The sequence below is a fragment of the Sphaerodactylus townsendi genome, linkage group LG01 (genome assembly GCF_021028975.2).
Source record: "Sphaerodactylus townsendi isolate TG3544 linkage group LG01, MPM_Stown_v2.3, whole genome shotgun sequence".
NCBI lineage: Eukaryota > Metazoa > Chordata > Lepidosauria > Squamata > Sphaerodactylidae > Sphaerodactylus > Sphaerodactylus townsendi.
This window is the reverse complement of record NC_059425.1, coordinates 2,123,116-2,195,204: the sequence shown is the minus strand read 5'-3', so window position 1 is coordinate 2,195,204 and position 72,089 is coordinate 2,123,116. Positions and strand designations below refer to the sequence as shown.

Genomic DNA, 72,089 nt, shown 5'->3' with positions numbered 1-72,089 from the left:
CTCAGTTCTGTGGTTTCCTCATTTACCTAGGGACAATTTATATCTTAAAGGAAGAAAAATATGGGGAAACGACAGATAAGTGAAAACGAGATGTTTGTGTGGTATGGGGTTTATTTTGCAAAGGAAGAGATGAACATTTAGACAGTGTGCAAAAAGCCTGTAAGACTGCATTTGAACATACTAGATCTTTCTCGAAATCATATCTACTAACTCAGTGGATCCAGGATTGTAATTCCTGATTCGTGGCTGGGCATACTTATGTGGATTAGGCCTTTGTGGCTTTGCTTAAACTGGAAAGTGTGTTGTCTAGCTTCACCAGTCAGCACAGACTTCTGAGGCTTGCTGGTCACGTTGGAATCAGAGACGACAGCAGCAGAAGACGGCCTGTATAATTCATGACTTTTCACCTCTTGTTCCAGAACACAAGGATTACATTGCTCAATCCAAAGCGATTGGTTTGGGCAATACATTGATGGCCCCGGGATGGTCAGGACAAATGGCGGTGGTTGGATAGTCATGGTCACGAGTGGACAGCTTGCATGACACCAGTTCTGTTTGAAAGACATCTTTGTTCGGTTGGTGAATTAACCTACAGCAGGGAGAGGGTAGAAATAGTACTCTGCAGTGCAATGCAATGACCATTTTCGCACAGATCCCTAAAAACATTTGCAATTGCGTGCGCAATTAACACACCAAACCAGAGTTTGGAAATGGATTTGCCTGGCAAATAAACACACCAAACCAGAGTTTGGAAATGGATTGGGCCACAGCCCAATTTATTAACTGGTAAAACAAGATTGAACATAAGAAGCTGGGCAGACAAAACGGGTCGCAACATCATGCTGTCCCCAATCTCCATTGGGGCATTCCGCAGGAAGCTGGGAGCCCCAAGGGTGAATACCCCCGGCTTCAATCCTTTCTGCTGGGAGTAACGGGCACCAGCTAAGCCTACCGGCTTGTTTACCGCCCCGCCCCGCCCCCTGCCCCTTCTCCAAAGGCACAACCATGGAGAAGACCGGCCGCCTGGCTCGGCTTCTCCCCCAGATGTTGCGAATCCCGTTGCCAACCCGCCGGGCTGCGACAAATACAATTATGCAGTAAAATTAACAATTCAACTAGTAACCGTTGAACTAAGGGAGGGTGGGTGGGTCACACCACTCTTGAGCCTCGGCAAGCCAAGAAGGCGAAGGCTCAGGGTGTGGTGCTTTTATATGCTTGCTCCTCCCGCCTTTCTTGCCCAGAGCCAATCATTGCAGCTCCCTGCAATTTGGCGCTTTGAGCTGCAAGCTCCCTTTTCTTTGCCTTTCTGCTCACCCCAGCCGCAATGGCTGCCACCGTTGAATCGGTGGCTGCTATTGTTTTTAATTCTCCCCCTCCCCACTGCTCTATTTGTCCACACTCACCCCTTTGAAATGATTCCTGGCTATTATTTTGTGGTCATTCTTTTCTCTCTTTTTTTTTTACAGCTTTGTATATTAAATGCTACAAGGTTTCAAAGCCTCATGCTGCAATTCTCTAGAGGTCATGTCTTCAAAGCTATGGAGACACAACCTCCCAGAATAAAAAGAATGACATAAATACAGCACAAGACAGCTGGCATGAGCTCAGAAAATGGCACAGATGAGAAAGTCCAGGGACTTCAGAGCACCGATGAGAAAGTCCAGGGACTTCAGTTACCAGCATGGGGTTGGAAAATGCCTGGAGATTTTGGGGTGGACCCTAGTAAGGAAGAAGAATGGGAGCAGAGGTGGGATCCAGCAGGTTCTCACAGGTTCCCGAGAGTAGGTTACTGATTATTTGTGTGTGCCGAGAGGGGGTTACTAATTAGTGATTTTGCCACGTGATTTTTGCCTTAGTTACGCCCCTCCTCTCAGCAGTAGCGCGCAGAACTTGAAGCAGTCTAGCAGGAGGTACACCGGCGTGCGTGGCAGCCTGCGCCTGCGTGCATTCGTTTCCCGCCCAAGGACCGGCGCAGCGGCTGCGTCCTTGCCACAGCCCTGCCCAGGAATGCCCTGCCCCCAGAGTGCCCAGCCACACCCCCATTATGCCCCTCCCAGCCCCATTGGCGCTACGCCACAGTTTGAATCCCACCCCCATGGGAACCTGTTACTAAAATTTTTGGATCCCACCACTGAATGGGAGGGTTAGGACCTCAGTGTGGTAACCCCACAAAGTCTACCCTCCAGAGCAACCATTTTCTCTAAAGGAGGTGATTTCTGTCACCCAGAAATCAGTTCTAATTCCAGGAGATCACTAGGCTCCACAAGGTTGGAAACCTTGCTTGGAGTCACAACAGAAGATCATGGAAATGAATTTAGATGTCACTGTTCAACATTTGGCATGTTGGCACAAAATAAAACAATAAACGTGAGCATTATTTGGTTAAAATAAATGTGTCGTAGAGCTCTTGGCCTAACCTGGATTGCCTAGGATAGCATAATCTCATCAGATCTCAGAAGCTAAGCAGGATTGACCCTGATTGGTACTTTGATGAGAGATCACCAAGGAAGTCCAAGGTTGCTATGCAGAGGCAGGAAATGATGAACCATCTCTGGTCATTTCTTCCTTTGAAAAACCTCCAGGGTTGCTATAGGTCAGTGATGACTTTATGGCATTTTCCACCACTAGGAGAGATCTTGAACATAGGCACTGCCATCTATTCAAGATGTGAAAATCAAGTCATTCCTGCCTCCTAAGCTATCCAAAGTAATTCCACTTTAGCCTTCCAGTCAAATATATCCAACCTGACACTTGGTTGGTCCCCCAACGTTTGATGGAAACTTTATGCTCATCTCTTAGAATAATTCTCATTGATTTTCCATAATATCTTTGCCGCTTAGAAGGAAGGGAATTTATAAAGCTGAAAATAAAATTATCTGGATTTTTAACCAGCCACAAAAAAATGCCTTCCACATTCTGGATCTGTATCCTCCAGTTTTCTCGCCCAGCAAATAGAATGTTGCATTTGGAATTGAGTTTATAAGAACACGAGGAGATCCCGGCTGGATCAGACCAGCAGTCAATCTAGTCCAGCATCCTGTCTCACACAGAGACCAACTAGTTATCCCGGGAGGTCAACAACAGGATATAGAAGCTGAGATATTCATAAGAACATCAGAAGCTCTCTGTGGGATTGAGCCAGTCGTCCATCTAGCCCACTATGCTTTCTCACATAGTGGCCAACCAGTTCCTCCAGAGGGCCAACAACAGGGCATAGAGGCTGAGGCCTTCCCTTGATATTGTCTTCTGCCATTGGTGTTCAAAGTTTCACCACCTTTGAATATGGAGGTTCCATATAATCCCCAGGGCTATTATCGACTGCCAGACATATCCTCAATTAATCTAATCCCCATTTAAAACTGCCTACGCCTGTGGTTATCAGTCTAGTTGGTATCAGCTCATGCATTAGTTATCGAACAAATACAAAAAAGGCCCATCTGTTCGGACAATAACAAGGAATGAAGAGAGGAAACAACAAAGGAAGAATTGTTATTCATTCATTCATTGCTATAGAATGTATTTGGTTTAGAGAGTCTGTCAAAACATCTCCCTGTGTCTAGTACACTGACCTTGATATGCCACATGAAATGTAATTTATAGAGTGGCTGGCATTCTTTACAATATGCATGAATAATAATAATAATAAAATCACACATGTACACATACAGCTATTGAAAAGACCCTCAGTCCCTTAAGGTTGTTGTAGTCTGTTCAGACTGGAAGTGGCTCTCCATGGTCCCACGCAGAGGAAAGGAATTGATAATAAAACTGCAAAGATTGTCATGCCCTTATATAAAGCAGTGGTGCGACCGCACTTGGAGTACTGTGTTTAGTTCTGGTCGCCACATCTCAAAAAGGATATTGAAGAGATAGAAAAAGTGCAGAGAAGGGCAACGAGGATGACTGAGGGAGCACCTTCCTTATGAGGAGAGGCTGCAGTGTTTGGGACTCTTTAGTTTGGAGAAGAGACGTCTGAGGGGGGATATGATTGAAGCCTATAAAATTATGCATGGGGTAGAAAATGTTGACAGAGAGAAATTTTTATCTCTTTCTCACAATACTAGAACCAGGGGGCATTCATTGAAAATGCTGGGGGGAAGAATGAGGACTAATAAAAGGAAACACTTCTTCATGCAACATGTGATTGGTGTTTGGAATATGCTGCCACAGGAGGTGGGGATGGCCACTAACCTGGATAGCTTTAAAAGGGGCTTGGACAGATTTATGGAGGAGAAGTCGATGTATGGCTACCAATCTTGATCCTCTTTGATCTGAAATTGCAAATGCCTTAACAGATCAGGTGATTGGGAGCAACAGCCGCAGAAGACCATTGCTTTCACATCCTGCATGTGAGCTCCCAATGGCACCTGGTGGGCCACTGCGAGTAGCAGAGAGCTGGACTAGATGGACTCTGGTCTGATCCAGCTGGCTTGTTCTTATGTTCTTATGTCTTTCACATTACCTGCTGCCTGGTCCTTTGAACTGGAGATGCTGGAGGCTGAACCTGGAATCTTCTGTATGCATGAATGTAAGGTGAACCCCAATTAAAGAGGCCTCTCTGCTAAGCCGGAACCTACAGAGTTAACAGCTCTGAAAAGTTTTATTTCTCTAAAAAGCATTGTCCTTGCAGATGTGCCAGAATGTGTGAAGCCTTGACCGCAGACTGCTTGCCATGTAGAAAACAAGATAAGTCGTATCCTGTACTTGGGGTGTACTTGTCAAAACCGCCAAAGTTTCTCTGAGAAACACGTCTCGATGCGGTGTCCTTGTGATTCTCAGAAAAGCCACCTGCACTCTTCTCCTCCTGACCCCCTCCCCAGGGAGCTTTGCTTCATGGTTATCTGTGACATGTAGCTATCTCAAACTATTGCTTGAGCCAACAAACTGGTCGCCAACCACATATACCAGAACGCACCCAAATTTAGACAAGACATAGACAGGAGGAAGGGGAGGTGAAATATTAATTAAACCAATCATTAATTCAATGATGCTTATTGACTTACCACTATATAACCCAATGTATTGCTAGAAAAAGCTGTCCTGGACCCAGTAAGCTTACTGTTAAGAGCTCTACTAATAAACTTTCACTGATTTTTCAACCATTTGCCTTTTTGCAACTGATTCGCGTGGTCTTGTGACTGATACTCAAGGGGCAGAGTTGTCATGAAGGTGGCTTTCATTGGATCAGACATTGGTTCATCAAGGTGAGAACTGTCTACTCAGACTGGCAGCAGCTCTCCGGGGTCTCAAGCTGAGGTCTTTCACATCACCTCCTTTCTGGTCCTTCTAACCAGAGGTGTTGGGACTGAACTTGGGACCTTTTGTATGCAAAGTAGATGTTTTGCTGCTGAGCTGTGGCCCTACCTTTTCAAGATCAATGTTGAATGGAATGGAATGAAAACAAATAACATATTGGGAAGGAAGGAAGGAAGGAAGGAAGGAAGGAAGGAAGGAAGGAAGGAAGGAAGGAAGGAAGGAAGGAAGGAAGGAAGGAAGGAAGGAAGGAAGGAAGGAAGGAAGGAAGGAAGGAAAACATCCAACTCCTTGTTGCTACGTTACTTTCCCAAGAAAGAACAACTGAGTGGAAAGGAGATCAAGAAATATTTCTACGTCTTTTGTCCCCCATTGCTGAAATTGTAACTCAGTAAAACTTACCAGTTTCAATGAGACAAGCTCAATTGTCTTGAGTGTTCAGGGAATATAGTAACAGCCCTATGTGTCCTTAGTGCTTTTATATAGTTTCCAAATACACTGGTTTTGTTTTAATAAGACTCTAATTATCTGCTAGCATTTGTTCCTCAAGGAACTCCCAAATTGGTTCAATGAGTGATTTCACAATTACAAGCACATTTTTTTTCTTATACACTCATGTTTCACACAGCAGGTGGGTTCTTGCTTTGGAAACAGCTACAGGGCAATTGTTAGCCTGATTTTGTCAGATCGTGGAAGCTAAACAAACCAGCCCTGCTAGTATTTGGATGGGAGGCCCCCAAGGAATACAAATTTGTGGAAGAAAATCACATGATGCAACCCAATCGTTATTAGTAATAATGCAGGAAGGTAAGGCTAGAAGGCCCAGGCTAGCCCCATCTCAAAAGCTATGCAGGGTTCACCACAGAGGTGGGATCCAGCAGGTTCTCACCAGTTCCCGTGAGTGGGTTACTAATTATTTGTGTGTGCCGAGAGGGGGTTACTAATTGGGTCTGCTTTTCCGTTAGAAATTCCATTAGGTCCAAATATCATAAAGTCCTGTTGTTTCCTATGTGGCTGGTTAGCGAAGGTAGAAAACGGGATAATTCTCCCTGTTGGGCTGTTTTAAAAACATGTTTTAGTAATATGGTCAAGTTCCTTGTTTAAGGAAAGTATCCTTCTTTTTATTTCTAGAAACAAAATCAAGTATTTGAAAGTATGAAGTATTTGACAGGCAGTCAATTAGAGAAGTAGTTGTTTCTGTTGGCAGTAGATGATAGGACTTGCTATAATGAGTTTAAATTACAGACAGAAAGATACCAGCTGGAAATTAGGAACTTTTTTTTACAGTAAGAGTTTTTTATAGTAACAGAGAAATTATTAATGCCCCGCCCCCGGAATGCCAGGCCACACCCCCATCGTGCCCCGCCCAGTCCCATTGGCGCTACGCCACTGTTTGAATCCCACCACCATGGGAACCTGTCACTAAAATTTTTGGATCCCACCACTGGTTCACCATGGTTAGTATTCGGAAAGGAGACCACCAAGAATACCACAGTCACTATGAAGTGCCAGGCATTGGAAAACCACCTCTGTTTGTCTCTTGCCTTGCAAACCCCTAACGGGTTACCATAGGTCAGCTGTGTTGTAACGGCACGCACACACACACACACACACACAGCAATCAGTCAAAAAATCCACCAACATCACTCTTGCAATCTAATTCTAGAAGACTTATTTGGCTGCTTAGACAAACAAGGCAGGTACATGGAGCATTTCTCCACAGAATGTTCTATAATAACCCCTTTCTATAGACAATTATAGCCACTGTGGATTGATAATGTAGCTATTTACTAAGTACTAGTATGGTATATTCTTTGTCATGCAAGTGTTCCTGTGTTTGTCATGCAAGTGGCTGTGAGCTAGTGGTGTGAATTGCCATCAAGTCATATGTTACTTACAGTGACCCCTACAGTTTTTAAGGCAAGAGACATCCAGAAGTGGTTTGCCATTGCCTGCCTCTGCAGAGCAATCCAGAATTTTTTGGGTAGTTTCCCATACAAGTACTAACGACTGACCCTCCAGAACTTCAAGATCTGACCACATCAGGCTAACCTGCCCTATTCAGGTGAAACAAGAGATGAACAGAGGTGGTTTGCCATTGGTTGCCTCTATGTATCAACCCTGGACTCTCTTGGGTTGATCCCGCACTTGCGTTATCGACCTAAGTTTGAGCTGTGTTCGACCTAAGTGCTCCGCACAACCACTGGGATCGACGTGGTTTTGTACCAGCTTCGCCCCATGTAACGACCAAATTTCCGACTCCAGTTGGGAACTACTACTTTTTCAGGGAACCACGCTCGAACTCAGTTCGATTCTAGTCAAGTGCGGAATCTCTGGTGCCAGGAGTCCCCCATTCAGCCAATCACAGCTGAGTGTTTCAGGCATGCGTACAGCTGGCCAATTAAAAAACGCCAGCTTCATCCCTCCATTCCTGTGGCAGTTTTTTTTAATAACATGTGTGGGGATAGACGGAACATGGCCATAGAACAGTAGCCAATCGGAACGGAGCGGCAAAGAGGCACAGGATGATTCCACCCTCTGAGCTGGGATCAAACTGGTTGCAGTGGGGAACAACAATGGCTTCGACCTAGGTCAGTACCCTTCTCAGGGAACTGGGTCAAACCTATTTTACTCGTGTGCAGAATTGCACTTGACTGTCTCCCATCCAAGTACTAACCAGGATTGACCCTGCTTAGCTTCTGAGATCAGGCTAGCCTAGGCCATTCAGGTCAAGTGCTGGGAGATACTTAGCACTGGGATTGTACTACTTGTCATCATGACCAGAATGATCATCTTGGATTTTTTTTTAATTCTCAAGTGTTGAAAATACCATTTATGTAGTCTATCAGAAAATATCTTCACTGCCCCATTTAATTGGAAAGCAAGATTATTGACAGAGAGAACAGCTGGGATGAAAAATAGCTTTGTTCAGGGCTGGATGAATATGGAATGAAACAGGAACTGTTTGTGTTCATTGGAGCATGGAAGGGTGAGGTATGAATGAATGCTATCTTATGTAATGTTTGGCCAGTGATGATTAATGTAGAATGTGGCAGGTTGAGAGCTTCTTTAGCTTTTCCAGATCTCTAAACCTTTCGCCGTTTGCTTCCCCGTGGGATCTTCTATAGACATTTCTCAGCTCCCAACTTGAACAGTAGAATGATTCCATTGATTCAATTGTTCCAGGTGGGAGCTAAGACATTTCTAGAGAAGATCCCATGGGGAAGCAAACTGAGAGAGGCGTAGGGATCTAGAAGAGATAAAGGAACTCTTAGCTTGGCACTTTCCATATTAATCATCACTGGAAATCCTGTACTCATCTTGAATTCTGTTTGTGGCCCCACTCGTGTGTGTGAAAAATGTCAACAGGTTGCAGCTGACTCATGCCCTGTAGGGTTTTCAGGTCAAAAAACAAGCCATTGTCTGCCTCTGTGTATTGAACCTGAACTTCCTTGGTGGTCTCTGAGAATCTGACAAGATCAGACAAGCATGGACCATCCAGGTCAAGGCAAGATATGTAACAGAGGGGGTTTGCAATTGCCTGCTTCATCATAGCAATCCTGGATTTCTTTGGTGGTCTCCCATTCCAAGTACTAACAAGGGCTGACCCTGCTTAGCTTCTGAGGTCTGACAAGCATGGACCATCCAGGTCAAGACAAGAGATGTAATAGAGGTGGTTTGCCATTGCCTGCTTCATCATAGCAATCCTGGACTTCTTTGGTGGTCTCCCATTCCAAGTACTAACAAGGGCTGACCCTACTTATCTTCTGAGATCTGACAAGGTCAGACAAGCATGGACCATCCAGGTCAAGGCAAGAGATGTAATAGAGGTGGTTTGCCATTGCCTGCTTCATCATAGCAATCCTGGACTTCTTTGGTGGTCTCCCATTCCAAGTATTTCTGAGATCTGACAAGGTCAGACAAGCATGGACCATCCAGCTCAAGACAAGAGATGTAATAGAGGTGGTTTGCCATTGCCTGCTTCATCATAGCAATCCTGGACTTCTTTGGTGGTCTCCCATCCAAGTACTAACCAGGACCAGCCCTGCTCAGCTTCAGGCCATGACATCACATGGCCATATTCAATTGACTGGTGTCAATTCCAACAAAGATGAAAGCACAAAAAATGTGCTACCAAAGCAATGGATAGGTTATGAGAAGCTTGTCCAAGGAATTTTTTGGACCCTCCATTACATTCCTCCCTTCAAATTGTAGTACCATTTTGATTCCAATATCTCATTTTGGAGGTGGGGGTGCACAATGTGGTGTAAAATAAAGATTCAACTTCCTTTCCTCCCTCTGTATTCTAGTGCTGAATCCCGCAGTCTCCCATTGGAGACCACCTAATAGGCCTATTGGGTCAACAGCACGCATTCTGCCAATGGAACAACCCCCATATTTCCTGATTGATTCTCCAGGCTGAAAATTCCGGTTTACCAGCAGAGAGAGTCTGTCAAATGGCAGCCTTGATTTAAGAAATGCTAGATGGCGGAGGGGGCAGGGAGGATCTTGAATGGCGCTAAGGCCGGCAGTACCAAGAAAATTATTTGCAATTACTCAGGTAAGCTTCATGAGAATGCAAACAATGTTATTGTCACATGGGAAACACTTGTTCTTGTTTTGAAAGGAAAGCTATTATATTTTTTTTTAAATCTTGCAATTCTTGAATAATCACTCTGAGCATTGAAACGCAGAGTTGGCCAGAAGTATAAGTGCTGTACATTTAACCTAGGACCAATTGCCTTTCTACTGTAGTCCATCTGCTTCTGCAATCTGCCAAATGTTCTTTTTCACTTCCTCCTCCTGACCTTCACGGCATTTTCATCTCATGCACATGTTGCTATCCGCACCGCTGAATTCATGTTAGGGCTACTGAAATCCAGAGCTGCTTCTGTCTCTGGAATGTGAATGAGCGGTTCTCCCATGCCATTCATGCTCCACCCATCCATTGTCCTCCCTGTACCCAGGGATGGGCTCAGAGGAAGGAGTAACTTTTTTCCCCCAAAGGAAACTGCCAAACTGTCTGGAACGTCTAGTTTCTTTTGCATATGGTGTTTCCCAGTGACAATATTCAGAGTGTAGGAGTCAGCAATGCAGTTAGATTGCTAATGCTTGGTGTTTGTGGGCGTATGTCCCTGTGTGTGGCATTCCCTGAATGATCAAGAGCCATGGTGGACAACTGCCAACTGATCAAAATGCACAGTGGATTGTGCCAGGTGCTGTTTGTTGTGCTTGCAGCACCGATCTGTGTGCCAACCAATGCTGATTCTGCTGCTAAAGCAGCTTATGTACACATGGGTTCATGTTCTGTAGACATATGTCCTTTCCTCGGGAAGACCGAGTAGTTCTTCAAGGGTAATCAACCTCCGTCTGGGACCTGGAGATCTCCCAGAATTAGACTGCAGAGATCGGTTTATCTGGAGAAAAAAATGGCTACGTTTGACGATAAGCTGCATGGTATTACATTCCATGGATTTTCCTCCCTCCCCAAACCCCACCCTTCCTGGGCTCCACCAAAAAATCTCCAGGAGGAGATTCTCTAATCTGGAAAACCGGTTTGATTCCCCACTCTTCCACATGAGTGGCAAACTCTTATCTGGTGAACTGGATTTGTTTCCACACTCCTTCATGAGAAGCCTGCTGGGTGAACTTGGGCTAGTTCTCTCAGAACTCTCTCAGCCCCACTTATCTCACAAGGTGTTTGTGGTGGGAGAGGAAGGGAACGGAGTTTGCTAGCCAATTTGAGATGCCTCATGGTTGAGAAAAGCAAGAGATAAATTCTCCTACTCCTCTGCTGCTGCTGCTGCTGCTGCTTCTTCTTCTTCTTCTTCTTCTTCTTCTTCTTCTTCTTCTTCTTCTTCTTCTTCTTCTTCTTCTTCTTCTTCTTCTTCTTCTTCTTCTTCTTCTTCTTCTTCTTCTTCTTCTTCTTCTTCTTCTTCTTCTTCTTCTTGCTTCACCTTTTCTCACCCATGCACAAGCAATTTCCAGGGGATCAATGGGTCTCTTTAAAAAAAAAAATCACACTAACATTCTATCATGTGGGCAATAGAACATTAACACCCCCCCCAAAAAAAAAAATAAAGGCCAAAAAATGGCAGCAATGAACCTAGCAACCTGGAGCAACCCGGAAGCAGAAACAGGCAAAATGATGACTAGGATCGGAACAAGCAGTGACGCACCTCCTCATGTGTAAGCAGAGAAATGCGGGGAACTCCACTGCTGAGCAAACAACCTCTGGGTAAGTATAGCATGAATAATGGGCCTCAGTTTCTCGCACACATCTTTAGAACCAGTTTCCAGCTGCCCATTTGCCTGATAGACTTCTGAAAGCAATTTATGAATCTTTATTCTGGGAATTCATTGTGTTACCTTGAATAAGTTGCCTTCACATTTTAGATGTGGAAATTAACTTTGAGCCAATGCAAGAGCAGGGTAACTAGGATCTAAAACCTGTGCATATCTGGATAATCCTAATGGAACCTCTGAGCCCTGCGGGGGAGAAGGGAGAAGAAGAAGAAGAAGAAGAAGAAGAAGAAGAAGAAGAAGAAGAAGAAGAAGAAGAAGAAGAAGAAGAAGAAGAAGAAGGAGGAGGAGGAGAAGGAGGAGGAGGAGGGAGGACGAGGACGAGGAGGAGGAGGAGAAGGAGAAGAAGAAGGAGGAGGAGGATGATGATTTTGGATTTATATTCCCCCTTTCTCTCCTGCAGGAGACTCAAAGGGGCTTACAATCTCCTTGCCCTTCCCCCCTCACAACAAACACCCTGTGAGGTGAGTGGGGCTGAGAGAGCTCTGTAGAGCTGTGACTAGCCCAAGGTCACCCAGCTGGCGTGTGTGGGAGTGTACAGGCTAATCTGAATTCCCCAGATAAGCCTCCACAACTCAAGCGCCAGAGCTGGGAATCAAACCCGGTTCCTCCAGATCAGAGTGCACCTGCTCTTAGCCACTGCTCTTAGCCACTACGCCACATTTCAGGGATGGTGATATTTAGCAGTTTAGTAGAAGAGACTTTTATCTCGTGAAAGCATGGGGGAGAGAGAGAGAAATGGCCAGTGTTTCTCCTAGCAAAAGGCCATACAGAAGTGGGGGTGAGTCAGTGGCGTAGCTTCCACAGGGCAGGGTGGGGACAGGTGCCCCGGAAGGACGCTGCTGGAGTAACGTGGGGGAAGAAAATTGCCCCCCCACCCCTCCTCCTTCCTTCCTTCCTTCCTTCCTTCCTTCCTTCCTTCCTTCCTTCCTTCCTTCCTTCCTTCCTTCCTTCCTTCCTTCCTTCCTTCCTTCCTTCCTTCCTTCCTTCCTTCCTTCCTTCCTTCCTTCCTTCCTTCCTTCCTTCCTTGCTCACCCTGCACTGCCAGGCCTGGCAGAGGCCATTTCCGGACCAGCCTCACCCAGCAAGGCCTGGCGGAGACCACTGCCAGGTACCCCTACCCAACTGTGCCCCGCCCTACCAGGGGCAGCAGAGGCCGCAGAGTTCACCCCTGCCTAGCCCTGCCCTGCCAGGCCCCACTGCCAGGTAAAATAAGTGGGGTGTGGGACGGCAGCGCCGGGGCCCATGGCGAGGTGGAAAACTCGGAGTCTACCCCGGGCTCCATTTTCCCTAGCTACCCCCCTGGGATGAGTGGCTCAGATTATTCAAACACACACACACACACATGAATTGTGGAAAGAGTCAGAGTTGTGATGACCCATCTGGGGTGCCACGGGATGCGTAACTGCTTTTAGAGGCTGCATATCATTTTCAACTGTCCTGGCTGTAAACTGTTTGTAGAAGATGCAATTGGATGGTGATAATGTATATACATGCCTTGAGCGATCTTGTTTGTTTTTCTGGAGCAGACCCGGAATTCCAAGGGAGGGACTTGATGAATGTATATGAGTGTGGAGATTGCCCTAAATTAAAATAAAGCAAAGTCAGCTCCAAGCACTAATCTTTTCATCTCAGGGTGAACATATGGTGATCCGCTGGGCTACTTGGTTCAGCCGAGCGTATCTCCCGGACCACTGAAAAAGTACAGACGGCAAACCTCTTCCCCCACTCCCATATTCCTTGGCACCAACAATGGATGCCAGCTTCTCAAAGAACCACCCATTCTGCATGGTGTCGTCTCCTTGTTCTCCTGCCAATGAAAGACTTCAGTCCCCAAATAAAGAAACTGTAGTTTTCAAACTGAAAACTTTATTCGGTAACCAAAGCATAGCGAAGCATAGACGATTCTGCGGGTCAGAGTGCGGGCTAGATCTTTAATCCCTAATGTCCTCGACCCCCCCACTGGGCCCAAGGCACCACAGCTTCAGCATAGAGAGGAACACACACGGTATAGTAACAAAGAGAACACAAAAGACAGGAGCCACTTCATAAGAACATAAGAACATAAAAACAAGTGGCCCACCAGGTGCCATTGGGAGCTCACAAGCAGGATGTGAAAGCAATGGCCTTCTGCAGCTGTTGCTCCCGAGCACCTGGTCTGTTAAGGCATTTGCAATCTCAGATCAAAGAGGATCAAGATCGGTAGCCATAAATCGACTTCTCCTCCATAAATCTGTCCAAGCCCCTTTTAAAGCTATCCAGGTTAGTGGCCATCCCCACCTCCCGTGGCAGCATATTCCAAACACCAATCACACGTTGCGTGAAGAAGTGTTTCCTTTTATTAGTCCTAATTCTTTCCCCCAGCATTTTCAATGGATGCCCCCTGGTTCTAGTATTGTGAGAAAGAGAGAACAATTTCTCTCTGTCAACATTTTCTACCCCATGCATAATTTTATAGACTTCAATCATATCCCCCCTCAGCCGTCACCTCTCCAAACTAAAGAGTCCCAAACGCTGCAGCCTCTCCTCATAAGGAAGGTGCTCCAGTCCCTCAATCATAATAAGGTGCTCCATCCCTCAATCACCACTTCACACCTGGGAAGATGGTAGGCCAGCTCGGCCTTCGGCCAACTGACCAGAAGGGAGAGGGGAGATGGGCTGGTGCCTGAGTAGCAGCTGGTAATAGCGGCTCGATTCCCCTTCCCAGATTGACGGAAGAGGGCCATCCTGACAGCCAGCTTATCACTCCCTATATCAGTTATGGTACTCTTGAGGGTGAGCTGAGCCTGGCCTCACCCTTCCTGTACAGACATTTTAAACATTTTGAGGCAGGAAATAGAATGTTTCCTCACTGGAGTTCTACTTGGAAGTTCTCAGTGGAATCCATGTTCTATGAAGAGAGATTTAGGGAGCTGGGTATGTTTAGTTTGGTGAACAGAAGAGAAGGTGAAGAAGAAGAAGAAGAAGAAGAAGAAGAAGAAGAAGAAGAAGAAGAAAAAAAGTTTGGATTTATATCCCCGCTTTCTCTCCTGCAAGAGACTCAAAGGGGCTGACAATCTCCTTGCCCTTCCTCCCTCACAACAAACACCCTGTGAGGTAGGTGGGGCTGAGAGAGCTCCGAGAAGCTGTGACTAGCCCAAGGTCACCCAGCTGGCGTGTGTGGGAGTGTACAGGCTAATCTGAATTCCCCAGATAAGCCTCCACAGCCCAGGCAGCAGAGCTGGGAATCAAACCCGGTTCCTCCAGATTAGATACACGAGCTCTTAACCTCCTACGCCACTGCTGCTCCTAAGAGGTGACACATCATAGCCAGGTTAAGATATTTGAAGGGATGTCATGTTGGTGAGGGAGCAAGCTTGTTTTCTGCTGTTCCAGAGATTAGGACCAGGAGTAATGGCTTCAAGGTGAAGGAAAAGAGATTCCACCTAAACATCAGGAAAAAACCTCCTGACTGTCAGGGTTGTTCGACAGTGGAATGCACTACCTCAGAGTGTGGTGGAGTCTCCTTCTTTGGAGGTTTTTGAAGAGAGGCTGGATGGCCATCTGTCAGGAGTGCTTTGATTATGTGTTCCTGCATTGCAGGGGGTTGGACTTGATGGCTCTTGGGGTTTCTTCCAACTCTAGGATTCTTTGATTCTAAAGAGCAGGATTAAAAACACTTTAGAAACATTTTTGAGAATGTGTATGGAAACAGTCACAGTTGTGCATTAAATTAGATACTTTGGGCTCTGTATCCAACTGAATTCCTGTCCAGAGAAGAGAGTGGTGGGGTTGCATACTTGCACCATATTTGTTTAATCTGTTTTTGACCTCTCTTGTGCCTAGTTTATAGGATCTTCTTGTCCATACGCATGTCTAGAAAGCTTTACACAGATACAGACTCTGAGATCCAGGCCTGCAGTAAACCAAGTCCTAACAACACCATCAAAATAATTCATTTGTACCTTTTAAAACAACATATATGTAATGAACTGTCAGAAATGTCCTGGTATCTAGGTTTGACAAATAGTCTAGTCCCTACTCAGAATAAATGGACAGAAACTTCAACAATCACAGCACTCAAAAACCAGTGGGAGAACATTTTAACTTCCAGGTATCTCCATTGCTGACCTAAGAGTGGCATTCCTCACCCAGAAAAGCTTCAAAGGGAGATTACGATATGAGATTTCTGAGCTTGACTTCACTCACAAGCTCAGAACAGTGTGCTCCCGCAGAACTAAACAGAGAGTTAAGATTCTTATCTCACTACAGATGTTGATTTTCTGTCTCTAAGCATTTCCACCTTGCTTTAATCAAACTGATTACATTTTTCATTGTACCTCTGCATCTGGAATTGCATCTGGAGTTCCTTCTTTACCACACCCCTCCCTCCCACCTTTAGACTGTGACGTAAAGTCTCAGGGGTCTCTATTCCTAATTATAAGGGAATTTTGCCTCTTGAAAGCCCATACCCACAAAAAATCATACTGGTCTCTACTGGAAATGAATCTAGTTGTTCTACTGCTGACCACCACAGGTACTCTCCGAAACCATTAGAACTTCATGTGTGGCTGATAGCAAGGTCAACACAATTGACTGGTGTTGAGACTCCCTAAAATTATCTAGCTAAAAGTAATGTATGTTCCTGATAGTAAATTCTGCGTTTGGCAGAGGCAAATTTACTGGTGGTCCCTGGCCCCTCTGTGATGCGGCTGGCCTCCATGCGGGCCAGGACCTTTACGGCCCTGGCCCCGGCCTGGTGGAACACTCTTCCACCAGCTGTCCGGGCCCTGAGGGATCTCGGAGAATTCCGCAGGGCCTGTAAGACCGAGTTGTTCCGCCGGGCCTTTGGAGCAACCAGCCGCTGAGTCTGACGCCCCTGTTCGATTACATCAAGATTACATCCTCCTATGGAGGAGTCCGGTTGCTCCCTAGGGGAGGGTTTTAAAGAAAGGATTTACCGGGTGCCTTTTATTATGATATTACCGCTGTTTTAATGTAATTTAGTATATTTTAATGTTGGAGCTTTATGGGTTGTTGTTGTTTTAATTGCATGGTTTGCCTTCTTATTTGTTTGTATTAATTTGTTGTGCACCACCCGGAGCCCCTTGGGGATGGGGCGGTATAGAAATCGAAATAAATAAATAAATAAATAAATAAATAAATAAATAAATAAATAAATAAATAAATAAATAAATTAATAAATAAATAATAAATAAATAAATTCCCTCTATGCACAAATATGTATTCTCAAACTCCATGATTGGACAGGTTGGAAGAGATGGTTCCAGGGAGAATTTCTGCCAGAAAGGGCAAGGGAAATTTAGAAGCATCCCTATTATTTACAGTTGAGGAATGATGAATGCTACGTTACCTGGGGAGTGCTGTTAGCACCCTGAACAGCCGCTAAAACTCTGCTTCCTTACACAGTGCTGACCTCTGGTGGTTTTTCAATGTCTTCCCATCCACCTGCTTCAGTTGTGCCAGATAAAATACAGTTTTGCAGTTTATTTACTAGACCCCACCCATGCTCCAACCTTATCGCTCACTGAACTCGCAATATTTTTATCAGTGTGCTGCCCCTACATGCTCTATGAGTTAACTGCATTTCCCCCACCCACCCCAGCCCTGATGGATCTTTTGATTGTTATAACAAACCATGTTACAACAAATCTGTTTGTTATAACAATCTGTGCTTGAGATGAACTTTACCAGGGGACATGCAGGTGATCTGATCTGGTGCTTGCCTCGTGTGTAATTACGGTATTTTAAACAAAGTATTAAAAGGTTAGGTGTATTAATCTGCAACAGAACAGCTAGAATTGAATCTGTAGAATTCTGTAGAATTGAGACCCGCAGGCTCTATTCCACCCAGTTCTCTCAGGGGTTCCCAAATCCTGAAGATCTCTCTCTCTCTCTCTCTCTCTCTCTCTCTCTCTCTCTCTCTGTCTGTCTGTCTGTCTGTCATCCATCCATCCATCCATCCATCCATCCATCCATCCATCCATCCATCCATCCATCCATCCATCCATCCATCCATCCATCCATCCATCCATCTCTCTCTCTCTCTCTCTCTGTTGCCTGTTGCCACCACCTGACACAGTTTACAAGAGACCAGCTAAAGCTAAGTGCAAATAGAAGAAAAAGTTGTGTGCCCAACACGCTGAAGTGATGAAAATGAAAAAAAAAAGGCTGAAGTCTTAGGTAAGTCTTTGTACAACAATCTCAGGAATAGGTAACTCTCATAGTCTTCCCATGTACAAGCATCAATATCTTCAAGATAATGTCTAGACTATATATTGCTGGAATCGGCAGGACCAGCTGAGTACAACTGTGCACTCCTTGGGCTGAAAAGGTGCCCAGGGACTGCAGATCAATCAACCTGGAGCAGCCTTCAGCAAACGGAGGTGGGGGAACCCCTTCAGAAACCCTAAAAATGTCAGGCGCAAGCGGAGGGTGAAACTGACCAGAAAGCTTACCAGTCAGGACAGAAAAAGCCTATTCCAGTGGTGGCGAACCTTTGGCACTCCAGATGTTATGGACTACAATTCCCATCAGCCTTTGCCAGCACTGCCAATTGGCCATGCTGGCAGGGGCTGATGGGAATTGTAGTCCATAACATCTGGAGTGCCAAAGGTTCGCTACCACGGGCCTATTCCCTCCTCTGAAGCCTGTGCTGTCCAGAAAACAAACGAGAGGTGGCTTTTAAAAAAGATGTCCCCAAGTTGTCTTATTTTGGGTGTGCGGAGTGAAATTAAGAAGTCGACTCTTTTTAAGATGTGCTGTGTGGAACGGACCTGCCCTGTTTCTCCTTCTATTAACGATGGAATAGGAGGAGGTGACCGGTCATGTACCTAATGTCGTCTCCACAGAATCACAGAATTGGAAGAGACCAAAAGAACCCTGAAGTCCGACCTCCTGCCACACAGGAAGACACAATCAAAGCATTCCTGAGAGACGGTCGTCCAGTCTGTTTAAAAACCTCCGAAGGAGACTCCACCACCCTCCGAGGCAGCGTATTCCACCTCCTAATGCTTCTTCCTAACGTTTAGGTGGAATCTCTTTTCTTGTAATTTGAACCCATCTGTGTCCTAGCGTCTGGAGCAGCAGAAAACAAGCTGGCTCCCTTTTTGACCAAAATCCCTCCAAATTTTGAAACATGGCTACCATGTCAGCTCGTAGCCATCTCTTCTCCAAGCATATCCAGCTGCCTAAGTCTCTCCTTGTAGGGCATGGATCCCAGACCTTTTGCCATGTGGTTGCCCTCCTCTGGACCCATTCAAGCTTCTCAATATTCTTTCTTAAAAATAACATTTTAATTGTATCATTTGAATTTTACAGTTTATAGTAATTTCCTTCTTCATACATTTTCAAACAATACTTTTCCCCCCATTTCTCCCTCCCCCCATTACTTCTTCTTCATAGTTTTGTCACACAAACAGCAGTAAGTTCGTTCTCTGTAGCCTCTTCTCCCATATTCCTTCATTGACTCGAGCGTCTTTCATCCAGTCCACGTATATTATCCATATCTTCAAAATGTCATTCTGTTTATCTTGCCATGTCTTATTTTTGGTTAGTATATCGAAAAAATCAAGTGTCACTTGTTCCCAGATATGTTCTAACCATTTCTGAAGGGTCCATTTTTCTTTTCTTTCCAGCCCAAGGCTATTGTTGCATGTGCTGCTTTAATCATTATTTTATACATATAACTATATTGTTTATCCACCCTTCTGTCTTCTATTACACCCATGAACATTAAGTCATTATTTAAATCAATATTTACCTTCACCAGTTTCTCGATATATATTAATACAATTGTCCAAAAATTTTTTACTTCTGTACATTCTATCCACATCTGGCTATAATATGCCTCTTGGTCTCCACAGTGCCAACATTTAGAACTAAGTCCTTTTATCATATATGCTAGTTGTTTTGGTGTTCTATACCATTTTAATATTACTTTTCTTTCTAACTCCATATATTTCTCAATCTTTATATTTTTCCAACTGTCTATTAATTTTTCAGTATTACCGATGTCTAGAAATCCTTCCTTCTCCCATTTTTGTTTCAATGTTCTTATCATGAATTCCTTATCATCTACCATATGTTTGTATATATGCCCTAAAATTTTCCCTTTGTACTTTCCATATAGTTCCAGACATTTCAACATTATACATTCTCCTTTTATCCGTGAAACCTTTATCCTTTCCCAAATGCCTCTCAAAAGCTTCTCAATATTCTTGAATTGTAGCACACGGAACTGAACACAGTATTGCAGGTGAAGTCTGACCAATGCCGAATAAAGTGGTACTATTACTTCCCTTGAAACACTATAGTCCTAGTGAGACAGCCCAGAATTGCATTGGCTTTCTCAGCTGCCACATCACACTATTGGCTCATGCTCAGCTTGTGGTCAACCAAGACTCCCATATTCCGTTCATGTGTATCATTGTCAAGTCAGGTGTCATCCATCTTACATCTGTGAATTTCATTTTTTTCCTGTGTAAGTGTACTACTTTACATTTCTCCCTGTTGAAATTCACTTTGTTTGTTTTGGATTAGCTCTCTTAATCTGACCAGGTCATTTTGCATTCTGACCCTATCCTCTGGGATATTAGCTACCTCCACCTCATTTGGTGTCATCCGCAAATCTGATTTGCATGCCCTCCATTCCATCATCCTTAACCCCTCCTACTTCCACCCAGTTTCAAAGATTAGTGTTAGACTTCAGTTGAGCACATCTGGTCCTTGCCTTAAATCTGGGCAATAGCAGCATGGAAAAATATTCTCAGCTAATGTTGCCTAAACTGGGTGGACCAGTGTTTTTTTTTCTAAAGCAAGCTTCAGTGAAGGTGCCCTTCCCTGAGTTCACTGCCCCAGGTAGTCATCTGGATTACCTGTCGCTAAATCCATCCTGAGTGTTCTTGTTGGAGGAAACATGTTTCAGCAACGTATCACTAAAATCAACGTCATTATTCACAGAGGTTCAAGAAATGTTCTTTCAGTACATCTGTTGTGCTAGATCTTACTTGAATGAATCAAGAACATTCTCAAAGACTATGCCAAACTGCCCTCAAACTTTGACTGCAAATGTCTGGGGCAAATTAATCATGATGAACCATACGGATCAAAGGGAGTTTCCTAGCATGCTTAAATTTGGTGATGATTTCCACAAAAACTGCAAAATCATGATGTCATAAATTGGCAGGTGGATACTGTAGTATTTATTTATTTATTACATTTCTTCCCTGCCAATCTCCCAGGGGGACTTGAGGCGGCTTACATAAGAACATATAATAAAACAATACAATGATATAAAAACAGTATGAACAGGCTGACCAGACGTCCCACTTTTGGCGGGACAGTCCCGCGTCCCGCGGGTTATTTAAATTGTCCCAATTTTTGGGAGGCTGCCGCACTGCCTTCTGGGGCGCAAGGCAGTGCGGCAGGTTCCCGCGCGCGTGGCCGCAGGAGCACGGCCTTTTGGGGCACAAGGCAGTGCGGCAGTCTCCCGCGCGCATGGCCGCAGGAGCACGGCCTTCTGGGGCTTGCCGTTTCCCGTGCAGCCGCCTACCCCCTGTCCCGGTTCACAAAGGTGACCATCTGGTCACCTTAAGTATTAAAGATATAAACATTAAAACCAATTTCCAACAAGATGGCACAAAAACCTACATATGAACATGAAGGGCAAACGTGTGTGTTGCACCCAGACAAAGGCCATGGGATGATATTAAAAAAGGGGGAGCTTGGCCGGCCTGGGAGAAAAGGCCTGGTGGAACAGTGCTGTTTTACAGGCCTTGTAAAATTGCGACAGACTCCACAAAGCTCGGATGTCACTAGGGAGTGTGTTCCACCAGGCAGGGGCCAGGGCCGTAAAAGCCCTGGCCATATCGATTCCAGTCGAACATCCCTGGGGCCCGAGACCACCAACAGAATCCCCTCCGCAGACCGGAGGAGTCTTTGAAGGCAGTAAGAGAAAAGGTGGTCTCGCAGATATAAGCGACAATTTATTCCAGGTCAGAGTCCTCTACCTTTTTGAGTCTGTGGGCACCTTTGGATTTTTGACACAGAGTGAAGGTATCAAACACAAAATGGCTGCTATTGGACTCCAGGGACGTTTTCCCACTTACCTTAAGTCTCCCATGGCGCTACTCTCCCCGGGCGAAGCGCGGGGTTCCCCAGCACTCCCCATCTACAGGTTGGCGTGTGACAGCAGGCCGCCCCTACGCTGCCGCTGATGCGGCCTCCCCTCAGTGTGCGTTGCGCGCTATTCCTGGCGCCTTTTGAAACAGCCGCCTCTTTGATGACTCCCGCGCTAGAGCGCGAGAGCTCGTGGAGGGAAGCCCGGCGCAGGCAGTGGAATGGCGCAAGGGCTGGGAGTTAAGGCGCGACAGCAACCTTTGGACCAAGGTAAGTGGGGAAACATCTTAAGACAACCTGAGCCCTCCGGGGGAGGGCGGTATAAAAATGCAACAATAAATAAATAAATAAATAAATAAATAAATAAATAAATAAATAAATAAATAAATAAATAAATAAATAAATAAAATGTCTGGGAGTGAAGTCATGGTCAACTCTAATAATAACTCTTCAACATTTCAGGCTGCAGTTTTGTTTAGCAGGATGCCTTTTAACATGGATATATTCTTTAAGATATTCTCTTGCGTACCTGTAGATTATTTTCCACCGCACTTGTGAATATCATTGTATTGTAAAGACAGCTGAAGCTAATTTTTAAGAATCTGTCAATCACACATCCAGAGGCCAGTCAATCACATATTTAGAGCTGGATAAAAGCCCCATAGCCAGTGGTGGGATTCAAATAATTTAACAACTGGTTTTTTACAAGCACCATTTTAACAACCAGTTCTGCCGAAGTGGTGCGAACCTGCTAAATCCCACCACTGCCCATAGCCCCGCCCAGAGGTGGGATCCAGCGGGTTCTCACCAGTTCCCGAGAGGGGGTTACTAATTGGGTCTGCTTTTTTCCTCGCTCAGAAAGAATTCCATTTAAAGGGTCCAAAAAATCATAAAGCCTCCTTGTTCCGCTTCCTATGTATTGGTTTAAAAGCGAAGGTAGAAAACGCGATAATTCTCCCTGTTGGGCTGTTTTAAAAACATGTTTTAGAAATAGGGTCAAGTTCCTTGTTTAAGGAAAGGATCCTTCTTCTGATTTCTAGAAACAAAATTAAGTATTTGAAAGTATTAAGTATTTGACAGGCAGTCAATTAGAGGAGAAGTAATTGTTTCTGTTGGCAGTAGACGATAGGACTTGCTATAATGAGTTTAAATTATGGACAGAAAGATACCAGAAATTAGGAACTTTTTTTTTACAGTAAGAGTTTTTTACAGTAACAGAGAAATTATTAATGCCCCGCCCCCGGAATGCCCGGCCACGCCACTGTTTGAATCCCACCACCATGGGAACCTGTTACTAAAATTTTTGGATCCCACCACTGGCCCCGCCCACTTGTTGGGTATTCCATTAGAGAACTCCTGTCTTAGGTGGCGAAGAGTTAGTTAATAAATCCCTGTGCGCCGGAATAGCATTGTGGCTGATATAGCAAAGTTAATCTGGCCACCAAATGTTTGTTTTTTCCTTTGACAGGTTCTGCAAAAAAAATCTTTCATGCATCTTTTTCGGTTTTGCACACTGCTTTAAGCAGCTTTGATAACTAAAAACAGTATATTGATTATTTTTAAATTTTATTCATGACATTTCTATGTCACGTTTGTCAAGGTACTCAAGATGGTGGTCCTTTCCACACAAACCTGTTAAAAATATTTTGAGGCAGGAAGTAAAACAGTTCCTCCATGGAGTTCCACATTGTCTTTTCCCCCTTACATGTGGAAAACATTTTAATTCTAGTCTCAAAATGTTTTAAAGGAATCTCCTTTTATAACAATCCTTTTACAATGTCCTTTTAAAACAATGTTCTGAAAACATCTCCAGTTGCCTGTGTGATCTATTTATGATGTTTTCCATGCCTCTGTGCTGCCACTGAACTTCCTCTGTGGTACCATTTTCTGAGCTCACTACCCTGTTCCTCCTAAAATAAGACATCCCCTGAGAATAAGACATAGTAGAGGTTTTGCTGAAGTGCTAAATATAAAACATCCCCCGAAAGTAAAATGTAGCAAAGTTTTTGTTTGGAAGCATGCCCGTCGAACAGAACACCAGAGCGTGCAGCTGTCGAGAGGAAAAATAAGACATCCCCTGAAAATAAGACATAGCGCATCTTTGGGAGCAAAAATTAATATAAGACACTGTCTTATTTTCGGAGAAACACGGTATGTTCCCCCTCACCTGTTTATTTTCACCATTTCTGTTTTTGTAATTATTATAATTTGGGGTGGTGGTGGTAATCTTTAAAGCATTCTCTATGCAAGGTATAGCAAAATCACAGCAAGAAGCTGTGAAACATTGAAGCATCAACTCAACAACCACTTCAAAAAAGGGATAAAATGTGTAATAATGGCCATGAATCATTTTAAGGATGTGATGCAGACATACAGAAGAAGACGAGGAGAGGTGGAGGAGGAGTTTGGATTTATACCTCATCTTTCTCTCATGCAAGGAGACTCAAGGTGGCTTACGAGGTCCTTTGCCTTCCTCTCCCCACAACACACACCTTTGAGGTAGGTGGGTTGAGAGAGTTCTGAGAGAACGGTGACCAGCCCAAGGTCACCCAGCAGGAACGTACAAGTGCGGAAACACATCTGGTTCACCACTGCCACTCAGATGGAGGAGTGGGGAATCATATCCGGTTTTCCAGATTAGAATCCTTCTGCTCTTAACCACTACACCACACTGGCTGTCTTGAAGGGACACTGAGGGGACATCAGATGAAACAACAGACAACAATGACAGAGGGGGCAGACCGATCTGGGAAGAAATTTTATAGCAGGCATCCATTTCTTTGATATTCTATCATACCCAGTGTTTTACCTTATCCTTAAGTGAAAATCGATGAAACAGAGAGTGGGCTGAGCAAATGAACAGTGTGACATCGTCAATATGTGAAAAAACAGGCCCCTTCCACACAAATCCCCTAAAGCGTTTCTAAAATGTTTTCATTCTTTTCCCTTTTACAATGATGCATCCCCAGGGAGCTGTTCGCATTTACAGCCGTGCCGCCCTCGCTCCTTCTGAACAGTGCGAAGCCACTGTTTCCCCACCTCGCTTCCCAAACAAAGTTTACGGACAACGGCGGCTGGAAGGTGCCATCCCTCCCCCCTGTGCCCGGTCGACCTACCTTCTCTGCGACTGTCCGACGCGTCACCGAGGCCTGGGGACACGCCCCCCTGCCCTGCGACACCGCGCAGGGCAGAGGGGCGTGTCCCCTGGCCTCGGCGACGTGCCGGATGGTTGCAGAGAAGATAGGTCGACTGGACAACGGCGCTCCGCGGCGCCGTCTTCCCCACCGCAACCGGGACCGTTCGTGCGAACGGTCCTGGGGGGGTTGGGTCGGCGTCGTGTATGCTGACCCAACCCCCATCGTGGCCGTGCGGAAACGGCCTTTTTCTCTTTAGTTCTGTGTTGAATCAATCCTTCAATGCTTCGCAGCCTCATACTGCATTCTCTACTCCTCGTATATTCGATGCTTCAAAGACTGGCTGGTAGCAAATTGCCACTTCTTCTCACTTGAGTTGAAACCCCCTTGCTGGGTCACCCTAAGCCTGTTACAACTTGGTGGCACTTTGCATGCACAGATGCTGGGAAAGGAGGCAGTTATAAGGAGGCCCAAACTTCTGGCCTTTGATCCTCCATTTTCCTTGTTTACTAAATGAACTTTTTTCTACTACTACTGGACTGTTATCCCTCCCACTGTCTTTTATTTATCTGCCATGGAACGGGGTTGAACTTTATCACTGACACTACTCAGTTTGTGGCTTATATTCCAGGCCTTCCAAGGAATTGAATGCAACGCTCTCTCCTCCTCTGTGTCAAGACTGGCCTTGGTCTTGCCATGTCTTCAGGAGAGAACAGGAGGTAGTGGCTTCCCGGCTGTTGCTGTTTGTAGTGGTATTTAGAGCTATTGGGTGTAGAATTGCATGGACTATTGACTATTAAAGGGAGTTTGCCCTGGGTCCTTATGATATGGACATACAGTTTATGATGTTTTAAGCCATTGTATTTAATCATACAAGTTATATGAGAGTAATTCACTGGGCACCAAGCACTTCAGAAGCTTACTTTAGTTGGAAGAAACGAAACTCATGGGGCAGCCTGACACTGAGTTTTTCTGGTGGTTTGGGAAAACAGGGCCCCACCAAGGAGATAAGGAATTAGCAGAAGCTCACACATACAGATAAAGGTAAAATAGAAACCAGGAGTTGTTATAGAAACCTTTTATGCAAGGTGTTTTTGACTTAAGTTTCACCAAATATGGGAATGGGCAAGGTGCGGTAAAAGGTGGGATGAGATGACCAGGTCTGTACGTCTTCTGGACTCAAACCAATGGTCAGAAGACAAGGAGGGATGTTTGTAAGAGGGTATACATTATGTTACACAAGCAACAGTCCCTTGAACCTCCTCCCTGTTGCTAACAGAGGAGAGTTCCCTCTTCTGCGCAGAATTGAAAGAAAACAAATCTCTGAGCACTGAAGAAGCTTTTGGAGGGTTATTTTTGTAACCGGTCAGAGCTTTTGCTCTGTGGACAGGGCCTTTGCCCTGTGCCTATCACTTATCTCAGAGCACGGTTTTGGAGAGCTACAAACTTGGGAACCACTGGTGAAAAAATGAAGGGAGGGGGTTGCCTAGCAACAGCATGAAGGGACCAGGCTGTGAAGTGGAGATTAATGGGAGAGCCACGTTTGAAAGCCTTTAGTCTTGCCAAAGATCCTCAAAGTATATTCTGTCTGAGCTCCCATCAATAAATCAACTTTGTATGACCAAGTCTATTTATTTGGGAGGTCTATGAGACACACAACGCTCTTTTTTTATTGTCACGAGAACCTTTTGAAGTAGGGGAGGTTGACAGGCAGTGTCAAGGTCACACCCAGAAACTCCTTAGTGGGCACAATTTTTGTTTATATTTGTGACATGCAAGAATTGTTTCCTCACACAACAAAACATGGGTATTTTTCCAAGGCCCAGCCTGGAAACCAGCCAGAGAGTTGAAAGGGTGGGGACATGGGGACACGTAACTTTGTCAATGTTGCCAATATTGCTACGACAACATGGAAGTGACAACAGGTTGCTCTAGGACTCGGTGGAATCTATGGTAGAAGTTCACAGAGTCACGGAAGGCAAGAGCAGCGATTGGTGGGGGCCTCACCTCATAATGAAAGGCTAAAGACTGTATCGAAAGTTACTAGTCCTCTAAGAACTGAGCATATGGATGAATATTAATGTTGCTTCACTCTTCTAAATACTGTTCCTTCAAAGTACATTGACATCATCAGGCAAAGTTGGGTGTAACTCTGCTTTGCATTGTATTTTTAAGCACCTGTCAATTCGTGCACATCTCCCCAGAATGTGACACTGGGAGTATTGAAATAAATCACCAGCTTCAGGATGGTCATGGGAGCTGCTGTGCCAAACATGAAGGGATTTGACCATTCTGGCTCATATAGTCCCTTCAAATCCCCACCCTTTCTGCTTCTTGCAGGGAAAGTCATTGTTGCCTTTTAAAGGCACAGCCCAACAAAAAATAAGCCAGGCATATGATATTTGGATAACACAGGATGGGGGTGGAAGTTGCCAAAATGGAAAGGAATTGAGAGATCCTGGGCTGGGTTATCTTCAGATGCCAGCTATGCTATTTGCAGCAGAAATTACAGGAAAGTAAAGCTAGGACTCTCAAGATTGGTGACCGATTGTAGGATGATTGTAAGAGTCACAGAGCCAAAACTGAAGAGTATTGGAAATCCCTGCCTGTTTTATTGCAGCTGACTAACTTTCTTGCTTTCAATGGAAAAGAAGTCTCCTGTGACGTAGAGCAGCAGTGGCGTAGGAGGTTAAGAGCTCATGTATCTAATCTGGAGGAACCGGGTTTGATTCCCAGCTCTGCCGCCTGAGCTGGGGAGGCTTATCTGGGGAATTCAGATTAGCCCGTGCACTCCGACACACGCCAGCTGGGTGACCTTGGGCTAGTCACAGCTTCTCGGAGCTCTCTCAGCCTCACCCACCTCACAGGGTGTTTGTTGTGAGGGGGGAAGGGCAAGGAGATTGTAAGCCCCTTTGAGTCTCCTGCAGGAGAGAAAGGGGGGATATAAATCCAAACTCTTCTTCTTCTTTGTGGTAGCCATATCACATCAGGAAATGAAGCTACGAGGCTTGAAATCAATCAGCAACTTTGGGATGATTGTGGAAACTGCAGTGCCAAAAACAAATGGAATTGTACCATCTGCCGTATCATTCAAACAAGCTAAACAACAGTAGCAAGCATTTACTCATGAAAAGCTAGGAGCAGCAGGCAGAACAGACAGAGAAGGTTAAAAAATAACAACCTCCTCTATGATCTTTCTGAGCCCGTGTGATATAGTGGTTAAAATATCAGAAAGTAAAAACATGTTCAATTAGGGATAGATGTAGCAAGGAAATGTAAATTATAAACAAAAGCTTCTGAACTTCTTAAAAAGTATTTTGGATGCTAACAATCCATACACATACTAAAATACATTCCTCGCCTTTGCAACCTATACCTGCTGTGAAGGCAGAAGGCTAGAGTGACCCAGTTTTTTTAATGAGTCTAATTAGGCCCCTTCCGCAAACGCAAAATAATGCGTTTTCAAACCACTTTCACAACTGTTTGCAAGTGGATTTTGCCATTCCGCACAGCTTCAAAGAGCACTGAAAGCAGTTTGAAAGTGCATTATCCTGCATGTGCGGAATGAGCCAAAAAAAAGATTTCTGTTAGCACTGACATTTTCCCAACATTCCTTTCCAGCTGCAAAGAAAGGTCAGAGGAAGGCCAAAGTGGACGCACTGACATAACTTCCAAAAATGATGCCATTGTGTCACCAGCAGTTGTGGGGACACTCTGGCCCTTTCCGCACAGGTGGTTAATGGCGCCCTGGGGACGGCAAAAACGCCATCCCCAGGGAGCCATTCGCACAGGGGGCGCAGCAGCTGCGCAGCTGCGCCGCCCTCGCGCCGCCCGACCGGTGCGAAGCTGGCGTTTCCTGACTTTGCTCGGCAAGCGAGGTTGTTGGGGAACGCCGGCTTCCAGGCGCCTTCCCTCCCCCCCCCACTGGGCGACTCACCTGTCCTGCAGCCCTCCGGCGCGTCGCCGAGGCCTGGGGACACGCCCCCTTTGCCCTGCGACCCTGGAGCGGTCGCGCAGGGCAGGGGGGCGTGTCCCCTGGCCTCGGCGACACGCTGGAGGGCCGCAGGACAGGTGAGTCGCTCTGACGACGGCACAGCTCTGCGCCGTCGTCCCTGCCGTTTCTGGGACCGTCCATGCGAATGGTCCCAGAGGGGTCGGGCTGGCGTGGATTGCGCCAACCCGACCCCTTCCGCCTCCGTGCGGAAACGGCCTCTGACATTTGGGCAAAACTCCATGGTAAAAATGGCTTTTGCCATACAGTTTCTGCCTGAATATCAGTATCCCAGTGATGATCAGCAACATGATGACATCACTTCTGGAAGGAGCATTGGTGCATTGACCTCGGCTTCCTTTTCCCTTTGTGTCTAGTAAGCCTGCCCACCCCTGCCAGTTGCTGGGGGATACCTGGGCTGAATTACCTTCAGAAGCCACCTATGCTATTTGCAGTGGAAGCAAAGGAGGTTCATGACAATCCTAATTTCTGTCCTGATCTCCCCAGTCCAAATCCAATCCTCTAACTGCTACACTTCTCCGTAGGATGCCAAGCAGCAGTGGCATAGGAGGTTAAGAGCTCATGTATCTAATCTGGAGGAACCAGGTTTGATTCCCAGCTCTGCCGCCTGAGCTGTGGAGGCTTATCTGGGGAATTCAGATTAGCCTGTACACTCCCACACATGCCAGCTGGGTAACCTTGGGCTCTACAGAGCTCTCTCAGCCCCACCTACCTCTCAGGGTGTTTGTTGTGAGGGGGGAAGGGCAAGGAGATTGTCAGCCCCTTTGAGTCTCCTGCAGGAGAGAAAGGGGGGATATAAATCCAAACTCTTCTTCTTCTTCTTCTTCTTCTTCTTCTTCTTCTTCTTCTTCTTCTTCTTGGTTGTCCACCAGTGCCTTGGGCAGCAGTGGGAAGAAATGAGGGGGGGGGGGGTCATGCCTTGGCAATGGTGTGGCAGTTGGCCTACAACACTTCTGGTAAAAATCAGAAGTGACATGGTGAACACTCTAGCATACCGTTCACCACGTCACTTCTGATTTTTCCAGGAAGTGACTTAGGCCCTTTCCGCACGGGTGGTTTATGGTGCCCTGGGGACGGCAAAAACACCGTCCCCAGGGAGCCATTCGCACAGGGAGCCATTCCCCATTTCCTCCTGCATAGACTAACAACCCTACTTCTCCACCTCTTAAAGACATGATGGCTCACTCAGTAACATTGTGTTAGTTATGGGGAAAGAAACACAGTGATTACCCATTCACTACTTTCGTTGTCCACCTATAAATGAGAATTCCTAAACAATAGACAAAGGACAATTAAACATCTCTGAGGGTGACCTAATGGTTATTGAGCAGGAACATTCACTGCAATACTTAGTAAGTCTGGAAGTCATTCAAGAACCGATGAAGGTACAAGAAATGATCCAACTGTTTTGAATGAAGTGAAATCAAGTTTTCCTTAATGCTGATGAGAATGTTAGACTTAGGCTGTGAAGACCCTTGTTTACATCACAGCCTGGGTCACTATGAACCTACCAGATGACTTTGGGACAGTCATTCTCTGTCTAACCCAGCCATTCTCAACGTGCCGTGAGCATGTCCCAGGGGTACCGCGGCAACACTACTGCCCCCCCTCATTTTTGTGGTGTCTCCCACTGATGCCAGCAAGGACATGGAGCTGGCCCATGGGGCAGGGCCTGCCACAAGGTCAGCAGCCACACCCTCCCCCATGCTTTCCTTCACCCTGGGAGGGGAAGGTGGGGTGTGTGGCAAGCAGGGGCAATGGGAGGGGAAGGTGGAGGGTGGCGGCAGGGGTACCGTGAGATATGAAGAGTGAGGTCAAGGGTACCCTGACCTCGAAAAGGTTGGGAAACAGTGGTCTAACTTATTCCACACAACAGTGATTACACTGAACTCCGTGGTGGAAGGATGGAATTGAAGAAGGAAGAATTATTGAAATATCAGGGTGATCATAGTGGCTCCAGGCCAGGACTATTCAGTAAGAGGCTTCTTAGATGCTCTTTCTTTGTCAGTCTTGAGGGTGTGACAAAGTCACTGCGTGAGAAGCATTAATTAACAGCCAGCAACAAAACAGTCATTTGTCGACACTGCCGGAAATTAAAATGACTGTTTCGCAGCAATGATTTTGTGTTGGCATTTACTGAATCAAACAGTTCAACTCAGGGGATCGTTTTCTTCTCAGTCAGCTTGCCCCTTCACTGCTGGCCTGCAGCAAGATGCGCTTAGAAACACTGAAAGGTGGTATACAGAGGTCTTGATGAATATTGGATGGCAGACTCACGCGCGTTGTTTCCAAGTAGGCTTAGAGGTCTAGTTTAAAAGACAGCTGTTTTAGGCACCCCTGCCTAGTTGGGCGAGGTTCAAATGAAATTTAGAAGGGCTGGGTACCAATAAAAGAAGTTTTGCCTTGATTAGTCATTGGCTTTTGACAATTTCGCACTGTTGCTCTTGCCCTTTTTGGGGTTATCATGCCAGAACTCACAGAGTTTCCATTATTCTATTCTATTCTAATAGATAATCAGGGCATGTGTTACGGCAACACATGCCCCTGGGGAAACAGGGGGAGGTATGTATAGGAGCATGTCAAAAGGTCTGCTGTTGATGACAATAGAGGGAGTGTGGAACAGCCTTGTGTGTTTGTAAGGTACATATTGTGTCAATGTAACCTCAGCTTGTGGGTTCTGTGGGGCAGAACTTGGAATGAGTTTGCAACAACAATTTTTAAAAACAAAATGGCTTACTTTCTTAACACATAACACATAACATCAACATTTAACATCACATTTCAAGGTCCTGTTCAGGTTGCATTTTCAAGTCCTTATATTTACAGTCTACTGATACTGCCAGGTCCAATTCTTCTTTGCAAGTGGGTTGGCTCCTGAAGACTCCAAGGGCTTGATGAACAGGATTCAACATGATGAAGGTTTCCAGGAGAACTCTCACCCATTACAACCACAAAAGAAACCCTGAAACAATAAACTCCAACATTTACAACATAGCAAAAATAAACAACTACCTTCCCAGTAGTTCCCAACAATATTGCAGTTACCTTAACAAGGTGTTAAGGGCTTATAGAAATCAAGATCCGAGTCTGGTAGCCTCATCTCCTCCAAACTACATGAGGTCTGCTGCAGCCTCTTGCTGCTTTGAGTCTCCACCCTTACTGGGTCAACCCATTCTGAGCATGGGGGTTACATCAACACATGGACACATGAAGTTGACTAATAGAGTCAAGTCAAGTTAACCTTTGTTGGCATATCAGAATAAAAGACAGAAAGGAAAAAAACAGATATCCATATATAAAATAGTAGATCTTGGACACATGAAGCTGACTAATAGAGAAGCAGACCCTTGGTCTGTCAAGGTCAATATTGTCCATACAGACCAGAATAACCTCTCCAGGGTCACATGGAAAGGACTTTCACATCACGAGATGTGAGTCACTTCTGACTCATGATGACCCCATGTATCAATGCTCTCCAACATGTCTTATCATAGAATCATTAAGTTGGAAGATACCACAAGGGCCATCCAGTCCAACCTCCTGCCATGCAGAACACACAATCAAAATATACCCAAGGGGCAATCCAGTCTATGTTTAGGAGGAGACTCCACCACCCTCTGAGGCAGTATATTCCACTATCAAACAGCCCTTGCTGTCAGGAAGTTCTTCCTAATGTTTAGGTGGAATCTCTTTTCCAATCATTAACAACCTTGCTTAGGTATTGCAAACTAACAGTGAATCTCCACTGCCACCGAGCTCAACGTTGTTTTGTCTCAGTTCCCCCTCCCCCTCAGAACTGCGACATCCTTGTCGCAGTTATGAACTACGCTTTTCTGCTGGAACAAGGTCGATACCGCTTTGAAGTGGGGAAGCATCGAAACGACACCTCATCCATTCAACCAATCACGAGCCGCTTTTGTGGCATGCGCAGAACGGGAGAGTTGTGGCAGGCAGAAAGCGCATGTAACTGTAAACTGTAAAAACTGTAAAAAAAAAAAAAAGAACGCTCCCATTTCCCGCCGTAACACAAGCGCCATCAATACATACTTTCGCTTGAGCAAGAACATCCTCTGACACCCGTCGTCATTGCTGGTGATCTAAACACCAGGATCGAAGAAAATGATTCAGCCCTAAGTCAAAGATGTGGCTTAAATTTGGATGAAATTCAATCTGACACCATATCTCAATGCAGGTTGTCCAGCGATCACACCATAAATCAAGCAGCTCCCCATTTGATAGACCTTTGCCTATCAGCAAATAGGGTAATTTTAAATGGTCTTCCTCCCTTTGATTACCCTGGAAAGTTCACGTTTAGATCTGCACGTGGGGTGAGTGTGACTGATTATGTAATAATATCGCCTGAACTAACAAAACGATCACTTTCTGCAATTATGGCTCAACGGAAAGTGAGCACTCTCCCCCTTCTTCTTAGACTAATAAACAAATCCCTTCAAAGCAAATCAGCTCAGGAAGAAGGGTCTTCCTGTCATGTCCTGCTTCGACGCAAGAAACTGAACTAAACATCGCTCATTCTATTTCTGATGATCGGATGGCTAACTTTCTTCAACAGTTAACTGCTGCAAGGACAGCAGAGGAGGTTTGTCAAATCTATAATGAACTGGTTTCCTATCTAACCATTCAGGGTTCCAGGAATCAATCACATCATAAATTTTCACATTCAGTGAATCCCTCCCACGTGGTTTGACGGAGAATGTATGAGCAGCAAGTCCCAACTCCGGAAGTTATTTCATCATTGTGAACTTAGAGGAAAAGTGTCGCTATCAAAAGAGTACCTCGCAGCTAGAAAGTCCTATCATGATCTTTTAAAGACCAAAAAGAAATTACATCTTACAAAGATTTGGAACAATCTCCATCAAGCCTTTAACTCCAGAGACAGCAAAAGCTTTTGGTTCATAATTAATTCAAGTGCGAAGCGAGCCCTATACAGCCATCAGTTCTCAGGTTTCGGTGGAAGCATGGATGCGGATATACCACAGGTTAAATCCACCCTTGAGCCATTGTCTGGTTTTTAAACCATTTAAAGCGGAGAAATGTTTTGATCGAGGCTGAAACAGAAGCACCAAGATGATCCCACCCACTTAGCTCGGTTCCAGGGGGCCAAATAAGTTGCTGTAGGGACAGCCTGGAATCGCCCTCCACTGAAGGGAACCAAGTCAACCTTAGCTCCCTTCTGTAGTGGGGAAAGCCCCTAAGTGTAGTGGCTTCCTTTATAGAGTCAATCTATCACACACTGAGTCTTCCTCTTTTCCAGCTGTCTTCAACCTTTCCTAATATTACTGTTTCTTCCAGTGACCTTTATGTCTTTATGTGACCAGCCTCAGTTTAGTCATTTTAGCTGCTAGGGATAGTTCAGACTTGATGTGATCTAGAACCCACTTATCTGATCTTTTTGGGTGGTCCATGATATTTGTAACACCGTATTTCAAAGGCATCTACTTTCTTCCTTGTCCAGCTTCCTTGTCAGCTTTCTTTATTGTCCAGCTCTTACATCCATGCATAGTAATAGATAATGCTATGACATGAATTAACTTGTCAGTGACATCAGAATATCAGATATATGCTCCTTTTTACTGAAGATGCCAAGAACTGAACCTGGAATATTTTGCATAAAAAGGAGATGCTCTACTATGGACTTTTTTTTCCGTGCATGCACTGCTGTGATGCTTCATAGCATCGCTACTTCATTGATGCCAAAAAAAAAGGGGGGGGGGTAAATGTCAGTATTAACAAATTTTAGGAGGAGAGGTGCAAAGCTGTTAGGTGAGGGACCAAAAAAAAATGACAGAGGAAACACTGAAATTGAGGTTTGGCAACTGTACAGGTGGCATGGAAAATGGCCTGTGGTTTTGGCAGGAAAAATGCATTAAAGTATGAATTTACTATAAGGGAAGCTGGTTTGGAAATGTTTTAGGCAAAAGGAATGCTGTAAAAGTGGTTTCAGATATCTTGGAGAAAAAGTGTTTTGGAAACATTTCCAAAGCCAAAGGGGGGAGAAAAAGCAACGTGGAACTCCATGGAGGAAACATTTTATTTCCCGCCTGAAAATGTCATAAACGGCTTGTGTGGAAAAGGCCGCACTCTTCATGTCCAGCCCTGATGTAAACTGGAAAGTCTGCAATTCAACAAGTTTAAAGCTTTCAAAAATAAATGGTTGTGTCAAGAAACGTCGTTGTTGTTTCTTATTTGTTTGTTTGTTTAATTCATGCCCCCTCATTTCTCCCCAAAACGGATCCAAAGTAGTTTACCTCGTTCTCCTCTCCTCCATTTTATCTTCGCAACAACCCTGTGAGGTTGCTTAGGCTGGCCCAAGGTTGACCAGAAAGCTTCTGTGGCACAAATGGGGATTCAAACTTGGATTTCCCATATACTAATCTGACACTCCTAAACATTATGCCCCCTCTGGCTTTCTAATGTCTAATCTAAGATAATCTAACCATTCCATAAAACAAGAAGGTCTTACAACTTTCCCTTTTCTATATTTCTATATTTGAAAAGATTACAAGCAGAGGTGGGATCCAGCAGGTTCTCACCAGATCCGAAGTGGAGTTACTAATTATTTATTATTTATTGCTGCGAGAGGGGTTACTAATTGGGTCCGCTTTTCCGTCTCCACGCCCTCGCCTCCCACTCTTTTCTTCTTTCTTGTAGCCGAATGCGGATGAAGTAAGAGGAGGAGGACCCTTTAACACTACTGTTTGGGTCCAGGGGACTCTTTACTTGCTTGGTAGGCTATTTATTTTGGCACTCTGTTCATTTTATGATAAATTGTGATTTACCATGATGCTTGGCCACTTAAAAGCTCTGTATTCCTGTATGTGAGAATGTTATGCTAATCTGTGTTAGCGAAGGTAGAAAACGGGATAATTCTCCCTGTTGGGCTGTTTTAAAAACATGTTTTACAAATATGGTAAAGTTCCTTGTATAAGGAGAGTATCCTTCTTTTGATTTCTAGAAACAAAATTAAGTATGTGAAAGTATTAAGTATTTGACAGGCAGTCAATTAGAGGAGAAGTAGCTGTTTCTGTTGGCAGTAGACGATAGGACTTGCTATAATTAGTTTAAATTATGGACAGAAAGATACCAGCTGGAAATTAGGAACTTTTTTTTACAGTAAGAGTTTTTTACAGTAACAGAGAAATTATTAATGCCCCGCCCCTGGAATGCCCGGCCACGCCCCCGTCATGCCCCGGCCAGCCCCATTGGCGCTACGCCATTGTTTGAATCCCACCACCTTAGGAACCTGTTACTAAAATTTTTGGATCCCACCACTGATTACAAGCATTTGTGATATGATTCCATACACACTGGTCTATTTACCCTGGATAATCATGTTCTATAACAGGGTCATTGTGCCCTCCCCTCATCAATGATATCGTCACCTAAACGAAGTGACAGATGTTTCATAACATATCTGGAGAAACATTAATGTGGAAAGTTACATTAGCATCAGGAATGCGTCCCCACCACCAGCCCAAGATGACTGATTGGGGCAACACGGGAACTGGCAGATCAGTGTCAATTCACAGATTGTCAATTCACACTTCCCACAAATTGACTAAGATCTAAGGAGGGAGGGAGAGAGAGAGAAGCCTGTGCAACAGGTAATGTAACCCGTCATCGTCTGGGAGTTGGTGATTCACCTAGTGTGCAATCCTATACGATAGATTACAAGAAACACTCCGCAAAGACAGTTTCAGTGATTCTGCGAATTTTCACCAGCCTCTGCAAACCCTCCAGCATTCCCCTGATAACAACCAGGCAGTATGTACCCATAATACCCTGTTTCCCCTAATATAAGACATCCCCGAAAAATAAAACATAGTAGAGGTTTTGCTGAAGTGCGAAATATAAGGCATCCCCCGAAAGTAAGACATGGCAAAGTTTTTGTTTGGAAGCATGCCCAACAAACAGAACACAGGAAAAATAAGACATCCCCTGAAAATAAGACATAGCGCATCTTTGGGAGCAAATATTAATATAAGACACTGTCTTATATTCGGGGAAACACGGTAACCTGCATTTGTACTGAAATCCGAGGGCTCCTGGCTGTCATACAACTTCTTTTCCACTGGCGCTCTGTTGTTTTCATTTGATTTCTATGGGGGGAAATGGCACCAAGTTGCAGCTGACATATGGGGACCCCATAGAGCCGTGGTGGCGAACCTTTGGCACTCCAGATGTTATGGACTACAATTCCCATCAGCCCCTGCCAATTGGCTGTGCTGGCAGGGGCTGGTGGGAATTGTAGTCCATAACATCTGGAGTGCCAAAGGTTTGCCACCACTGCCATAGAGTTTTTGAGACAAGAACACAATGAGGTGGGTTGCTATTGTCCACCTCTGACTAGCAACCCTAGACTTTCTTGTTGGCCTCCCATCCAAGTGCTAACCAGGACTAACTCTTCTTAGCTTCTGAGATGTGACAAGATCAGGCTATTCTGGGTCTTCCAGATCAGAGATGCGCAGAGGTAGTTTGCCATTGCCTGCCTCTGTCTAGCAATCTTGGACTTCCTTGGTGGTCTCCCATCCCAGGACTAACCAGGGCCAACCCTGCTTAAATCCCAAGATCTGACAAAATCAGGCTAGCCTGGGCCATCTAAGTCAAGCCAAGACATGTTCAGAGGTGGTTTGCCATGGTCTGCTTCTGTGTAGCAATTCTGGACTTCCTTTGGGGTCTCTCATCCAAGTACTATCCAGAGCTGACCCTGCTTAGTTTCTGAGATCTGATGAGATAAGACAAGCATGGAGCATTCAGGTCGAGGCAAGGGATGAACAGAGGTGGTTTGCCATTGCGTGCTTCTGCATAGCCATCCGGGACTTCCTCGGTGGTCTCCCATTCAAGCACTAGCCAGGACCAGCCCTCCTTAGCTTCTGAGGCCTGATGAGATCAGGCTATTCTGGGTCTTCCAGATCAGAGATGTACAGAGGTAGTTTGCCATTGCCTGCCTCTGCCTAGCAATCCTGGACTTCCTTGGTGGTCTCCCATCCAAGCACTAGCCAGGACCAGCCCTCCTTAGCTTCTGAGGCCTGATGAGATCAGGCTATTCTGGGTCTTCCAGATCAGAGATGTACAGAGATAGTTTGCCATTGCCTGCCTCTGCCTAGCAATCCTGGACTTCCTTGGTGGTCTCCCATCCAAGCACTAACCAGGACCAGCCCTCCTTAGCTTCTGTGACCTGATGAGATCAGGCTAGCCAGAGCAGTCCATGCTGACTTCTCTAATATTTATTTATTGCAACATTGATGTTCTATTTATCAGCCTTGGGTGGGTTGTTCTGAACCAGTTTATCAGTGGTGGGATCCAAAAATTTTAGTAACAGGTTCCCATGGTGGTGGGTTTCAAACTGGCAGAGGCGTGTTATAGCACCAATGTGGGGCGGTGGGGAACCTGACGGCAGGCGTGGCCGGGCATTCCAGGGGCAGGGCATTCCTGGGCGGGGCTGTGGCAAGGACGCAGCCGCTGCGCCGGTCCTTGGGTGGGAAACAAATGCACGCAGGCGCAGGCTGCCACGCACGCCGGAGCACCTCCTGCTAGACTGCTTCAAGTTCTGCCGCTACTGCTGATAGGAGGGGCGTAACTAAAGCAAAAATCACGTGGCAAAATCACCAATTAGTAACCCCCTCTTGGCACACACAAATAATTAGTAACCTACTCTCGGGAACCTGTGAGAATCTGTGGGATCCCACCTCTGCTCCCACCCAACCAGAAGATGCATTTTGTGGGGTAGGTGAGGCTGAGAGAGTTCAGAGAAAACTGTGACTGGTCCACGGTGACCTAGCAGACTTCAAGTTGAGGAGCAGGAAACAAATCTAGTTCAACAGATAAGAGTCTTGCCACTCATGTGGAAGAGTGGGGAATCAAACCTGGTCCTCCAGATTAGAGTCTGCCACTCTTTGCCACCTGAGGGTGGGACCGGTCATGCTCAGGGTCCCTGGACAAAACACTCAACACCCATCACTGTGGGAAAATTTTTTGGCCATAGCCAAACCATTTATTGATAAATATGCAAAGAAGCATGAGACACAGCATGGGATCTAATCTGTACACTGTACACAGCCCACGTGCCGTCCCCCAGTAAGCCTTTCCTCTAACCCGCCTATTGGAGCAAATGTAAACCTTTTGCTGCAATCATGGAACTCAGCTGGGTAGAAGGCCATATACTAAAGATCTGTTTACTGTAGTGTGACCAGACGTCCCGCTTCTGGCGGGACAGTCCCACTTTTGACTAATTTGTCCTGCGTCCCGCGGGTTTTTAAAAATGTCCCGATTTTTGGAAGGCTGCCGCACTGCCTTCTGGGGCGCTCCCCTTTTCCCACCCTGTCACAGGGCGGGAAACAGGAGCGCCCCAGAAGGCAGTGTGGCAGCGCGGGAGGCTGCCCCACGGCGCTCCCCTGTGACGGCGGGAAACGGGGGTTGGGCAGTGTGGAAGCCTCCCGCGTACCGCACTGCCTTCTGGGGCGCGCACGCACCCCCCCAATGGTGTCCCGCTTTAAAAAGGTGAAAATCTGGTCACCTTAGTTTACTGCTAAGGAGTGCATGCCTCAGTAGCCTCCACCTGTGTGTCCCGATACATGGCTTGCTCCACCCCTTGAACCTCTTACAGAGGTTTCCCTCAAGAGAAGTAGCTCCCCAGCTCCCCTCCCCAACAGATAAGTTCCCATGCGCAACCCACCCATCTGGCTGTATCCAAATTAAGGGAGAGGTGGGTGGGAGGCTCGTTGCCAGCCATGCTAAAAAGGAAGGGACAAAAGCCGGGCAGCCTTATAAGGCGCCCAGCCCCATGAAGTCACCCAGCATCCCTTCCAGTGCCCTCCCCAGCCCAGCAATGGGGGCCGCACTTATTCGTGGCCACTCTAAACCTCTATACTATGCTGGTTCTCAATTGGGTGGGGTCTGACTATGAAACAAATGCAAACAAACAATAAAAGGATGTACTATTGGCTCGAGTCTTTGCACACTGTAAGTCCATTTGCAACATCCCAGAGAGGGTAGTGATATGTAAGCGTTGTTATCTCTGAATGACACATGAGTTTTCTCCCAATTTTTTCCCCTTCAGTATTATTCCAGAGAAGGATCACCTCAGTTACCTACAAATTTTGTTGCAGGTGGGTGCCCCAAAATATTTCCATAGAAAGGAAACTGTGAAACATGAACAAATGGGGAAACAGAATTACTAATAGTTAAATCACCCATGAAAGGAATTTGGGTGGTTTCAGAAGGGATAACTTTGCTATGAGTTAATTAGAATCTTGTGAAAACAACAGGTGTCATACTCTCCCATGCCTAAGGAACGTATATAAAAACCTCAAGGCACAGAGGTACAGCACAGTCTTCCCTTGACGCAGAGACTCTTCACCTGAGTTCCTTTCGTTGGAAAAGCAGGTAAGGTTTGTGTTGTGGTTGTTAAGATCTATTTTAATATTGATGGTAGAGAAAGACTTGAAGATTTGTTTCCTTGGGAGTCTTTGGCTAACCAACTAGACAGATGTAGACGTTCTTGGCACCAAAATGTTATAATCTTTGGCTACAGTATGTAGAACCAGAACAAAAGAAAAGATGTGTGTGTGCGTGTGTGTGTGTGCATGTGTTGGCATGAATTTAAAACATGGGTGAAAAGTGAATAACCTGCACCCATTCCAAAATGTCCAAAACGCCATGGCATCTCAAAAAACATTCTAGTATTCTAGTTGGAGAGAGTGCTCCCAACTTTGGCTGTGAAGCTGATAGGACTTTGGCTCATTCCGCACACGCAGAATAATGCACTTTCAAACTGCTTTCAGTGCTCTTTGAACCTGTGCGGAATAGCACAATCCACTCGCAAACAGTTGTGAGAGCGGTTTGAAAACGCATTATTTTGCGTGTGCGGAAGGGGCCAAATCTGATGTTTCCTCAGTTAGTGAGGGATCTTTCATTGTCTGCAGGACTTGTCCGGAAGAAACTTCATGAGACAACAGAGCCTCTTTTCTGTAAAAGAAAAAAAATGTGTTGTGCTACCTCCACATTTTCATGAGAACTAGATTCAAGCCCCTTAGTATCTCAGGAACCAACAAGATTTTCAGTGTTGACGCTTTCAAAAGTGAAATCAAAACTCCCTTCAACAGATACCTAAGAAAAGAGCTTTGACTGTTGAAAGCTTATTCCTTAATATCTTGCTGGTTTCTACGGTGTAGCTGCAAGGACGATACTTAGAACACAGCCAACAAAATGTCCAAATCATCACTGGGTGCTTTCCGTATGCCTACTGATTACTAATTCGTCCTAAATGACTGTTGGAAAATGGATTCTGGGTACAATGGGAAGAACAATTCAAGAAGGATATTGAAAAGCCAGAATAGGTCCAGAGCAGGGCAACTAAAAATGATAAAAGGTCTGGAATCCATGCCCTATGGGAAGAGACTTAGGGAGTTGGGTATGTTTAGCGTGGTGAAAAGAAGGCGTGACATGATAGCCATGTTTAGATATTTGAAGGGATGTCATGTTGGTGAGGGAGCAGACTTGTTTTCTGCTGTTCCCGAACCTAAGACCAGCACTGGCGTAATGCCCATTGGGCAAGGTGGGCAGCTGCCCAGGGCATCACCTTGTGGGGGGGCATCAAAATGCTGGGTTCGTTTTTGGGTATTTTTAGTGGTTTTCCATTTTTGGCCTGCAGGGGGCGCAGTTTTTAGGCTAGCGCAGGGGTAGGGAACCTGTGGCTCTCCAGATGTTCGGCACCAACATTTCAACGACAATCATCAGGAGACTGTCAGCTTATTGCTACCCCCCCCAAGTTTGGTAGAGAACTGTTGGAATGGTTCAGGGGAGTCTAGCGTTATGGATTCCCAAAGGGGGTGCCCCAACCCCCATTGTTTCCAATGGGAGCTAATAGGAGATGGGGGCTACAGTTTTGAGGGTCCATAACTTTGGCCCCCCTGAACCAAACCTCACCAAACTTGGAGCGGTAGCATAAGGACAGTCTCCTGATGATACGCTGAAATTTTAGTGCTGATATGTCTAAAAATGCACCCCCTGCATGCACCAATGTCCTGGTGCAAAAAATTTTTTGGTCATGGTGGAGTGGCCGACCATGGGGGGGGGGGGGCATCCAACTCAGGTTTTGCCCAGGGCTACAGTTTGCCTCGTTACGCCCCTGAAGACCAGGAGTAATGGGTTCAAGGTGAATGAAATGAGATTCCACCTAAACATCGGGAAAAACTTCCTGACAGTCAGGGCTGTTCGACAGTGGAATGCACTTCCTCGGAGTGTGGCGGAGTCTCCTTCTTTGGAGGTTTTTAAAGAGAGGCTGGATGGCCCATCTGTCAGCAGTGCTTTGATTGTGTGTCCCTGCATTGGACTTGACGGCCCTTGGAGTCTCTTCCATCTCTATGATTCTATGATTCTTATCTGATTGATTACATTGTACTGTATCTATCCCCATCCTATTATGTCCCTTTAGATATACACCCGCTGGAAAGATGTCTTGTGAACGGAATCAATGCTACTCAACCTGTCCTCCCATGAGTGTGACTATTCAGCCACCACCCTTCACGCTGACCATTCCAGGACCCTCCCTCTACTGCCCTGACCAACCACTTTGCATTGAGCAGTACAACCCATGTTCTCCAGCCATTCAGGCCGTCCCCAGTTATGGGTCCGTCTCTGCAGCGGGAGCCTCCAGTTCCAAGGTCACTGGAATTTATTCTCAGAAATTCATGCAGCAAAACCGTCCTTGCTACTGATGCTGAACCCGACGGTCACAATCCACAAAAGAAAATCAATAAAATTAGAAATCAAGGTTAACTCTAGAAATGAATTCTTGGTATGTCCAGGTTCTTTCCAACTAGGCCCATAATGCAGAACTCCCACAGAACTCCAGTATGGCTCCAACCATTCTGGGACACATCTCGATACACATCTTGAGTTCATCGAAGGATGCAAATTTCTAGGCATCACTGTGTCTCCATAGGAACTGTAAGATCTGGAATGATTAAGACTTTTGAGCAAGTTATTCCTCAGGAAAGCACTTGTGCAATTGTCATGAAGAAATGCTTTGTCAAGGTTTTGAAAGGCCCCAAGTTTCACTGGGCAGAGTTGGAAAACCACTGCTGTAGACTAGACTATGTAAAAAGGGTGTGTGTGTTGTATTTGATGTTGCTCTTTTCTTTTCCCTGAAACAGTGGATTTGTGCATTCCTTCTATTGCAAAATAAAACCTTCACTTCGTCAAAGACTTGGTTTCTTGTTCGTTCAATTGTGGGATGAGTCAGTGAATGTAACAAGGTATCAACTAAGTATCATAAGAAAGAGCAGAAGTCCTGCTCTAGAAAAGTTCCCCTTTCACACTTGTTGCGTTACAGAAATAGCAGGCTTTTCCTGAGGAGAAAAGAGAGAACATAAGAACTAACCTGCTGGATCAGACCAGAGTCCATCTAGTCCAGCTCTCTGCTACTCGCAGTGGCCCACCAGGTGCATTTGGGAGCTCCCGTGCAGGAGGTGAAAGCAATGGCCTGCTGCTGCTGCTGCTCCTGAGCACCTGGTCTGCTAAGGCATTTGCAATCTGAGATCAAGGAGGATCAAGATTGGTAGCCATAGATTGACTTCTCCTCCATAAATCTGTCCAAGCCCTTTTTAAAGCTATCCAGGTTAGTGGCCATCACCACCTCCTGTGGCAGCATATTCCAAACACCAATCACACGTTGTGTGAAGAAGTGTTTCTTTTTATTAGTCCTAATTCTTCCCCCCAGCATTTTCAATGAATGCCCCCTGGTTCGAGTATTGTGAGAAAGAGAGAAACATTTCTCTCTGTCAACATTTTCTACCCCATGCATAACTTTATAGACTTCAATCACATCCCCCCTCAGGTGGAATCTCTGCCTGCAGTTCATGTATTTGCAGCCAGTGCCTAAGCAGGGGACTCTTCTGCCAGGATTGGAAATAGAGAGGGGGGAGGAGATCATCTAGTCTTCCTAGAGTCCTAGACCCTGGAGTCAGGTGGTGAAGGACGTGGCTTACGGGGTCCTATCAGAAGGGATTCCAGCCATATTCTAACCCAGAGGGAGACCTGCTCAACTTCCCCAGAGTTGCCACAGTCACCTTTCAGTCTAATCCTTGGAACAACATGACAAGAAAAATTATGGACTGGGAAAAAGTGGATCCCCAGACCATGAAGGTCGTTTTGCTGTCATGCACTTGGGGTATGGGGGGAGAAATACACCAAATCCTCAAATCCAACCACAACCTGCAGCAAATTCTCCTCTTGTGTGTGTGTGTGGGGGGGGGGGACCACACAGCTGATGCCTGGGAAATGCTCTGCAGGGCTCATCTTCCATGCAATCCTTAGGGAACAGAGCATGATATTTTCCCAACGCTTAGACAGGGATTCTTCTGCATCCAGTGGCTCCATCTTATCTGCTTCTGGGCCCCCAGGGTCTCTCCTTGGAGGCAAGAAGGGATCTCAGCCAGAAGGGAAAAGGGAGTTCAGGTCCCACCTTCCCTTGGCCACCCTTTGCTGGAAATCGAATTGAGGCGCACTGGGGAAACTGAGGCAGCCTCTCCCAGGACAAAGTCAGGAGGAGGTCCTTTTTTGCCCAGTGCAGAGAGGCATTCTGAACTCTGCAGGATTCATCCCTCCAGACTTCGGTAATATATCTCCTAAAGTTTTGCATAAGCCTCCCCAACCCCCCTTGCTTCCTGCAAATTCCTCTCCTCTTTTGAACTCTCCCAGGAATCGGTTGTTGCGGGGTTTCCAGCAGGGGCGTACCTAGGCCCGGGGACAAAACCTGAGTTTGGCGTATGGGCAGCCACCCTCTCCCACCATGACCAAACAATGATTTTTGTACCCCCCCCCCGGCGTATGGGGGTCCATAACTTTGCTGCCCCTAAACCAAACATCACCAAATTTGGGTGGTATCATCAGGGCAGTCTCTGGATGATACCCTGAAATTTTGGTGCTGCTAGCCTTAAAAATGCGCCCCCTGCAGGCCAGAACGTGAAAAAACACTTTAAAAATTAAAAAACACACAAATGACCCTGAAATGTTGGCGCCCCCCCATGTGACCAAATGGGGGACGTCTGGGGACATAGGGTACCCCCTGTCCCTAGGCAGGAATGCCACTGGTTTCCAGGCTGTGTGGCTGTGGTCTGGCAGATCTTGTTCCTAACATTTTGCTTGCATCTGTGGCTGGCATCTTCAGAGGTGTATCACAGAGAGTCTGAAGAGTCTGATAACATCATTGAATCCTACCACCCCTGGGGGTTGAGGAGTTAACAGTAGATGCCATCTTGTATTAATGCTAATTTTAATGCTGCATTTTAATGGGGAAGGTTTATATTTTATCTTTTAGAGCCTGTATTACTTAACAACGAATTTTAATTTGATTTGATAAATTGTGCTCTATCTATGTTGTTCACCGCCCTGAGCCCTTAGGGGGAGGGCGGTCTATAAACCAAACAAACAAACAAACAATCAAACGAACGAACGAACGAACGAACGAACGAACGAACGAACGAACGAACGAACGAACGAACGAACGCCAGGCACAGATGCAGGAGAAACTTCAGGAACAAGATCTACCAGACCACGGCCACACAGCCCGGAAAGCCCACAACAACCAGTTGAGTCCAACCATAAAAGCCTTCGGCAATACACTGAACATCTCCCAGAAATCCTCGGGTCTCTGCACATTTTGCTCCCTGCTTCTTTCACATTCAGCTGCCTGGTCAAATATACCACTTTTAGGCATTTTGTGGTGCTTCTTCCCATAAGCTTCGAGGTTTATTTCTCGCTGTTTTGGAATAGCAGACTTGGATCGCTGGAGGGTTCTCTTTTCCACTCTTCTATGGCTTAGGGAAGGTACAATTTTATCTATGAACTCAGCACAACTTCTTTCTGCCAGCAAGTAAACTTTTAGGGGGGGGGGGTGACTTTCAGCGTGGCATTGTCAGTGACCTTTGTTAATCTAAAGGATTTGTTTTCTAGAGCCTCTGTGTTGGAGCCAATGCAAGTCAATTGGCCTTCCTGGTTCCCATTATTTCAAAGGGGGCTTCCAGTCTCTCCTTTTGTTTCCAATGGCCAATTGCAACCTCTATCTGTGGGTTCTGTGGGGCAGAACTTGGAATGAGTTTGCAACAACAAAATTTTAAAAACAAAATGGTTTCCTTTCTTAACATATAACATCAAACATCAACATTTAACATCACACTTCAAGGTCCTGTTCAGGTTGCATTTCAAGTCCTTCTAGTTACAGTCTACTGAGACTGCCAAGTCCAATTCTTCTTTGCAAGTGGGTTGGCTCCTGAAGACTCCAAGGGCTTGATGAACAGGATTCAACATGATGAAGGTTTCCAGGGGAACTCTCACCCATTACAACCACAAAAAGAAGCCCTGAAACAATAAACTCCAACATTTACAACATAGCAAAAATAAGCAACTACCTTCCCACTAGTTCCCAACAACATTGCAGTTACCTGAACAAGGTGTTAAGGGCTTATACCAATCAAGGTCCGAGTCTGGTAGCCTTGTCTCCTCCAAACTACATGAGCTCTGCAGCCTCCTGCTGCTTTGAGTCTCCACCCCTTTCTGGGTCAACCCATTCTGAGCATGGGGGTTACACGGGCACCTCTATAGAGCCAGAAGGTGGTTGGGTTAAATTAGTAGGGTTAATAATAGTTAATGTGTGTGTAACCTCAGCTTGTGGGTTCTGTGGGGCAGAACCTGGAATGAGTTTGCAGCAACAATTTTTAAAAACAAAATGGTTTACTTTCTTACACATAACATCTAACATCAACATTTAACATCACATTTCAAGGTCCTGTTCAGGTTGCAATTTCAAGTCCTTATATTTACAGTCTACTGATACTGCCAAGTCCATTTCTTCTTTGCAAGTGGGTTGGCTCCTGAAGACTCCAAGGGCTTGATGAACAGGCTTCAACATGATGAAGGTTTCCAGGAGAACTCTCACCCATTACAACCACAATAAGAAACCATGAAACAATAAACTCCAACATTTACAACATAGCAAAAACAAACAACTACCTTCCCAGTAGTTCCCAACAATATTGCAGTTTACCTTAACAAGGTGTTAAGGGCTTACAGAAATCAAGGTCCGAGTCTGGTAGCCTTGTCTCCTCCAACTACATGAGGTCTGCTGCCTCATGCTGCTCTGAGTCTCCACCCCTTACTGGGTCAACCCATTCTGAGCATGGGGGTTACATGTGCTAGGAAGGGGTGGAACCTTTTCATTCCTCTGAGGGAGGCCGGTAATAATTAATTGGTCCAGCTATAGAAGTGGGGAAAGGCGAAATGAGATATAGATGAGCTCAACCTCCTTCTGACCTTCATCCCATTTCAAGATATGAAAGTGGTACCCTTCTTTGACTCTGGTGTTGTGTAATACCAGGTCTGCAAATAATATTAGAAAGATACATGATTACTTTGTAGCACATAACGTGGACTGGCATGTGTGACTGAGACCTGGGTTGGGGAAGGCAAAATAGTAGCCTTAAAAGAAGTTACCCCACCAAGTTTCTTGGTCCTCCACCAGTCAAGAACGAAGGACCGGGGTGGTGGTGATGATGCTTATTCCTGAGGTTTTGTCCTTCAGAGCAATTTCCATGGCAACGATCTTCAGCGCTAATTCTGTTGGCTGCTCCTTGGGGAGACCGATGCAGCCTCGGTCAGAGCAAAGCCAGGAAGAGATGCTTTTTTTGGCAGTGCGGAGTCCGTAAGGGTTAAAGGGAAGGAGTCTCCATTCCTAGAATGACATCAGCGCAGAGGATCCCCAGACTTTTCCCAGTCACTTCCGACTCCGGGGGGGGGGGGGGTCCCTTAGTGCAGAAGGGAGGGGGGGTCCCTTAGTGCAGAAGGGAGAGACAGGGAGGCAGCAGCGCCGGGAGAGTTTTTAGGAAACAGGTAGGCTGTTAAAATAAGATCTCCTTTGCAAAGCATCTCCCTGCTCTGAAGAGAGGACTAATCCAGGGGGCGGGGGCGGGGCTGCATTTGGGGTGTTGCAAAAAGCAGGCAAGAGAGAAAAGGAGTGTTTTTTTGCAAATAATCTCCTTTGAACAAATACGCAGATGGGGGGGGGGCGCATTTGGGATATTGCAAAAAAGCCCTGCAGGCTGCACAGTTCAGGAATATTCCCTTGGAGATTCCCCCCCCCCCCCATCCCCTGCTCGCTGGCAGCTGCTGAGGCGAGGAGGTGTACTAAAAGGGCAGGATTTGGAAACAAGGGGAGAGGCTGGAAGGCCCGTTTGGGTTAATGGGGGCCAGGAGTGCCAATCGACTTGCATCTGCCCCATTGAAACGCGTCGCAGCGCGAAAAAAAGGTAGCAAAGAACATGCAAAACGGATTTCAACGCCTCTGGACCCATGCAAGCCACCCCCGCGCTGGAAAGAGAGCCCCCGGGAACAGAATCTGTGCATTGTCTTTGCTCCCTCCCCCCCCCTTTTTTTTGCTATCATGTATGTCGGTGGAGCCAATGCACATCCATTGGCATTCCTGGTTCCCCTTATTTCAAACGGGCCTTCCAGCCTCTCCTTTTGTTTCCAACGGGCGATCCTGTCTTTTCTTTTTGAGTCCCTCATCCCCTCTACAGGTGAAACCGGTCTGAGGCTCCCTGGGAAAACTGATGCAGCTTCTAGCAGGGCCAAGTTCACTGCAGAAAGTCAGTCGAAGGGTTAAAACGAAGGAGTCTGAATCCCTAGAGTAGCATCAACAAAGACTTTCCACAGTCACTTCCGGCTCCATTTGCAGGGGAAGGGGAGAGACGGAGGAAGCAGTGCCGGGATATTTTTTTAGGATAGGGGTGAGAGATAAAAGGAGAGTTCCTTTGCAAATAATCTCCTTTATTAAGAGTTTTTAAGGAAACAGGTAAGAGATAAAAGGAGATTTCCTTTGCAAAGAATCTCCGTTGTTTGGAGGGGGGGAACAACCCGAAGAGGGGGTGCATTTGGGGTATTGCAAGAAGCTCTGCAGGAGGCACAGTTCAGCAGGAATATTCCCTTGGAGATTTCCCTCCCCCCCCCCCCCTTACTTGCTGAGAGCTGCTCTTCTTCCCAGGAGGTTAAGGTAAGGGGATGTACTAAAAGGACAGGATTGGTCTTTGCTAACTTCCAGGTGGGATCGGGAGATCTTCCATAATTGCAGCGGAACTTGGACAGATTTATGGAGGAGAAGTCGATCTATGGCTACCAATCTTGATCCTCTTTGATCTGAGATTGCAAATGCCTTAGCAGACCAGGTGCTCGGGAGCAGCAGCAGCAGAAGGCCATTGCTTTCACATCCTGCATGTGAGCTCTCAAAGGCACCTGGTGGGCCACTGCGAGTAGCAGAGAGCTGGGCTAGATGGACTCTGGTCTGATCCAGTAGGCTAGTTCTTATGTTCTTAACTCCAGACAATTAGGAGGGTGGACTCTATGACTTTCTGTCAAGTTGAGGTCTCTCCACAAAGCTGGCTTCCTCAGATTGTACCACAAAATCTCCCAGTATTTCCCTTCCTGGGATGCAAATCTAGTCAGGTCTGTCCCCAAGGTGTCCTGTATCAAGGGCCAAAATGGACCTAGGAAGGGCTCCGCCCCTCCCCTTTCCTAACAGAACAGAGTCTTGGAATAGTGTGGTTGCCTAGCAGCAGCCACTGAGGAAATCCACTGCTTAAAGCTACGGTTGTTCCTTTTATCATTTGGGGTGTTTTTTTTAACCACCCAATTTTTATTTTTGATTTTGCATTTATCTGTAAACTTTGGTCTCTTTTCGGGTTTGTAGAAAGATCTGTCTTGCCTCTACACTGCTCCATTTTGGGATTTAAATATTTATTTATTTATTTATTATTTATTTCTTAAATTTATATACCGCCCGATCCCCGAAGGGGATCCAAAGATTTACTTATATACCGCCCGATCCCCGAAGGGGATCCAAAGATTTGTTCAACTTCACTGTTAGTATATAGATCTATGTAGAGAATTCTCTGCTGCCTCTCCAATGAACTAGTCTGAGGTGACTTTAAAAAGCAAAATGTAATAAAAACCTAACAGATTCATAGTTATTAATTAAAATCCAGTGTGCGTACGAGGTTAAGAGCTCATGTATCTAATCTGGAGGAACCAGGTTTGGTTCCCAGCTCTGCCACCTGCTTTGGAGCTGGGAGGCTTATCTGGGGAATTCAGATTAGCCTGTACACTCCCACACATGCCAGCTGGGTGACCTTGGGCTAGTCACAGCTTCTTGGAGTCCCACCTACCTCACAGGGTGTTTGTTGTGAGGGGGGAAGGGCAAGGAGACTGTAAGCCCCTTTGAGTCTCCTTCAGGACAGAAAGAGGGGATATAAATCCAAACTCCTCCTCCTACACCTCCTCTTCTTCTTCTTCTTCCTCCTTCCTTCCTCCTCCTCCTCCTCCTCCTCCTCCTCCTCCTCCTTCTTCTTCTTCTTCTTCTTCTTCTTCTTCTTCTTCTTCTTCTTCTTCTTCTTCTTCTTTTTCTTCCTTCTAGAGCTTAAAACATAGATCTTTGAGCAGCTAAAAATGAATAAATCAAACCAAAGCATATTATACAGATGAATTCCTTAATGAAAATGTGCTCTTCAAATGCCTCGTTTTTCTCAGCTACGGTGCTCTTCAAACCTGTTGCTATATTCAGATTTCTCCTCTGCACAGCTGGTGGAAAGGTATGAAACCAGTCAGGGGGTCAAGGCCCTGCCAGGTTCAAGATCAGCTCTTCTTTGACTCCTTCACAGCTATATTGGCCCTGCTGCTGTTTGCTGTCTGAAAAGAGAAGTCAGAAAAAAATTGGGAAGCGGGCAGGGACACTTGGGAACTAGCACCCCGCCCCCTCCACATGCCAGGGCAGCATAGTGACACAGAAGACAAACACCCTTGATTCTAGAGTTTGCTTTCATGAATCAGAGCTCACGTCTTCAGTTGTAAATGTCATACATGTGCGCGTTTGTGTGTCTCTGAAATCTGAGTCTCAAAATCAGTCTTTCTTTGCAGGAGGTCACAGATGGGGCATTTGCCTTTGTAGAAGAATGTGATAGAGGAGGAAGGTGATCTGTTGATCCAGGTGGAAGCTCTTTTGGAGAGCAAGGGAAGATGCGTGAAGAGCTGGACACAGGTGTCCCTGAATCAAGAAAAGGCCTCTGTTCCTCGAAGGCTGAGAGCAGAAAGGAATTGTGGGAAGGAACCACGTAGAAGAGCCAGAGGGACCACTGATGTCCTCTCCTGATGTCCTCTCTCCTGATGTAGGGCGAGGAGTTCAAGCAGTTCTGCTATCAGGAAACCGAGGGGCCCTGAGAGGTTTGCAGCCAACTCCACCATCTTCACCTACAGTGATTGAAGCCAGACAGGCATAGCAAGAAAGAGATGCTGGACCTTGAGATCCTGGATAAATTCCTGGCCTTCCTGCCCCCGGAGATGGCGAACTGGGTCAGGGAATGTGGGCCAGAGATCAGTTCTCAGGCGTCAGTCCTTACAAGAGGCTTCTTCTTGAGCCAGGCAGAGGACACGAATCGGGACCAGCAGGTGAGAGGGATTGATCTAGGTCAGTGGTGGCGAACCTGTGGCACTCCAGATGTTCATGCATGGCCAATTGGCCATACTGGCAGGGGCTGATGGGAATGGTAGTCCATGAACATCTGGAGTGCCATAGGTTCGCCACCACGGATCTAGGTAATAGGGCGAGTTGGGGGAGGGGGGGCATGGGATACGATTCCCTCAAAATCATGGATTACCTCAACTTTTTAGAACCCACGCGATGCTTTTTCCGCTCTCTTTCCTCACCAGCTTCCTCAGATCCATTTTTCTCTTTCAGGTGCAGCGAAGGATCACACAGGAGGGTTATCGCAGTGGAACTCTTGCAGGTAAAACTGAAAGGGATGTCATTCCCAAAGTGTCGTTGGGCTGCAGTTTAGAAATTCCATCTGCGGAGTCAAAAACCTAGAATTGGTTTGAAATCACTCCAGGGTCACTGGACAAATTCAGTAAGGGAAATTAGGGCAAAGCTGCCTCCAAGCTCAAATAATGACGAGTCATGTTAAAAACTGAGAACAGAGCTCATTAGCCCAATAAAAAGATTTACAAAATTATAAGCTTTGAATAGGGCTTATGCTGTATTATTATCTAGTGCAGGGGTCTTCAAACTATGGCCCTCCAGATGTTCATAGACTACAATTCCCATGAGCCCTACCATTTGGCCATGCTGGCAGGGGCTGATGGGAATTGTAGTCCATGAACATCTGGAGGGCCATAGTTTGAAGACCCCTGGTCTAGTGTATTGTTGTTTATTAGAATCTTATGCATTAGAATTTTATTGTTTCTATAGTGTTGCTAGCTGCTGTGAACTCGATTCAGTGGGGGATAGTGGGATAAAAATCAAATATTAAAAATAGTAACTTCTAATACTTTTAAATCAACCCATTTTTAACCCATTTTTCAATAGAAAAGGGGTACCCAGAGATCCCATACCTCAAAAGGATGGTGGTAGAAGGCAGCAGTTGCTTGCTTTCAAAACTGTTCTGTGTGACTCGTTATTAACTGCCAGGATTTTGTCAAAAACCTGTTTGGTAATTTCTTTGTAAAAAAAAGTGGTCCTGTAAATAATCATGTTCGGCACTATGACATCACTGGACTCATCATTCTCTGTGAATATGATATCCTGTGATAAATAATATTACTGTATATATGGCAAACAGATCAGCAGGATAACCAGACGGCAGCAACAGGACAGTCATAGTCAAATGAAAAGCAATACAGTTGTACAAGGTGAGGTGAAAACATGCTGTCGTTGGTTCTTGAGAGTCTGTGCAGAGTTCTTTGTGGTAGTAAGAAGCTGAAGTAGTACTTAATCCCCACCCAATTTCCTGTGGATCCAGTTTCCACTGATCACTGAAAACTGATATTTATGCCCACTGGAGCTGCTGTTAACCACTGCGCCATGTAAGTAGTTTAGAGGAGAACATCAAGCAGATAGCTGATTCCAAGGTAGGGTAATGGTATTAGATTGGATAAGAATATTTTAGCCATGAAGATTCCTAGTAGTCACAATAATGCAGTTGGGCTGGCGTTGTAGAAGAGGGGAAAATCCGGACGAAGTCATGGAAATATAACAAATGCAATATGTCAGTGGCCTCATTCATTAGTAGCAAGGCTTCCTCTTCGCATAGGTTCTGATCCTCCTCACGTGCCACCAGATTCCGGGATTTGTTAGCTTAGTTTCTGTCATATATTTACCATCGCCTGTTCTTGGCATATCCTCCTGAATTCTGTACTATTGAGTAACAGACCACCCTTTTGTGTAAGATAACCATATTAAGACCAGAGAGGAAAAATCTTATTTTCTCTACGGGAATGAATTGCAAAGTCCTCCGAAAGTATAGAACGCCTTCCATTTACCTCCTTCTACTTCCAGGTGGTGCCGTACCTTCTTTGCCATCTTGGTGGGGCAGAGAGAATTCCTTCAAGACTGATTGGGTAAGTGTGGAACTCTGGCTCTTCCCCCGGGGAAGCTCCTCCCACTTCCCGAGACCAGGATGAACCGACCCAACCCCCCAACCCCTCTCCTTTCCCTCTGCTGCTGTCTGTGCTGCTCGCTGGATGGAAAATGTAAAAGTTTCATGGAGCTTCAGATCCTGAACTTTGAAAGTTTACGATGTCCCTTTTGTATTGGCATGAGAAGGGGGAATGTTCCTTGCATTGTTTATGAAGAGAGAGGAATATTTGTTTTCTCCTCTTTTCAGGGTCTGGTGACCTTTCAGGAGGTGTCTGCTCATTTCTCTGAGGAGGAGTGGGATCTGCTGGATCCAGACCAAAGAAGGCTTTACAAGGAAGTCATGGAGGACAATTGTCAGAATGTGGCCTCTCTGGGTAAGGTTCTTCTTTCCCTGGATTCACAGATGCTGAAGGCTGAAGCCCTTCTTTCTAAGAAGGACGGCCACCTTGGTTTGGATGGTCCAGGCTATACTAGCCTGATCTCAGCAGCTCTCAGAAGCTAAGCAGGGTCAGTCCTGCTCGGTACTTGGGTGGGAGAGCACCAAGGAACTCCAGGGATATTCTGCAGGGAAGGTAATGGCAAATCACCTCTGTCCATCTCTGACCTTAAAAACCCTACTGGGTCATTGTAATTTGTCTGTGTCTTGACAACACTTTCTGTAAGACCCAATGACCTTACAGCCTCTTATGGGAACTGAGGAGACAGAGCAGAAGGGATGAATTGGGGTCCTTCTGGGGCGTTCATTCTACTTACACCAATCTAGACTTAGGCATGACTCACACATTCCTCAAAATGAGAGGAAAGATCCCTATGAAACAAACCAAGAAAAACAGGATTTTTGTAGGTGAATTTTGTCTCTTTATCATGGTTAGATTATCTGGCTGAACTTCTTCCTGAATTGACAGCTTGAATTCAGTTGTGCAGGTGCTGTTTTCCTGTTCTGGGCTGGAGGGAAAGGGAAGATAATACATCATGTTCTGAGCTCTTTCCAGGTTGATTGGTATATTTAAAAACTCTTAATTCCAGATCTATAAGTCTGAAAAATAATTTCAGGATCATCCGTATGGCTTTTTGAGATCCATCCAAATTCTGTTGGATCTCTCAAAGGCAGATGAGCCCTTAATCAGTCACCCTTTGCTGGAATACTGCTTTAGATGTTGTCATACACATACAGTTGTCGAATTCTTCCTGCCTTGGTAGAGAGCTAACATAGGCTGATTCCGCATGGGCCAAAAAAAGCAGTGTGAAACCGGTGTGAAAATGGTGTAAAAGGGTTTAAAATGGTGTAAAAGGGTTTATACTGTTTTCACACCGTTTTCACACTGCTGTTTTTGGCCCATGCGGAATCAGCCATACTGTATCTTGTTAGTTCTGTCTGGGCTAGAGTTTCTCGTCAGTGCTAGAGTGCTGAAGTTTCCTCCTCGCTCCTCCTACGCTTTCAGGTGATCTCCATATCAGCAGCTTGAATCCCCCTCCTCTCCCATTGTTTATCTTTCAGGAGTTTTAAAAATCATGTTTCTCCTTTTTTTGCCATTATTGGTAGCTGAAGTTCAGATACCCTGGTTTAAACATCTGAATGTCCCTTATTGTTGGAATGTCTGGAAATAACTGGTCTGTTTCTTTCCCTTAAAGAAGGATTTTTGGTTTCCGAACTTGATTCCATGGTCCTACTGGAAGGAGCAGGAGATCCACTTGCCCAAGACCCAAAAGAAAGAAAGCGATCAGCAGGTAACAGCATACTTGTCTGGTGGATGTTCGTGGGACCCCTCGTGCTACATTTTAGCAGCTTGGGAAGGGGGAGGTTCTGAAAAGGCAATGACCCAAGAACATTTGGGAAAGTGGTCCCAAATGCGAAAGAGGACTTAAAACAGGGAACAAAATGCTGGCTTGCTTGTATGTAAAATTGGTAGGAATATTTATACAGTTGTTGATATTAATACACATTGATCTATTTATGTTTCCTCTCCATATTTATTAATGAGCAAATTTCTGTAAGATGGATCAAATACCATTAGCCTAAAATCCTAAATACTGCTTAAATGATCAATGTATAAAGTCTAGAGGCACAAAAGCACATAAAATAGCTATTGTTACCTCAGAATATGTGTTTTTGCCTGGCTTTAAACAGATAGAAGAGCTTGGCCAGATGTCCCTCTAACCAATCAGCCAACTAGAGTCCTCAGGTGTTTCACAAGAAGGATAGCCAGACCCAAATCACCTCTTTTCAGAGAATACTGCCTCTGAACATGGAGGTTCTACTGAGCTACTGTGTCTGTGATGGGAAGCATCAACAGCTGGTAATGCAGGGCAGGATTTGTCTTCCCTTCAAATTGATTTCGATTTTGTTTTTCTGAAGAGCAGTTAATGTTTTCCTTCCTTGAATCTGCTTTTCCCAGAAGGTCTTACCAATCTTTTCTCTTTATTGCAGTGGATAATATTCTCCAAAACAAATCCAGTAGAAAACCTCAACACCTCATTTATGGTGAAAAAAAGACAAAAAGAAGCACAGAAATAAAATGGAAAATGGGGAACAAATCTTGTGTTTTGCAAAGTGCTGAATCCCAGATATTTGATACATATGGAAAAATTAACAAAACTGAGAAACCAGATAAGTGCTTGGAATGTGGAAGAAGTTTTGGTTCAAAGGGAAACATTCCTGGACATCAGCGGCACACAACGGATATACATAAATGCCTGGCATGTGGAAACAGCTTTTCTCAAAGTTCATCTCTTACTCAACATCAACGGGTCCACATTGGGGAGAAACCACATAAATGCTTGGAATGTGGAAAGAGTTTTTCTCGGAATTCAGAGCTTATTGTCCATCAACGGGTCCACACTGGGGAGAAACCATATAAATGCTTGCAGTGTGGAAAGAGCTTTGCTCGTTATTCAGATCGTAAGAAACATCAACAAATTCACACTGGGGAGAAACCATATAAATGTTTGGAGTGTGGAAAATGCTTTGCTAAGAGTTCATCTCTTATTCAACATCAACGGGTCCACACTGGGGAGAAACCATATAAATGCTTGGAATGTGGAAAACCGTTTTCTCAGAGTTCACATCTTACTAAACATCAACGAATCCACACTGGGGAGAAACCATATAAATGCCTGGAGTGTGGAAAGAGCTTTGCTCACCAATCTTATCTTACTCAACATGAACAGACCCACACTGGGGAAAAACCATATAAATGCTTGAAGTGTGGAAAGAGCTTTGCTCGGACTTCATATCTTAGTGACCATCAACGAATCCATACTGAGAAGAAACCTTATAAATGTTTGGAATGTGGGAAAAGCTATGCAAAGAGTTCATCTCTTACTAAACATGAACAAATCCACAGTGGGGAGAAACCATATAAAAGCTTGGTGTGTAGAAAAGGTTTTGCTCAAAGTTCATATGTTACTCAACATGAACGAATCCATGCTGGGGAGAAACCATTTAAGTGCTTGGAGTGCGGAAAGAGCTTTGCCCGGAGGTCAGAGGTTATTGTCCATCAGCGAATTCACACTGGAGAGAAACCATATCAGTGCTTGGAGTGTGGAAAGAGCTTTGCTCACAATTCACATCTTACTCGACATCAGCCTATCCACACTGGGGAGAAACCATATCAATGCTTTGAGTGTGGAAAAAGCTTTGCTCGTTATTCAGATCTTAGTAAACATCAACGAATCCACACAGGGAAGAAACCATATAAATGCTTGGAGTGTGGAAAGAGTTTTGCTCACAGTTCATATCTTACTCAGCATCAACTTATCCACACTGGAGAGAAACCACATAAGTGCTCAGAGTGTGGAAAAAGCTTTGCACGAACTTCATCTCTTACTAAACATCGACGAATACACACTGGGGAAAAACCATATAAATGCTTGGAGTGTGAAAAAAGCTTTGCTCAGAGAGAAGATCTTACTAAACATCACCGAATCCACACTGGACAAAAACCATATATATGCTTGGAATGTGGGAAAAGGTTTGCTCAGAGTTCACATCTTACTAAACATCAACGAATCCACACTGGGGAGAAACCATATAAATGTTTGAAGTGTGCAAAGAGCTTTGCTCAAAGTACAGATCTTACTATCCATCAACGAATCCACACTGGGGAGAAACCATATAAATGCCCGAAGTGCGGAAAGAGCTTTGCTCACAAATCATATCTTACTCAACATGAACGAACCCACACTGGGGAGAAACCATATAAATGCTTGGAATGTGGAAACAGCTTTGCTCAAAGTACAGCTCTTATTATCCATCAACGAATCCACACTGGGGAGAAACCATACAAATGTTTGGTGTGTGGAAAAGGCTTTGTTCGGAAGGCACAGCTTATGCAACACAGACTAAGTCATACAGGGGAGAAACCATATAAATGCCTGGAGTGTGGGAAGGGCTTTGCTCAGAGTTCAGATCTTACTAAACATCAACGAATCCACACTGGAGAAAAACCATATAAATGCTTGGAGTGTGGCAAATGCTTTGCTTGGAGTTCAAATCTTACTAACCATCAACAAATCCATTCTGGGGAGAAATCATAAAAGTGCTTGGAGTGTAGAAAAAGTTTTGCATGGAGTTTCATCCTAGTTGCTCATCACCACATCCACACTGGGAGAAAGCAAATAAATGCTTGGTGTGTGGAAAAGGCTTTGCTCAAAGTTCAGATCTTATTAAACATCAACGAACCCACACTGGACAGAAAAAGATATAAATGATTGGAGTGTGGAAAAAGCATCTCCAAAACCACACTGGGGAAAATTATATAAATGCTTGAAGTGTGGAAAAAGTTTTATTCACAGTTTCATTCTAGCTGCTCATCCCCACATCCTCTCTGAGGAGAAACCATGTAAATGTTTGGAGTGTGGAAAAAGTTTTGCTCTCAGTTTCATCCTAGTTGCTCATCACCACAATCACACTGGGGAGAAGCTCTATAAATGCTTGGATTGCAGAAAAAAAGTTTTGCTTGGATTTCACATCTTACTACATAGTATCAAATCCATATTGGCAAGAAACCATATAGGAGTGTGAGAAAAGCTTTGCTCAGGATTCCCATGTTACTAAACATTAATGATTCTACACTGCAGAGAAACCATATAAATGTTTGGACTGTGGAAAAATCTGTGCTCAGGGTGGCTTCCAGCTGCTCATGACCAAATCCTCACTGTGGAGAAACCATGTTAATGTTTGTAATGTAGAAAAATGTTCCTTGGTTTTGAGATCTTAGAAGAAGAAGAGGAGTTTGGATTTATACCCTACCGTTTCTTCTGTAAGGATGCTAAAAGAGACTTATAAACTCCTTTCGCTTCTCCTCACAACAGACACTTTGTGAGGGAGGTGGGGCTGAGAGAGTTCTGAAGATCTGTGACTAGGCCAGGGTCAATTAACAATAAACAAAAAACACTGCCAGTCTTGCTGCTTAAGAACACAAACACACAAACTTTGATACTGACTACTAATTTACTAAGTGAATTGAAAAGTGAAAATAAGTTAACTACTGTCTAAAACATCTATGAACATACATAAATGCAATAAGTTACAAAAAATACAAACCACTAACAATATGCATATACAGAAAATACAATTGTATACATAGGAACAATTATGATCTGGGAATTCTTTTTGTTTTTACTGTGTAATGAAACGCAGATTGAATGTAAAGATACAGTCCTTTACTGTCAGCATACATGAAGGACTTAGTTAGTGGTTACAATAGCTGTACACCTTTAGGAGTGCAAAAATATCCAGAATAAGGTATTCTAAAACACCATTCGTGATATTGAGACATTTTCGTGAGCTCTTCGTCAGTAGAATGCTGTGATTATTGGGTACAATAGTAGTTCTCTGTGCTATGACAATAGAAAGCAAAACAAAATTTTACAATATTCTAAACACAGCATAAAAATATTACTATAATTCCATGCACATGAACTTACATTGGGTAATTCAATGCCACATCAACACAGCAACTTTCAACTTTCACTAAAGCACTAAATACAGGACATGATCAAGTATAGCATACAGAGAACCTTTGAAGCATCCTTAAATAGGTTAACTTCACACAGGTGGGTATTATCTAATTAAGGTAAGTATGTTGTATGAGTTTGCAAACTCAGTCTTTTCTATATTTGAACAATTGCAAGACAGATGAATAAAACAATACAACAATAACAACATAAGAAGGTAACTTCTTATTAGATGAAATTACAGAAAACAAGATAAGTCAAACACAGTGTTTAATCCACGTGCATATGAATCAAATATAAGGATTCATTTGGATTCCTCCTGTAGGAGTAATGTTCTAACATCTACTTGGGAATTCTTAATATGATCATATGCATATAAGATACAAAATTAAAAAAGCCTGGGACCATGATTAAAGTCCAGAAAACGTTTCACCATGGGTTCAGACATGCATGCATGTTTAATTTTATTACTATGCTCTAAAATGTATGTCCTTATTGCACAACATGTTATTCCAACATAAGGCAAATTATAAGGGCAGAAAATCACATATAGTGACCATTTTGTGGAACAATAGGTGAATTGGTTCAGTTTCCAGTTAATATTGGTGGGGTGTATATTCAATTTCTGTAATCTTCAGGGATAATTGGCATGCCATGCAGTGTCCACAAGGGGAATGTCCTAATGTGGAAGATGGTGTTCTGTTGGACACATGAAAATCTAATTTAGCTAATTGCTATTTCCTATTCCTGGTACATCTAAAACCTACAAAAGTGGGAATTGGCACAAGCACAAATCCGAAGTAGCATTTCCTTTTAATTTTTTTGGCCGAGTAGTGCCGAGGTGTTTATACACTATCCCTTTAATTTGGTGTGCTAATGGAGTATAATCCACAGCCCAGGAAATAGCTTTCCTTTTAGATATTTCTTTTGGTGCAATCAATTCCTTGCTAGAAAATGCATTAACTCTATTCCATGCACTTATTAGTGTATGTTGTGGAAAGCCTCTTTTTAAATATGATTCTACAGTAGACTTGGCTGATAAATGAAAATCTGGTTGTAATGTGGAATTTCTCTTAAGGCGGATCAGCTGACTGAAAGGTAGATTGTCCCTTAGGCGTTTAGGATGAAAAACGAAGTCCAGCATTTCTATTTGTGGGGTTCTTATAAGGTTTAAAAACTAACCTGTGTTTTTGATTTTAAAAAATAATTACACCTAAGAAACTTATTTCACAGGTGCTCATATAATGAGTAAACTGTAATGCAGGATTTAAAGAATTCATTGTATAAAGGAGGGTAAAATGTCCTTATTTCTTATTACAAACTACAGGTCATCAATAAAACAATAAATAATAATTTCAGAAAAAATAAGGATTAACCGAAGAACCATTCAGAAACTTATTCTCAGAATCAACCATAGACATTAAGCTAGATGCTAGACAGCTGACCCCTAGTGTTTGCAAGAAAAATTGCTGGTCAAAATGAAAATGGCTGTGATCAAACATTTCAACCAATTCTTTCAAAAAAGAAGATAGGGAATCCTTAACAGTTCTCCTGTGTGGGGCCAGGGCCGCTCTCTGGTCCTACACAGCTGAGTTAGTTTTAAGAAAAACTTAAAATTTGAAATAAAGCAAAAGACATCTGACATTAGAAAACAAACAAACAGTTTTACTTAGCAGAATTTAGATCAGTTTACAGAATGTGAACTCTCCCGAGGAAGAGACACGCCCTTGGTGCCCTCGAGTGATAGACACGAACTTTAGAACGTTGCAGAATACAGATAAGTTACAGAAGGTGACCTCTCCCGAAGGAGAGGCACGCCCCAATACAATGTTTAGAATGTTACAGGAGATTGCCCTCTCCTGGGTGGCTCTCTAAAGAGGCACGGCCGGCATATGAAAACCTGAGTTTTTGTAGATGCAAAGACGTCACACAGTCCTCCCCTTTTGTTCCACGTATTATAATTCATATACCTTAAAAATCTAATTGGTCAGAACTGGTCACATGAAGACAGCCTATATTTCTACGTATTCAAACGCTACATGCTGTTAGTTTATGGCCTCTATGCATATACAAAGGACTGCCATAAAAGGTAGCTTGTTGTCTTCAAGAAAAACCCGTTTTGCTAGTTTGGCTCCCAGAGAGAGAGCTATGTCTCCAGGGCATTGCAGCATTCCTTAGCTCATGCTTTAGGATCATAAAACTTACTTTTGCCATTCCCCAGTTTGAAATGTTAAAACATGATTCTAAGACTTATACAATGATTCTAACACAATAGAATTATAGTAAAATACTAATACATGTGAATCACTTATCATTTATGTGTTTGTAACCTCAGCTTGTGGGTTCTGTGGGGCAGTACTTGGAATGAGTTGCAACAACAATTTTTAAACAACAATATGGTTTACTTCTCTTTACAATTAACATTAAACATCAACATTTAACGTTACAATTCAAGGTCCTGTTCAGGTTGCATTTCAAGTCCTTCTATTTACAGTCTACTGATATTGCCAAGTCCAATTTCTTCTTTGCAAGTTGGCTGGCTCCTGAAGACTCCAAGGGCTTGATGAACAGGTTGCAACATGATGAAGGTTTCCAGGAGAACTCCTCACCGCATTTACAAACTTACACAAAGAAACCCTGGAAACAATAAACTCCAACATTTACAACATAGCAAAAACAACAACTACCTTCCCAGTAGTTTCCCAACAATATTGCAATTACCTTTAACAAGGTGTTAAGGGCTTATAGGAAATCAAGGTCCCGAGTCTGAGTAGCCTTGTTTCTTCTGCAAAGAGCTCTTATGCAGCCTCAAGCTGCTCTCTCGAAGCTCTCCACCTCTTACTAGGGTCAACTCCATTTCTGGGCCAATCCCATTCTGGGCATGGGGGTTACATTCTCCCCATACACTAAAATTCTGTCGTCCTCGGCTATAATTGTAATGTAACTTTTGGAAATCATTAAGAAACAATGAGAAGTTTCCCAGAGGGTTCCTGTACTTGAGGAACCACATTTGGTGCATCTGAATGCAGAACATTGTCTTTCCCTTGCAAGGATTTCCAACTGTTCCAAACTTCTAGCTGCACTGGAAGTTTGCAAAACTTTCCAGCAAATGTTGCTATTCAGCCAATTAGTTTGCAGAAGGGATGGGGGGTTGCAACTGGAATCCCTTCCTTCATGCAACTTCCAAACAGTGTTTCAAATTAACACAGCAACATCTCTTGAACTTACATCACATAACAGTTCTATGGGGATCAAACCCCAACTTGTTGCACACTTCCATTGCAAGCGAATTTATATGTTGCAATCTCACTTCCTAGTTCCAGCGCTGATTGGGCCATTTGTAACCTCCTCAGCTTGTGGGTTCTGTAAGGCAGTACTTTGGAAATTGAAGTTGCAACAAATAATTTTAAACAACAAATACTATATTTACTTCTCTTTACAATTAACATTAAACATCAACATTTAACGTTACAATTCAAGGTCCTGTTCAGGTTGCATTTCAAGTCCTTCTATTTACAGTCTACTGATATTGCCAAGTCCAATTTCTTCTTTGCAAGTTGGCTGGCTCCTGAGACTCCAAGGGCTTGATGAACAGGTTGCAACATGATGAAGGTTTCCAGGAGAACTCTCACCCATTACAACCACAAAAGAAACCCTGAAACAATAAACTCCAACATTTACAACATAGCAAAAACAACAACTACCTTCCCAGTAGTTCCCAACAATATTGCAATTACCTTAACAAGGTGTTAAGGGCTTATAGAAATCAAGGTCCGAGTCTGGTAGCCTTGTTTCTTCTGCAAAAGAGCTCTTGCAGCCTCTCTGCTGCTCCGAGTCTCCACCCCCTTACTGGGTCAACCCATTCTGGGCCAACCCATTCTGGGCATGGGGGTTACATGTTCATTTAACTATATAGAAAAACACTTTGTAATTTAACTAATCACATGCATTTCTAACCCAAAAACCAAGTAATAAAATTGCATCTGTCTGCTGTCACGTAGTAGCCTGTAGTTACAAGATGTCAAAGATGTTATCTTGCTTGTTTGCATAGTCACTAGCAAGCTTGTAACATGCCTTTTTGACCTGTTGCAAAACATGCAGGCTTTTGCTGGTCACTTACACAGAAGCTCCCATTTTGATTCTTTGCAAATCCTTGGTTCAGGCACTGGATTAAATACAATTTTTATACACATTCTGGCCCATCTCCACACCTGTAAGTCCAAAATAATAGTGTGTGCCTCATCTTAGGGTATATTTGTATATAACACCTTCACATCTACTGTGACTAAAGTTGGACTTGCAGGACTGTAAAATCCTTCTAATTTTCTAATCAGGTCGCCAGTGTCTTTTATATAACTGGTAATCTGAACACTAAAAGACTGCAAAAAGGAATCCATGTATTGAGCTAAACGCTCCAAAACTGAAGAAGATCCAGACACAATAGGTCTGCCAACCGGAGGGCGTTGGGATTTATGGATCTTTGGTAACACATAGAAAACTTGTACCCTGGGTGTTTCATTAACATTGACAATCACTCTCTGCCACAGGGAGTCTCCCTGGGGAGGTTAAAGAGGTGGTGGTATGCCCACTCTTGAAGAAGCCATCTTTAAATCCTATGGCTCTGGCCAACTACTGCCCAGTGTTGAATCTGTCATTTCTGGTAAAAGTAGTTGAGACAGTGGTTGCAGAACAGCTGCACATGTTTCTGGAGGATGCATCAATTCTGGATCACTTCCAGTCCAATTTCCTCCCGGGCTGTGGGACAGGGACTGTGCTGTTCCCCATTGCAGATGAGCTCTGGATGCAGCTGGAATGAGGTGGGTCAGGGCTGCTGGTGCTATTAGGCCACACTGCAGCATTTGACATAGCCAATCACAATCTTTTGACTCACTGCCTCATGCTGGGATCTGGGGTACAGCCTTAAAATGGCATGCCTCTTTTCTCCAGGACCAGAGACAACAGGTGACTTTGGGGAGAGATGTCCCAGTGACATCTGCTTGTTTAGGGAGTGCTGCGAGGGGCTATCCTCTTCCCCGCGTTGTTTAACATCAATATGCGACCCCTGACGCAGCTCATCTGGAACTTTGGACCTAGCAGTCATCAATATGCTGATGGCAGTATGTTGATGGATGGCCAGCTAGCTACCCCACCCCGATATTCTGGCACAATGTTTGGGCCTGTGGCTGGATGATGTCCTCCCTGTCTAGGGAGGTCCAGATCACACATATGGCAAGGATGGCTTTTGTATCATCTTTGACAGGTCAGGCAGTTGGTCCCCTACCTGTTCTGCTCTGATCTAGCCACAGTGATGCATGCAATGGTCACCTCCAGGTTAGATTACGCTGCTCTATATGGGCCTGCCCTTAAGACTGATGCAGAAAATGTCACTAGTCTAGAATGCAGCAGCTATGCTCCTAGCCAAAGTGTCACTGAGAGAGCGCATACCTGTGCTTTGGCCACTGCACTGGTTACCGGTGGGATTCCAAATCAGGTTCTAAACTTTAAGGCATGAGTGGTCTGGGGCCCTCATATCTAAGGAACCACATCACCCCATATTGCCCTTGGAGGAAGCTTCAGTCGTCTGATAGAAACCTGGTGATTCCTGGCCCTAACATCATTAGGTTGGCCTTGACAAGAGTCAGGGCTTTTTTGGTCCTGGCTCCAACCTGGTGAATCTCTTGTCACCTGACACCAGGCCCCTGTAGGACTTAGTTCCTCAAGTCCTGTAAGACAGAAATGTCCCTACTCGACCTCTGCATTCAGCAGAGGCCAATTTGCTGGTGGTTCCTGGTCCCTCAATGATGCGGCTGGCCTCCACTCGGGCCAGGGCCTTCTCAGCCCTGGCCCCTACCTGGTGGAACACTCTCCCTCCAGCTCTCTGGGCCCAGCGGGATCTTGGTGAATTCCGCAGGGCCTGTAAGACTGAGTTGTTCCTCTGGGCTTTTGGAGTGTCCAGCCGCTGATTGAAGTGCCCCTTTTATTCCTTTGGTTTGGAGTTCCCTTGCCATCTATGGGACCCACTTTTTCGTTCTGCTTCCCCCCTCTTTGGGAGGGTTTTAATTGGGGTTTATTGCATGATGCCATCTTTGTTAATTTTACCGCTGTGTTTTAATTTTAATGGGGTTTTGTTTGTATATGCTGTAAGAGGAAATTATGTTGTGCACCAGAGCCCTTCGGGGGTGGGCGGTATACAAAACCCATGAATGAATGAATGAATGAATGAATGAATGAATGAATGAATGAATGTTCCACGGGGCCTTTAGTTGAAGCCAACTGCTTGTCTGGTTCCATCTGCTAGTCTCCCAACCATCAATGTATATATAATGTATGGTGCGGTTCCCCTCTTCTAAAATTCCCCCCACACTGGGGCAATCCTCCAGTAAATAAACTGTGTCAGGGTGGGGAGTATTTCACAGGAATATGTTATATTTTGGCCATCTTTTGGGTTATTAGAATAGGTTTTAATGTTAATTCTGTTAACGTATTGGTTATGTTTATGACACTATGAATTTTATTATTCACACTGTTTTGAAAATGTATGTATGCCCTTCTGAGCCCAGCTTTGATTGGGAAGGGTAAGAAATAAATTTAAAATAAATATAAATTTAAACTGTTAGCAGCACTTGGCCATAATACATCAAAATAAAATTAAAATTCGAACATCGTTTTTCATTTTTAAAAATCTCACTTTTCTCTGCTGAATTTTGATTTGACAGTTCTTGACCTTCACAACCACTAGCCATCTTCCCCCCCCCCCCGTTTTGTCTCGATATTTTGTTAAGGGTTTCCAATTGTCTAATCACTACAGCTGTTTCTGAAGCCATTATCCCCTGAGGTTTTAATAGTTAAATCACACTTAAATTAATGATTTTTGTGAATTTATACTTAATGCCACAACATTTGGATTGCTAATGTTTGCTCAGAATTGGAAGAACATAACCCCAAAGGAGGAGGATTGGTTAGAGAAATTAACAAAAATGTATCTGTGTATTCATCTATGTGGTTCCCCTATCCTGGGTTCCACAGGGCAGATTGGAGACCCCACAGGAGTAGCTGCTCTCCAGAGCCAAGGCAAGAGGTCCGCTCCCTTTAGTTATCTTTTCCCCCTAGGTAAGATAGCTCTTCCTGATGTCCCTCTAGCATTTCCTGATGTCCCTCTAGGAGATAAGGAGGCGGTTGGGGTGTGCACAGGGAAAACACCCCCTTCTGTGCAGCCGGCTGGAAAAAATTGTGTACCTTGCATGGCTACACATCGATGGGAGGCGAGGGGAAAAAACTGTGCCTCCTTGCAAAGGAGCATCGGCAACCCGTATTGCTCCCATGGGCTCCGTTTGCTGCCTGCATGTAGACAAGCGAACGCGCCGGCTGGGGGATGGGTTACTTTCTCCCAACTGCAACCCACTGTACTTCTGCTGTTCAGAAGGGGGCCTTGTGTTCTTCCACACCGTGGGAACACAATATGCCCAAACGGATATTTTCATGATGTCCTAAAATGATGTATCTATGTTGTGCGGAATCCATCTTTATCACTAGCTACGTGAATTCCAGTTAAAATTCGAACCAGATCCATTCCAGATTAGGTGGGGTGATAGAAAAACTCCGATATGCACTGACAAAATGGTGTTGGGATAGATGTACCAGATACATCGTTACACAAATTACATCCATTTTGTTCTTCCAATTTGGCTCATAACTGTAATTTGCAGCTGTGCTCTTCACTAAGAGGTCAGAAGAGGTAGCTTCTGTTCCCAAAAAAGACTCTAGTAATAACAGTTTGAACCCTTGGGGTGATAAATTTGTGGTGATAAATCAGGAGTGACTTCTAATGCTGAGTCACAGAGGTTTTTAAGCCTCAATTTTAACAACAAACTGCTTAATTTGACTGCTCGTTTGATATTGTCGGGCCAGAACCTCTATCTGGCCCAACTCAGTTACGTTTTAAAAGACGGATGAAGACAAGAATACCACAGATTCAGGTTTTAAGAGAAGATAAATTAATTTTTAATGTGTAGATTTGATATCTGTCACAGGGTGCCCTCTCTCTAATAGAGAGTCACTCCTTGCCAGACCAAGACCTCTCTTTTTATACATTCAAAAATACATATGTCACTATTGTCTTACCTGCATACCCCGCATTTTGAATCCCTCGATACAATTGTAACCCTTTTCTTTCCTGATTTTAGGAGGATTCTTTTGGGACTTGGACCTCGGTATAAATTGGTGGAGATTCCCTACCCATCTCTAGCAGAGCAGGTCTGTTCCCAGCTAATTCCCCCAACCACAAAAGGGAACAGACCAGACCATTTCAGTTGGAAGACCACCCCCTCCCCAACACACAGAACCTTGCAAGCCAGGAAAATGAGGAGGAACAAAGGACCTGTGTGAGACAATTCTACTGTTTTCTCCAGACATGATTTCCAACTAGGAGGGCAATTGATAACAGCAAATGATGGAAACAGGAAACTCAGGTTATGATGCAAGGAGGTCTTTATTTTTTTTCCCAAGTCATGAGCCGTAGAGTTCCAAAATGTGAAGCTTCCAAAGCCAAATCAAACACATTTTTGAATTTATCATACACAAAACAGAAGGTTCAGCATCATCATCATCAACAATGACAACAACAACAAAACATTAAAAAGCTTTTTTGTATATGTCTTGCTACATGGAAGACTAATTTCCAATTGAGAAAGTGAGACAAACAGAACATGCATAGCTAGATTTGAACTTGGCTTTCTAAATCTTGGCTCTTCACTCTTCGGTGGATTGCAGTGCCCAGACTCGGCATTACTGGCAAGAATGGCAGTCATTCTGGTTTTGTTGCAGGAACTTCTGTGAATACCTGCTTGCTGCATTGGTAAAGGAAGTGCAGGGCACGTTGCTGATGGCCGGCAAGCATGGAGCACAAGGGTTGCACTGCTCAATGTGCAGAGGTTGATCGCCGCTGTACATGGATGGTCCTGGGATGGTCACCAGGAAAGGTGGTGGCTGGATAGATATACTCATGGGAGGAGCGCTTGAGGAGCACTGGGTCCGTTGATGAGACATTTTTCTTCTGCTGGTGGTGTGTGGACCTAAAACAAATCAAAGAGTTCAAAAATCAACAAAATAGGAATCAAAAATACCCTGGGCTGCAGCAGAAGTTGGATGGTAAGGTTGGCATAGGGATGCCTGCCTCCAACTGGAACCTGGGGATCCCCCATTCTTGCAGCTCATCTCTCGACTACAGAGATCAGTTTCGCTGGGGGAAAAATGACTGTTTTGGAAAGTGGACTTCATGCCTTCATACCCCATAGTGGTCTTTTCCCATTCCAATCTTCATGCAAAAACCTCTTGGAATTTCCCAGCCTTGATCCGGCAACCCTACATCATCCCCAGCCACAGACCAGAGGGCACCTGGAAACTCTAGGAAGTCAGTGTATTGTCATAGGCTTTCATGGCCATTTTCAACTGGTTTTGGTGGGTTTTCCACCAGACCACAGCCACACAGCCCGGAAAACCCACCAGAACCAATCTAGGAAGTCAGGTTCCAACTGAAAGGTTCCAACTGGAAACTCTAGGAAGTCAGGATCCATACCGGTGTTTTGCTCAAAGATCTGTTTCTGAAAGACCTTGGACCTGCTCACTTATTGCTACTTGATATCTGAACATTCCTGAGATAGAATCATAGATTTGAGGGGATCTCGAGTTGAGGGTCATCTACTCCCACCCACTACACAATACAGGAAACTCACAACTATCTTCCCACTCACTCCCCAAGTAATCCCTGCTCCATGCCTAGAGGAAGACAAGAACATCACCAGGATCTCTGGCCAAATTGGCTCATCCCTCTCTGGCTCATCCCTCTCTGTCCTTCTATTCATTATCTGCCTAAGTTCACAGCATTGCTGTCAGATGGCCATCTATCCTCTGCTTAAAAATGTCCCAAGAAGGAGAGACTCTTGAGGAAGCCAGGAGCTTTGATTAACTCCCCTAACTATCAGGAAGCTATTTCTAATGTTTAGCCAACATCTCTTTTGATTTTATTTCCAATATCGAAATCCTTCAACCTTTCCTCAAAGTTCTTGGTCTCCAGACCCCTCACCATATTCATTGCCCTCCTCTAGAAATGTCCCAGCTTGTCTACATCATTTTAAGTCATGGTGCCCAAAAGTGAACACAATGCTCTAGGTGAGGTCTAACCAGAGCAGAGTAAAGAGATAACATCATAAGAACATAAGAACAAGCCAACTGGATCAGACCAGAGTCCATCTAGTCCAGCTCTCTGCTACTCGCAGTGGCCCACCAGGTGCCTTTGGGAGCTCACATGCAGGATGTGAAAGCAATGGCCTTCTGCGGCTGTTGCTCCCAAGCACCTGGACTGTTAAGGCATTTGCAATCTCAGATCAAAGAGGATCAAGATTGCTAGCCATAAATTGGCTTCTCCTCCATAAATCTGTCCAAGCCCCTTTTAAAGCTGTTTAGGGCCGTTTCCGCACGGGCGGAAAATGACGGCCTGGAGACGGTAAAAACGCCGTCTCCAGGCTGCCATTCGCACGGGCGGCGCAGCTGCAGCGCAGCCGCGCCGCCCCCGCACCGCCCGGCTGGCCCGCAGCCGGCGTATTCCGAGAACGCTAAGAAGCGTTCTTTTGGGAATACGCTGCTGTGAAGCCGCTGCCGAGCGAACGGCAGCGGCTTCACGGCGCCTCCCCAACCCGGCACTCACCTTGTCCCTGGGCCTCCGGCGCGTCGCTGAGGCCTGGGGACACGCCCCCTGCCCTGCGCCGCTCGAGCAGGCGCGCAGGGCCAGGGGGGCGTTTCCCCAGGCCTCGGCGACGCGCCGGAGGCCCAGGGACAAGCCAGGTCGTGTGGGCGCCGGCGCTCCACGGCACCGGCTGCCCGCCTCTTCCCGGGACCGTCCGTGTGGAGGGTCCCAGTGTCTTCGGGTCGGCGCGAGAAGCGCCGACCCAGCCGTTTCCGCTGCCATGCGGAAACGGCCCAGGTTAGTGGCCATCACCACCTCCTGTGGCAGCATATTCCAAACACCAATCACACGTTGCGTGAAGAAGTGTTTCCTTTTATTAGTCCTAATTCTTCCCCCCAGCATTTTCAACGTATGCCCATCACTTTGTGTGACCTGAGCACTGTACTTCAACTGATACTGCTCAAAATCGGATTTGCTATTTTAGCTTTTGCATCACACTGCTGGCTGTGATTAGGGAAGCCACAATATGCACATATTTGTGTCTCCAAGGTTGTTATACAGAGACAGGTAGAGTGGCAAACCACCTCTGTTGGCCTCTTGTTTAGAAAACCTTACTGGGCTGCCATAACTCAGCTTCAACTTGATGGCACTTTACACACAAAAGTCAAAATCTATCTCTGCGAGCCTTACCTGGATCTCCAATGAAAAGAGTCAAGAGAAGAGTCTCTGTATCGGGAGCTGGTGGTGTAGTGCCTATGTGTCCTAAACGTTTTTATACAGCTTCTTATGTCATTTGAGAGTATGATGTGTTTTCCAATTAATCACTACTTTTTTTTTGCTTCGTGTAACACCCAAATACTAACCAGCAATTTCACTATTAGTAACTGTTTTACCCTGTTGGTAATTTCTCATCCCTGTCTGATGATTTGTGCTGAGACTCGTGCTCTGCGTGGTGCTGCCCTTGGAAAGGGTTCAAAAACTTCAATCAGTTCAGAACGCTACAGCCAGGATGTTCAGGGTGGGGGTCAATGTCACTACATCATGACACATCATTATCTTAAAAAGCCAAAAAAAAAGGCGACGGGTGGGGGTGGAGAAACTACGCCAAGACAATCTGTTCCTTTTTAAAGCAGGTGTCTTTCTGTCTCTATATATAATCTATATATATATATACTCTGTTATTTATTCTGTTATGTATATTTTTAATATTTTATACACACATACACACATATCTATATAGATAAAAAGCTAACAGTGTTTTTGTTGATGACAGGTAATCTCCCAAACTACTGGACCGATTGCTTTGAAATTTTCACACAATGTCGCATTCGCGTGCGGCCAGGTTTTCATGCTGTTTCCATACCTCCTGTTGTGTACATGTCACAACTGTGCCCATTATTGTGTACATGCCACACTTGTGACAGTTGGAACCACAGTTCTGTTCCGCAACATCGCAATCTGCTGGCCATCAGAGCAACACCCTCTGATACAAAGGAACCAACCATGCCTTCCTTGAAAACCACTGCCATCTGGAGTGAAAGGGATGGGACGCCCTATCTGCACATGGCCCACCCACCCTAGCGGAGGAAGGGCAAGGTGAGGGATGGTTCAGGGGGTTTCTAGACCAAATGCTCTGAAATTTGAACACAATGCAGCTCATGCCTCCCAGCGTGTTTTACACTAGATAATTCGCCTGCAAGGGAAGGGAGTGAAAGGGACAGGACAAGCCCACCTGGACATGGCCCACCCACCCTAGCAGAGGAAGGGGAACATTAGGGAGGGACCTGCAGGGTTGCCATGCAAGGGAACTGGAGAGAGGGAGGGGAGTGAGGGGCCCTTTGCCTCTCCCCTCCCTTGCAATCATTGTGCAATGACACATGTTCGAACCGTTCACTTCCCCTTTTCTTCCTTTTTCACTTCACCAGACTCAGCCACAGCAATGCTTGGCCAGGCATCCTAGTATCTCTCTATATAAAAATCTATCAGTGCATTTTTCTGCTGACAGGTAATCTCCCAAACTACTGGACCGATTGCTTTGAAATTTTCACACAACGTCGCATTCGTGTGCGGCCAGGTTTCAAAACTGTTTCCACACCTCCTGTTGTGTACAAGTCACAACTGTGCCAGTTATTGTGTACATGACCCACCTGTGAC

The 72,089-nt window shown here is 44.9% G+C and overlaps 1 protein-coding gene and 1 long non-coding RNA gene across 3 annotated transcripts; both read left to right on the top strand.

Moving 5' to 3' along the window:
* Window positions 1–40,093: 40,093 nt before the first annotated feature.
* Window positions 40,094–43,045, top strand: LOC125439083. Its single transcript, XR_007245476.1, has 2 exons — window positions 40,094–40,224; window positions 42,275–43,045. It is a non-coding gene; the product is annotated as an uncharacterized LOC125439083 (long non-coding RNA).
* A 5,339-nt stretch (window positions 43,046–48,384) lies between these two features.
* Window positions 48,385–58,525, top strand: LOC125439724 (zinc finger protein 420-like). 2 transcript variants are annotated; one of them, XM_048508870.1, is made up of 8 exons: window positions 48,385–48,688; window positions 50,803–51,330; window positions 51,620–51,668; window positions 53,216–53,277; window positions 53,544–53,670; window positions 54,929–55,024; window positions 55,725–57,014; window positions 57,350–57,558. In XM_048508870.1, the coding sequence occupies exons 2-8, from the start codon at window positions 51,172–51,174 to the stop codon at window positions 57,412–57,414; spliced, it is 1,848 nt and encodes a 615-aa protein (XP_048364827.1). In that variant the 5' UTR covers window positions 48,385–48,688; window positions 50,803–51,171; the 3' UTR covers window positions 57,415–57,558. The 2 variants fall into 2 exon arrangements, with proteins under 2 accessions (XP_048364827.1, XP_048364818.1); XM_048508861.1 differs by having other exon boundaries at window positions 55,725–58,525.
* Window positions 58,526–72,089: the final 13,564 nt, after the last annotated feature.

Bases quoted from the DNA above. Each gene is read 5' to 3' on its own strand.
- LOC125439724 (XM_048508861.1), top strand. From the start codon at position 51,172: ATGCTGGACCTTGAGATCCTGGATAAATTCCTGGCCTTCCTGCCCCCG. The intron at 53,278-53,543 runs GTAAGTGTGGAA...TCCTCTTTTCAG, and splicing joins ATTCCTTCAAGACTGATTGG to GGTCTGGTGACCTTTCAGGA. The intron at 53,671-54,928 runs GTAAGGTTCTTC...TTTCCCTTAAAG, and splicing joins TCAGAATGTGGCCTCTCTGG to AAGGATTTTTGGTTTCCGAA.